The sequence below is a fragment of the Magnolia sinica genome, chromosome 8 (assembly GCF_029962835.1).
Source record: "Magnolia sinica isolate HGM2019 chromosome 8, MsV1, whole genome shotgun sequence".
In the NCBI taxonomy this organism is placed as follows: Eukaryota; Viridiplantae; Streptophyta; class Magnoliopsida; order Magnoliales; family Magnoliaceae; genus Magnolia; species Magnolia sinica.
Genome location: NC_080580.1, coordinates 67937997 through 68010085, shown reverse-complemented (window position 1 = coordinate 68010085; position 72089 = coordinate 67937997). Strand labels below are relative to the sequence as shown.

Genomic DNA, 72089 nt, shown 5'->3' with positions numbered 1-72089 from the left:
TTGAGGAAACACGAGGAAAACTACCCACGTTTGACTTGGAATTAATGGTGGTCATTTTCGCATTAAAGCTCTGGAGACATTGCCTCTACAGAGAGGAGTTCGAGCTCTTTTACTACCACAAGAGCCTCAGGTACATCTTCACACAGAGAGACCTGAATATGAGGCAGCGTCGTTGGATGGAAACCTTGAAAGACTTCAAGTTTGAGGTCTCCTACCATCTGGCAAGGCCAACCTTATGGCCAATGCATTGAGCCACAAGAAGACAATAGAATTTGCAGCTCTACTGATGATAAAAGAGTAGAATATGGTAGAGTTTGTGCGAGACTTCAAACAAAAGCTTACAGTAGAGGAGCCGTTCGAGAGCGTCATACACCTCCATATACAACTGCTTATTAATGACCGAATCATTGCGGCACAGAAAGAAGATGAGCTGTTGGTGAAAATGAGAGAGCAAGCAAGTGATAGTGAAGAATCTGAATGGAGGATTGGCTTAGATGGAAGTTTGAGATACCGTGCCGCCTATGCGTCCCAAATCTCCATGACTTGAGAAGGGAAGTCGTAGAAGCCACTCACAATTCAAAATTGGCAATGCATCCCGATAGTACAAAGATGTATCATGATTTGAAGTGTTTGTACTGGTAGGACAACATGAAGGCCCAGATAGCAAACTTCGTGTCCTGTTGCCTCACGTGCCAGTAAGTCAAGGCTGAGCATCGTCAACCCCCTAGTTTACTTTAGCCCATGCCTATAGTTGAATGGAAATGGGATTTCATATCTATGGATTTCATTTTCGGATTATCGAAGACGAGAAAGGGGCATGACTCCATTTGGGTAATTGTAAACTAATTGATGAAATTGGCTCATTTCCTCTCGATTAGAGTTTCAAACTCAACAGATGATTTGACCAAGCTGTACATTAAGGAGATTGTACGGCTGCATGGAGTTTCTATGGAGATTATGTCAGACAGAGACATGCGATTCACGTCCATTTTCTGGACTCGAATCCAGGAAGCAATGGGAGTGAAACTGAAGTTCAATACCGCATTCCACCCATAGACCGATGGCCAGATGGAACAGGTAAATCAAATATTAGAAGATATATTGCAGGCGTGTGTGCTTGATTTCAAGGATAGTTGGGATGACTACCTTCCCCTTATGCTGAGTTTGCTTATAAAAATAGCTTCCAAGCGAGCATTGGCATGGCTCCCTATGAAGTATTGTATGGGCGCCAATGTCAAGCACCATATTGTTGGGCGAAAGTTGGCGAAAAGAGCCTAATTGGCCCAGATTTGGTTTAGGCGACCTCAGAAAAGATTGATATTATCAGGCGTCGACTTCTTGCAACCCAGAACAAACAGAAGACTTATGCCAATACACGACAGAAGCAGTTGAAATTCGAAGTTGGGGACCATGTGTTTCTTAAGGTTTCCCCCATGAAGGGAGTACTCCATTTTAGCAACAAAGGGAAGCTTACGCCGAGATTCATTGGCCCATTCCAAATTCTAGATCGAGTGGGTGTGGTAGCATGTTGTCTCACCTTACCCACACCACTCGCAAGTGTGCACAACGTATTTCACATATCGATGCTGAAGAAATATGTTCCTGACCCTTCTCATATTATCAAATGGGAGCAAGTACAGCTAAGTGAAGATGCTACCTATGTACTTCGACCAACATGTATTCTAGATAGGAAGGAACAAGTGTTGTGCAGCAAAGTTATCCCACTTATGAAAGTATTGTGGACTCACCATACTGAGGAAGAGGCTACCTGAGAAATGGAAGCCAAAGTCCTTAAGAACTACCCTCAGATCCTCGAGGAGTATGAAAAGGTACTAATTTCAGAGACGAAATAGCTTGAACCACTATCTATACAAATGGCAAGACCCAAACTCGTTAAAATCACTAACTTAACACTACTTAAAAACTTAGGAGAAATCCCAAAAGCCGGTTGCTCTCGGGAGCACATTGAAACTCTATATCGAACCAGGACCGCGCGTCGAAAGTTCGATAACCACAAAACTATATGTTTATGACTGTCTTATTAGGCTTAACAACCATTGCGGGGAGCTCAAATAGTATCCAGAAATCCACAACTTAAGCCCTGAGCAAAGTGTATGAGAAACATGATATCTTTAGAAAATGAACCAGAACTTAAGTAAATTGGGCCATTGGTTTGCGGGCGAAATTAAAGATTTCAAACTGTCAGTTTCTGACCGAACTTCACCTAGGGATCAGGGAAATTTTCCTGCACATATTGGTATACTTGTAGCCCTGATCGAGTGATAATGACCATTGATCTGATACAGGTCCGTCACGGCTGATCGACCTATCCAAACGCGTTGAAATCGCATCCTGGCCAAAATCCATTGTCAGGGAACTTACTCTATGACATAGACAAGTAATGGACCTCCAAATGTGTCCCGTTTGCCCAAAACAGACACCCTTTGGTTATAACCTAAGTATACGATGGCCCTGGGGCCATTGACGTCAGTTTTAGGCCTATATAATTCCCTTAAACTACCACATTGTCATTCCATACGAATTTCTCTAACCCTAGGAGAGGAGAAGAGAGAAAAGAAGAGGAAAGAGTGAGGAGAAGAGAGAGAGTTCGGGAGATCATTGTCGGGATTCACTCCCACTACTCCACGTGTTGATTCACCTCCCCACCATTGCTACGCGAATCATTTCAACTACGATTTGGGTAAGAAATTCTAATCCTAATCTTGATTTAGGAATCTAAATAGAGTAATCGATGAAATAGTTAACCTATTTCATGATTTAGGTACCCGTTGTTCTATATTCGGGAATGTAGGATCTGAACCACGTTCAAAACGAGGAAGGTGCGGACTATAAACATTTAGGTTATGGGTTTCAAGGCTTTCAATGTCAGCAATGATTTATGTCTGACTTGATTGCTGCCATATGATGTTAGTTACGACATTTTCGATAAATTATATATGTGCGAACTATGTTGAATATAAGATGCATTCCATGTGTTTATTGAAATGTTTAAATGAATATGAAATTGTGATTTCTGCTTGCCATGCTTTCTAATCTAAGATCCATGTTTATTGTATGCTTTATAACTGATGTTCTGTAATGAATTCTTATAGTTCATGTTGTAACTAATCTAGTCTATGTATTTAGTAATGTGCAGTCTAAGTTTTTGATAAAATGTCTGAATGAGAAATGGTTGATGATTTGTATTTAATGAGAGTATTGAGATAGGATTCTCAATTACCTTATCTATATATATAGCTTCATTCATGTAATCATAATTTCGATTACGTAATTTTTAGATGAAATATAAATATTTGGTAACATGTTCAATGTGTTGACAAAATGCTCAAATGAGTTTTGTACTTGGATTGTTCGTTAAATGTTCATACGATTATCACATGTGTCTGCCTATTGCACTTGTATAAGATTGGGGTCATAACCTGGCCTAGGCAATTAGTAATAATTCCTATTTGAGTGGTGGAATTAGTCTCGCCACATTCTATACGTACAGTGAATCCGGGTCATACGACGATTGTCGACAGTGGTTAGGCCACGTGAAGTGCTTATGCGCTCCATGTCAATTAATTCAGCGTGTGCTCGTACCAACCAAACTTATCTAACAAAATCGATTGGCCTATTATGTATTTACCATGTATGGACATCCCTACTTAAATCTAAGGTATCACCTTCCAATGAAAAGACCCAATTCAACCATGGTACCATGATCCGCTAAGACTCATGAGCCGGGCATGGTGGTATGGGACACCGTGGTCAACTTGCCGGCCTACGCTGGGGTGACAAGCCTCCCCATAGCGACCAGTGAGCAACCCAAAACTCGTGAGCCGAATACAGTGGTATGACACACTGTATTCGAGCTGTCGGCCTATGCTGAGGTGACGAGCCTCCCCGTAGTGACCTCGACTATAAACTCTTGAATTTGCCTATCCACTGCTTTCATTAGGGGTGATGCCCTATAACTTGCCTATCGTATGTAATTAACTAGAATTGACGACCCTAGATGGATCTCCGTTTGGGGTTAGTGATATAAAGGGAGGTACGTTAACTTCCCAAACATGTTGTATGAATAAGCCTAATTAAGTACTTGGCTAACATGACCATGCACCGCACTGCATGTGCTTTGGCGATGAAGGGCACGTTTAGGGAGTTTGTCATGCGCTAATGGTTGACGGAGTCGCTTATGAGGGAGCTTCGTGCGAGTGCATGCATCATTACAGCATACCATCCCTACATTAACAAGAGTACTTAGGATATGATTTTCGTACTGCTTATCATTACTGCTTGATTGAATTGATAACATCTTAACCTTTGCCTTATAGTACCACTGAGTTGATCACTCACTCCCACTCTGGGACGGTGTTTTCAAACACTAACCAGACTCTGTTGTAGATACAGGTGGTGACGGAGTCTATACATCTGAGATGGACTTCTTTGACGAGGAGGATTTTTCCTATGTACAACTATCAGGCGGGTCTATGTAGACCATGTGCTGATCGACAGGATCACAGGGATTATATGGATTAGTCTGACATGTACATTTTGAAATTTTATAAATTTTGAAACAATACATGTTTATATTCTGCCCGGTATCATACTCATACTCTGAAGGTTGCAACACCCTCACGTACTTATATGTATATATGTGTGTGTGTGTGTGTGTGTTTCAGTCTTCTACTTGCTAAACTAAATTGTCTTTGGAGTATGATATGTTGTTTTAGTATAATCCCCCTCATGTTTAATGCACTAACATGGACAACATTTAAACATTATTATCTATGTTGTATAAGTGATGTGTTGGATCTTGGGAGTTGAGTTTTGCTTGACCCTCAAAATTCGGGGCGTTACATCGGCCCCAAATCAACTCTGAGTTGAGCTCCTTGAAGACAAATCTTGATTGCAAAGGTCATTTTCCGAGTTGAGTAGATCGACCACCACCAGGGAAAGGCCGAGATCTCGGAGTATATCCTGCCCCGAATCAAGAGATCGGATTCGATGTATTCGAAGATCACGCCGACCAGGGTCGGGTCAGCGATAGATCTGAAAGGAGATCCATATCCAAATAAGATCTTCCAGCATATTTTATGAATCCTACAAGATATGCAATCTCAACACTACCCAAGATACCTTATAAGTACTCCCACTCAATTGAGGGGAGGTAAGGAACAAAACCCTAGATCAAAGTCTTTTCCAACCCAAAACTTACTTGTCTGACTTAGGCATGGGAGGGTATACGATTACTCACCTGCTGTCATTTTCATGTGGTATTAGCAGGTATATCGGTGAACTCATTCTCAGAACCAATCAACACTTGTTCACCTATATTTTGGCATTAACAAGTAGAAATACATGTAAAGAGAAATGCTTCAGTGCTTTCAGAGCAAATTTATAGTGCTTGTAGTGGTTCAGACACTTAAACAATCATACCCATTAATCTATACTATTCAGTACACTACAAGAAACAACGCTTTTACCAATGAAAAAATTTCATCGGTAAAAAAGTAATTTTACCGACAAAATTTTTTTTCGTCGATAATAATGTTTTTACCGATGAAAATTTTCATCGGTAAAACAATTATAATTTTTAAGAATGAAAATTTTCGTCGGTAAAAATCACAAAACCACTTTTACTGACGAAAAGTTTCATCGGTAAGAGTTATAAATTTTAAGATAGAAAAATTTCGTGCTTTTTTGAAAACTTTGCGGTTAGAGTTTTACCAACGATAAGTTTCGTCGGTAAAAAGCATAAAACCACTTTTACTGACAAAAATTTTTGTCGGTAAAACTGTTATATTTTTCACTTCGAAAATTTTTGTGCTAAGTTTTACCGACGATCAGAACCATCAGGAATAATGTTTTTACTGACGAAAATTTTTGTCAGTAAAACTGTTATATTTTTCACATAGAAAATTTTCGCACTGAGTTTTATCGAGAAATTAAAACTGTCGGGAATAATGTTTTTACCGGTGAAAATTTTCGTCGGTAAAACTGTTATATTTTTCACACAATTTTCGCGCTGAGTTTTACCAACGAACTAAAACTGTCGGGAATAATGTTTTTACTGACAAAAATTTTCGTCAGTAAAACTAATATATTTTTCAATTAGAAAATTTTCGCCCTGAGTTTTACCGATGAACTAAAACCGTCAGGAATAATGTTTTGCTGACGAACATTTTCGTCAGGAATAATGATATAGTTTTTAACTATGGAAATTTTCCCGCTGCCTTAAAAGTTTCGCGGCAAGAGTTTTATCAACGGACCAAAGCTGTCGTGAATAATGTTTTTACCGACGAAAACAATTTCATCGGTAAAACATTCGTCAAGAATAATGATATAATTTTAACTTTGAAAATTTTCCCTCTACCTTGAAAAGTTTGGTGGTAAGAGTTTTACTGATGAACCACAGCCGTTGGAAATAATATTTTTACTAATGAAATAGTATTTCATCGGTAAAAGCATTTTTTCCGGACGGATGAAAACCGTCGGTAATGGTTTTTACCGACGATCAAAAACCATCGATAAAGGTAGTATGTTTGTATATATATTTATTTTTTATATCATATGAGTGAAAATTTATATATATATATATATATATATATATATATATAATTAAAAGGTAATATTTAAATGATTTGTAATATCACATGAAAAAGAATATTGAAAAGAATATCACATGTTTGAGAAAAATTTTAAGAACAAAATAATGCTTTTGAAGAAAAAAAATTGGTATTTTGAAATTTTTAAGAAAAAATTAAAATAAGAGAAAATTTTTGAGATTTTGAAAATAAAAATTCAGAATTTGTATTTTAAATTTTTTTTGAAATATTTTATAATAAAAATGATATTTTGTTAAAAGAGAAAAAAAAATATACATTTTGAAAAGAAAATATTATTTTTAAATGGAAATTGAAATTTACTTGTGAAAAATAAAATTACTAAATTATTAAGCACATCCACTAATTGAACCTTTAATCATTTTTGGACAATCTAATCAGTTCAGATTGAAGAGTAAATAACTTCATATGTTTAAATCAAATTTCACTGAAATTGTTGATCAATCTTGTATGCCCAATATCTTTCACATATGTAGCCTGGTTGAGGCGAGTAACTAGTTAAATTGAGAGTATTGATTAGTAAAATAGAGTGAATGAACCAGACATGTAAAATGGGCCAAATATTCTGGTCAAAATTGTGACCCAACTTACTGACCTCGTGAGAACCTAAGAATTGATGTTAGTAAGTTTTGTGGGGCCCATCATGATGTGTGTCGAACATCAACACCGTGGATTTGATGTGTCCCCTTTAGGTTATGAGATATCTCAAAAATCATCTATATATGAAACTCAAGTGGGCCATACCATCTAAAACTATGTGAAGATGTCCTAAAAAATATAAAAGCACTTGGTGCGGCCCACATGAATTTTGGATGCGGCTGAAAATTGGTCTGAACCCTCATCCAAGTGGGACACACATATGAGTGGGTTAGATATGTGAATCACATTTAGGCAGACCCAATATACTTCTATGAATGCTTTAAGGAAACCCCTCTCCATTATATTATGTGGTGTGGCCCACCCAAGTCATAAATTGACTTTATTTTTAAGCTCTTGGCCCACCAAGTTATGGATTGACTTTCTCCATACCGCTCAATGCTTTTCTCGAATCATTTTAAGATATTAACCAAAAAATGGGGCGGGTCCAAAGCGTAAGTGGACTACAAAGTAGGGATTGAACGTCTACCATTAAAAATATCATTCATAGAAGTTTTGGATCAAGCTGATGTTTGTGTTTTCTCTTCATTTATATCTTTTTGATATTATGAACATGTTGGATGTCAAATAAACATTACCGCGGGCCCAAGGAAGGTATCAATGGTGGAAATCATTATTCCACACTGTTTCGCATGGCATGGTACACTTGAGTTTTGGATTTACCAAAAATTTGGGATCAACCCACACCGTTGATTCATTTTTCGAGATAATTTTAGAGAATTATCCAAAAAATGAATCATATCCAAATATTAAATGGACCACACCACAAATAAGGGGAACGGATTGGCTACTCCCCCTAACACCATCCAATGGCTGGTGGTTGGTGCTCTGTGAGCCCTCCCATGATGTATGTGTTTAATCCATGTCGTCTATCTATTTTTAAAGATCATCTTATGGTATGAGACCAAAAATGAGATATATCCAAATCTTAAGTGGACCACATTCCAGGAAACAGTGTTGAATGAGCGTCAACCATTAAAAAACATTTTGGGGCCATAAAAGTTTTGGATCAAGCTGATTTTTGTTTTTCCCCTTCATCCAACCCTATATGACCTAATCAACATATTAGATGTCAAATAAACAGTACAGTGGGCCTTAGGAGGATTTTAATGATGGATATCCAATCACTATTGTTTTTGTGTGGTGTGGTCTACCTGAGATTTATATACCTCTCATTTTTGGGCCCCACCATGATGTATGTTTTATATCCACACCTTTCATCCATTTGGAGAGATCATTTTAGGGCAATGTCCAAAGAAGAGTTAAATCCAAAGCTCTAGTGGACCCTAGCACAGAAAATAGTGAGACAGTGATGCCCACCATTAAAAACTTCTAAAGACCACAAAAGTTTTTGATCAAGCTGATATGTAGTCCCTTATTTCATGCTTTTTTTTAAAACTTTTGAACTAGTTGGATTTCAAATAAACATTATGATAGGCCTTATGATAGTTTCAACGATGGGAATCACCCTCCCCATTGTTTTCTGTGGCGGGGTCCTCTACAGATTTTTATTTGTCTCATTCTTTGGCTCATGACTTAAAATGATATCTCAAAATGGATGGATGGTGTGGATATAACAAATACATCATAGGTTTTTATATTTTTTTAAATATTATATATATATATATATATATATATATATATTATTAATATAATATATATATATATGGAAAAGGTTCTATATGTCAAGCTCATGGGAACTCCCCATGAGGTCGAGCTGTGTGGACCCCACCATGACGTGTATCAAACATCAACACCGTGCATTTGATGGGTCCCCTTTAAATTATGGGATATCCTAAAAATCAGCCGTATATGGAACTCTAGTGGGCCATACCATCTAAAATCATGTGAAGACATGCCTAAAACATATAAAAGCACATGGTGGGGCCCCACCTGAAATTTGGATGCGTCTGAAACTTGGTATGACCCCTCATCTAAGTGGCAAACACATAATGGATGGACTAGATTTGTGAACCACATCTTTGTGGGCCCAAAAAATAATTATGAATGTTTTAATGGAGGGTAACCCCTCTCAACTTTTGTATGTGGTGTGGCCCACGCAACTCACATATTGATTTGATTTTTAATCCCTGGGCCCACCATGTAATGGTGCATCTAACTGATGGGGTAGATGTTTGACACACATCATGGTGGGGCCCACAGAGCCATACCAGATCCAAAGCTCAAGTACCCTTTTTAGGTGAGAGTGAAAGAATGTGAGTTTTTTATTTGATTTAAAATAATCGTGACTCATTCATAACAATAGTGGCAAAGATTTAGAGTTATCCAGACCATCCAAATAATCGGTCTAGTTGTAGATGGTAAATATTTATAATTTTATTATATAATATAATCTTAACCATCTAGAAAATGGTCCCATGCATGTACGACTATTAATATAGCTTGTGTTATAAATAATGGAAAACTCATAGAATTCAGATTTCAAGTTTGTATCATATCCAAAAGAGGATATCCGTCGAGCACCATTTCCATCTTCCAAATTCATCTTCGAGCACCATTGCCTCTTCTCCCTCTTTCATCCAGCATCATCTTCCATCAAGCGTCATCTTCCATCGAAGCACAATCTTCAAATGGGTGAGCTTCTTTTTCATTGTGTTGTGTCATTTTTTAGGCCATGGACTCCTATATGCCCCACCCTCATCCCCTTCAATCTGAATCAAGGTGAATGACAAATAAATATCACTGTAGTCTTTAAAAAGGTTTCAATAGTTGAAATCGTTATTCCCATGGTATGCCAATTTAGAAAATCCCTAATACTAAATTTTTGGGGATCGAAATCCCTAAGCATCGAATTTGGGCATTGAAATCCCAATTCCTGATTTGGGGATGGAGATCCCTAATTTTTTGATTTGGGGATCGAAATTCTCAATTTCTGATTTTAGATTACAACTTCTCTGTGATTCTGGAAAGTTGCATTCCCATAGCTTTTATCATGACAATGAGCCTTGAGTGAGCAAGCAAGATCCAATTCAAATACCTTATGATATGTCATTAAAGCTTTTGACATTGGATGTGTACTGTTCGGTAGCTATTGGCTCAAATCCTAGTAGAAAATTCAAGTTTTATATATATGATGATCGATATGGTGGTCGATGAAGGATTATTTATTTATTTATATATATGATGAATTCTGACCCTTTTTCTCCACAATAATGAAAATTACAATTCCTCAAATAATGATTTTCATTTGAAGGTATTGAACTCAGATCTATTTGCAAGAGCAAATTGGGTTAACTTTGTACATGAGTATGTCCCTCATTCTGGGATCTTTTGTTGCAAACTTCTCTCGAAAGTAGAAATCAGCTATTGTTTCTAGCTTTTGATACATTGATGATCTAAATAAATCTATTCTTTTTTTTATGGGATATGATTGTAGGATATGCATTTCCAATATATTAACTGTAAGTTGCAGCTATCTTTGTTATCTACTAAAATTTTTCAGTAAAATGATTCTTTTTGAATGTATAGAATGTGATATTTGTAAAGATAAACAATTGAGGCAAGAACTTATAATGCATGTTGCATCTTTACAAACAAGTCCATCTGCACATTAATGATCACACTAAAATCCATTTTCAAGAAGTCCACATAACCTTGTGTCAAAAACATCATTGGTAAAAACAATTATGACTTAAGTCAAAGGCGCTAATGCGCAACACCTTCAAAAAAGCCCCTTCTTTATTCTGCTATAATTATATGTATTGGATTTATTTGTTAGAAGAGTTAGTATCTTAAAGAGCCACCATTTCCATTTGTGTAAATTTAACTAAATTTTGAAGACAAACTTTCCATAGTTTTCTACTGTGTGGGAAGGCAATGCTAATGAAACTTGTCACTGCCTAAGATTGTGAGGAGGAATGAAATAAAAATCTTCCATCAAATGCTACTTGCTATTAAGTTTCTTATAAATAAGTATTGGTTCTGCTGACCCACTCATGCTTTGCTTTCATTTTTTTCCTCCTTTTTGCCTAGTCTCTCTTGTTTCATATTTTCTTTTCTTTTTTTTTGTTTTGTTCAAAACCTGATTTATTTTTTAGCACATTTGGAAACTCTCTAGCTATGATTCATTTTCTGAGATCTATTGAATGAACTTGGGTTCCTCTACAAATGTTTAATGTTCTGCCTTTTATGGTATCATCACTATAACATGCCTTTGTGTGTACATACTTTATATACTACACCACTCCATGCAGTTCCATATCGAAGTTCATCTTAGGCTTTTTTATTTTATTTTTGTTCTAATGTTTGCCGTTTGGGCATGTAATGCATGTTTGATTATTGGAAGTGTGAGAGTGCCTATTTGCTTATGTTTCATGTGTATCATAGAGGATGCAATATGAACAAATAATGACATGCCTTAAGGCATCCATCCCAATAGTGAACTGATATCAAGTTTTATCATTTAAGTAACAACTCAAAATCAACCTAGTACATAGAAGGAATATAGATACACTAGTAATGCAACCCTCATCACATATAATGTAATATCAACATCTTAGTCATAATCAACTCAAAATCAACCTAGTACATAGAAGGAATATAGATACACTAGTAATTCCCCTCAATATCTTCATATGGATGTTTCTTGCTTTACTTACCTTTTATGTTGTTTTTAAATGTATTAGCTCGAAATTGATGGAGCAGACCTGGATTTACGTCGGAGCTATCCGGATGTTGAGCGGGGGTCCCTGGAAGGTGGAACCGCTCTTATGACCATGATGAAGTTGTCCATTTCCTATGGACAGCATTAGAGTGGCCTGACCATTTGGATAGGCCGTGTTTATGTATTTGCTCGAAATTGATGGAGCAGACCTGGATGTGCGTCGAAGCTATCCGGATGTTGAGCGAGGATCCGTAGAAGGTAAGAACTACTGTTATGACCATGATAAAGTTGTCCATTTCTTATGGACAGCATTGGAGTGGCCTGGCCATTTGGACAGGACATGTTTATGTATTAGCTTGAAATTGTTGGAACAGACCCTAGGATAACCCTAAACCTAAACCTACACCTAAAACTAAACATCATGGTGGGGACATTGCCCCCGACTGTTGATTCCTTGCTGGGACCCACCATGGTGGTTATTTGAGATCCAACATGTTGGTAAGTTCAAACAGACCTAGACCTGAAGAAGGAATAACACAAATATCAGCTTGATCGAAAACTTTTGTGGCCCCAATTCATTTTGAGGTCCACTTGAGCTTTAAATCTACCCCAAAACCTAAATCTAAACCTAAACCTATTATCAAATCCCAAAACCTATAACCTATAAGCTAACCTTAACCTAAACCTAAAACCTAAACCTAAACCTATAACGTAAACCTATAACCTAAAACCTAAAACCTAAATGTATTCTTAAATCCCTAAACCTAAACCTACACCTAATCCTAATCGAAACTCCCTAACCTAAACCTAAGCCTAAACTTGAAAACCCAAACTTAAACCCGATCCCGAACCCAAACCAGATTTCCTAAACCTAAACCTTAACCTATTCTCAATTCCCTAAAGCTATAACCTAAACCTAAACCTAAACCTAAACCTATAACCTATAACCTATAACCTATAACCTATAACCTAAACCTAAACCTAAAACCTAAATGTATTCTCAAATCCCTAAACCTAAACCTACACCTAATCCTAATCTCAACTCCTTAACCAAAACCTAAACTTGAAAACCCAAACCTAAACCCAAACCTAAACATGAACCTGAACCCAAACCCGATTTCCTAAACCTAAACCTTAACCTATTCTCAATTCCCTAAACCTTAACCTATAACCTAACCTAAACCTAAACTTATAACCTACACTTATAACCTAAACCTGTAACTTTAACCTAAACGTAAAACCTAAACCTATAACCTATAACATTAACCTAAATATATACTTATAACCTAAACCTATTCTCAAATTCAAAAACCTATAACCTAAACCTAAACCTTAACCTAAACCTAAACCTTAACCTAAAACCTAAACCTTAACTTATAGCTTATAACCTAAACTCAATTCCCTAAACCTTAACCTATAACCTAACCGAAACCTAAACCTATAACCTACACTTATAACCTAAACCTAAACCTATAACCTAAACCTATAACCTAAAACTAAACCTAAAACATAAATGTATTCTCAAATCCCTAAACCTAAACCTACACCTAATCCTAATCTCACCTCCCTAACCTAAACCTAAACCTAAACTTGCAAACCCAAACCTAAACCCGATCCCAAACCTAAACTCAATTTCCTAAACCTAAACCTTGACTTATTCTCAATTCCCTAAAGCTATAATCTATAACCTATAACCTATAACCTATAACCTAAACCTAAACCTTAACCTAAACCTAAACCTATAACCTTAACCTAAACCAAAACCTATAACCTAAACCTTAACCTATAACCTATAACCTATAACCTATAACCTAAACTTATAACCTATAACCTAACCTTAACCTAAACCTATAACCTAAACCTAAACCTATAACCTAAAACCTAAACCTAAACCTAAACCTAAAACCTAAATGTATTCTCAAATCCCTATACTTAAACCTACACCTAATCCTAATCTCCACTCCCTAACCTAAACTTGAAAACCGAAACCTAAACCCGATCCCGAACCCGATTGAACGGGCCCACATACAATCTTAAAGAATTATCCTTATATAAGTAGATTATTCATAGCCTATTTCCTGTATGATTTCAATTGAACACCTTGTTAGGACATTAGCTGTTGTCTCTTATTATGATGATTTTTATCATCTTTTGTAGGCATGGAAGGTGGTTAGAGGGGGATTCGAATTGCGTGTGTTCCCCACCAAGGTGGAATCTCGGTGGGGCTCACTCTGATATTCTTGAGAAATTCATTGTCTTTCAATGTTATAAGCTTATATTAGGACATGTGCCTAAAAATGAAGTAAATCCATACTCAAGTGAATCACATGGCAAATAAGAATAGAGATTAAACGCCTACTTTCAAACGTTCTTTGGAATATAAGAGTTTAGGATTAGTAAACTTTTGTGTTTTTTCAGTTTATTTTAGTGGTAATGACTTTATAAACAATTTGGATGACATATGAGCATCACGAATCTAGATCCTCTGCTTACCATTGATACAAATAGAAATTTCTCGTTTTCTTGCATTGTGACTGCAAGTCCTAGTCATCATTAACGTTGCTAGCATTGTTGCATCAAGCGTAGTATATAATAATGTAGCCCAATCACATGGCAACAAACAAGAAAATCATGCTTTGTTGGCAAGAATACTCAAACTCAAGCATCACAATGCATCTATTTCCATCTCCATTATCTCTTATAACATAGATTATTTGAGATTTGGATTTATCTCATTTTTAGAGTCATGTCCTAACATAATATGATAATATTAATAGACAAGGTGGATTTGTCACCAACATTATTCTAAGACCCATATAACTTCTCCTTATAGGAAGTTGGGTAGGGCACATGCAGCTTGAATCCATCAAAGGAGATAAGGATCACCTCTCATATGTTCTCTCTCTCTCTTTTCATTTGTTTTTTTCCATAAGATTGTTTATTTTGTGGTGTCTGCTTAAATATATGTACAACATTTTATTATGTTAATATAATTATAAGTGGCCTAATCTCACCTTTCTAAAAATAACTAATAATAATTTCTACCTGATGAGAAATCACTAAGTACCATTAGGCTCAACCCAAAAGATAAATCAGCATTTTCTTTCTTTCTTTTTCTTTTAACACACACTCACACACCAGAGTCGCTTATGGCCACAATGGGTACTTGAACTCATGACCTTGTGTTGAAACTATTTTGAATCTACCATGAAGGCATGAGTAAGGATCTAGGTGTGTGTGCACAATCGGCGATGTGTTCACCACACTGAATTTTGTAAGCCCCACCAGGAAATAGGCTATGAATAGTTTTTTGTATTTTATTAATGATGTTAAACTTATATGTATTTATGCGTTGATGAATGTGATGTGGATAAGATTGTTTGTGTTTGGATGGATGTAGTTTATGTTTGGATGAATGTACTTTATGTTTGGATGGATTTACGTAGTTTGGGTTTAGATGGATGTGAATATGAATATGATGAAATATATTATATAACAGGTGTATATCAAGAAGAATATGATGAAATATAATGTAACAGGTGTATATCAGGAATTTTGTGCTGGAATATCATTAAAAAGAGAGAGAGAGAGAGAGAGAGACTTTTACCTACGAAAACTTTTGTAAGAAAAAGTCTCATCCACGTTTTTTACCTACGAATATTTTTGTAGGTAAAAGTCTCATCCACATTTTGTAACGCCGATCTCAACTCCCGATATCTAACGCATCACTTATGCAACATAGATAATGATCTATAAACGTTATCCATGTTAGTCTATTAAACATTAGGGGGATTATACTAAAATAGCATATCATACTCCAGAGACAATTTAATTTAGCAAGAGAAAGACTGAAACACATATATATAAGTACGTGAGGGTGTCACAACCTCCGGAGTATGAGTATGATACCGGGCTGAATATAAACATGTATTTTTTTTAAAATTTACAAAATATCAAAATGTACATGTCCGACTAATCCATATAATCCCTGTGATCCCGTCGATCAGCGCATGGTCTACATAGACCCGCCTGATAGCTGTACATAAGAGAATTCCTCATCCTCGTCAAAGAAGTCCATCTAAGATGTATAGACTCCGTCATCACCTGCATCTACAACAGAGTCTGGTTGGTGTTTTAAAACACCGTCCTAGAGTGGGAGTGAGTGATTAATTCAGTGGTACTATAAGGCAAAGGTTAACATGTTATCAATTCAGTCAAGCAGTAATGATAAAGTAGTACAATAATCATATCATAAGTACTCTTGTTAATGTCGGGATGGTATGTTGTAATGATGCATGCACTCGGATGAAGCTCCCTCACAAGCGACTTCGTCAACCATTCACGCATGATAAACTCCCTAAACATGCACTTCATCTCTAAAGCACATGCAATGCAGTGCATGGTCATGTTAGCCAACTACTTAATTAGGCTTATTCATACAGCAGATTTGGGAAGCTAAGGCACCTCCCTTTATATCACTAACCCCAAACGGAGATCCATCTAGGGTCATCATTCCAAGTTAATCACATACGATAGGCAAGTTGAAGGGCATCACCCCTAATGAAAGCAGTGGATAGGCAAATTCAAGTGTTTATACTCGAAGTCACTACGGGAGACTCTTCACCTGAACGTAAGCTGACAGCTTGAATATAGTGTCTCATACCACCGTATTTGTCTCACGAGTTTGGGTTACTCAGTGGTCACTATGGTGAGACTCGTCACCCCAGCGTAGGCCGACAGCTCGACCATGGTATCTCATACCATCATGCCCGGCTCATGAGTCTTAGCGGATCATGGTACTATAGTTGAAACAGGTTTTACATTGGTAAGTGGTACCTTAGATTCAAGCAGTAGTGTCCATATATGGTAAACACACAATAGGCCAATCAGGTTATTTGACAAGTTCGATCGGCACGAGCGCACGCTGAATTAATCGACATGGAGCGCATAAGCTGTAACCCCCTGAAATTCGGGGGTCGAGCATAACTCAGCTCCCGAGTTCCAAAACATCACTTATGCAACATATTTAATGATGGTTGTATGCTGAGTGTATTAGTGCATAAAATATGGAATAGATTAAGCCAAAACACAGATATGATTCAGGGATAACTGAATAAAGCAAGCGGAAGACTTATAGAAAATTATATGTGTACAAGTGTAAATCCCTGAAGTACATATACAAACCAGGTCGCATGAAAGTGTTACTTAACAAAATTTAAGTATCAAGTTACATCATTTAAATTTCCAAAATAATCCCAGAGATCCCGCGCATCAGACCAAGGCTCGCTAGAACCCGTTTGAAAACTGCATATAAGAGAACGCAGCCTCATCATCATCCATCTCCCGCTCTGCCTCAGACGTCGCATCCACATCTGCAACATCAGAACCTAAGACAGAGTCTGGTGGGTGTTTAACACCGCCCCAGAACGTGGGAGTGAGTAATCAACTCAGTGGAACAGTAAGGCACTGGTTAACATGTTATCAGTTCAATCAAACAGTAATGATAAAGCAGAACAATTAAATAAATCCTAAGTACTTTTATTAATGCAAGGATGTATGCAAAATGATGCGTGCCCTCACGCGTACACCCTCAGTGTCTTCATCTTACGTTACGCATGACATCGCCTCAAAGTGCGCCACATCTACAAAGTAAATGCAAATGCGGTGCATGGATATGATTACCAAGTTGTTATTAGTCCATTTCACACAGCAGGATTGGGAAGCTAAGATACCTTCCTCATATCACCATCCAAACAGTGATCCATTATAAGGTCGTTAATCCTAGATATCTCATACGATCATATATTTGAGGTCGTAGCAAAGGGCTCATCACCAATCAATGCACGCCTTTCATACCTTCGCTACTACACTAAGGCTCATCACCTCAATACGGTATCCAGGCATGCTCGAGGTCACTACAAAGGGCTCGTCACCAATCAATGTAGACCGACAGCACGAATATAGTGTCCCATACCACCATAATCGGCTCACGAGTTTGGTTGCTCACTGGTCACTACGGGGAGGCTCGTCACCCCAGCGTAGGCCTACAGCTCTACCACGGTGTCCCATACCACCATGTCCAACTCATGAGTCTTAGCGGATTGAGGTACCATGGTTAATAAGTTTCATTGGTAAGTTCGGTACCCTAGATTCAAGCAGTTGCGTCCATACATGGTGAACATACATCGGACAATCGGGTTACTTGACGAACTCGACTAGCACGAGCGCACGTTGAGTTGAGCGACATAGAGTGCGCAAACACTCCGCGTGGCCAAACCACTGCCGACAACTCTAATACGACTCGGGTTCGTCTAATACATCCTACGTGGCGAAAGCAATCTCAGCCACGAACATAGGGTCAATTACCGATTTTTTAGACTAAGGCATAGTCCCACACACCTTACACTACAACAGATATTCATATGGAATGTAAAAAGTAATGGAACAACAACTTAAATCATGGTACATAAGCACTTGAGGAATATCAACTTAACATAAATGTAAGCATAGGAATGCTTAAAATTTAAATAACATGGAATGTAACTTGCATAAAGGAAATCATGCGCATCAATAGGAGTGTTGAGAATCACTTCTCAACGCCCGCAATTAGTGTAATAAGTTACACTTTAGATCATTCATGCATTTCTACAAACACTTAGCCTACATGGAACAACATACATGACGTATGTTGAAACACATGCATCTAGACAATTCCTTTTACCAAGGAGTTGTCATACATGCATCTAGCATACATACATGACAAATAATCATGGCAACCACAGGTGCATATTTTATACGTATACGGTACTTTATACATACACATAGAATACACAAATCTCAATGTAACACATGCATAACAGGAAAGCAACGTACACACAACATTTGGCATGCAGAATCTCATCCATAACAAGAATAAATCATTCACTGGCGTTGAAAGCCTTGAAAACCATAACCTATACACTTAAAGTCCGCACCTTAAGCAAGGAAAGAACACCGAGCTGATTTAGACGAGTTGTCTTCGTCAACGGCGAAAGAATACCCTAAAACAAGGATAGAAATGAGATACAACAACACCAAGACTAATCTAAGCTCTAACACAGATTAGGGTTAGATTAACTTACCCCAAAATGAACTCAGAACCGTCAGAATAACGATTCAAAGTGATGGTTCAAAGATGAAGAAGAACAAAGAAGAATCCAAGATGATTCACCAACTTATCTCTCTCACTTTCTCTCTCTTTTCCACTCCCTTTCCAAGCTAGGGTTAGAGAAAATTCGTATGGAAAAGAGGGCTAGGGTTTAAGGACTATAAATAGGCCTAACTTTGATGGAAATAACCCCAGGGACAAGGTATACCTAGGTTATAACCAAAACCCGCCTCTTACGATCCAACGAAGCACTTCTGGTGGGCCTATAACCACGAAAGGTCGGACTTAAGCTCACTGACCAAGAATCTAGGTCAGGCTGAGTTTTCGTACCGACCGGCTCTTCAGATCAGCCGTGGCGGACCACACTCAATTCAACGGTCACAGAATCTCGATCAGGTCCACAAGCACTAGGATATGCCTGGGCCACCTACCCTGATCAGAGGGTGAAATTGGGTCAGAATCTAATGGTCAGATAGCTTAAAATCGTCGCGCAAGCGACACGACTCAGATTTCATAAAAACATAATAAATATCCAACCGTTCTCACACTCTTCACTCCGAACTCAATCAAATCGACCCAGAACATCACATGGACTTGATTTTCGAGGTGATGGTCAAGCCCAACTCGGTGACCGCAACAGCCTAAGATCATCGCCATCGGACTTTCGACGTGTGGTCCAGGTCCGATCCAAATCTTCCAAAAATTCTTCAGAACAACTGGATTTAGCGATGGATCCCAGATTTCAGAGTAACATAGCGCTAACTAATCTACAAGTTTTGAACCATGCAGATACAATTTAAAGTGATTGATGCGAATTTCACAAGCAATCGAGTATAGCGCTAATTACCCCAAAAACAACTACTTAAGGAAAGATTAGCACAAAAATTCCAAGGACGTTACAATCTACCCCCCTTAAAGAAAATTTCGTCCTCGAAATTCATACCTTCGTATAATCCTCAAGGATCAGAGGGTAGGTCTTTCTGACCTCAGCTTCAGATTCCCAAGTAGCCTCTTCCACACCATGATGCGTCCATAGCACCTTTACAAGAGGGATAACCTTGTTATGCAATACCTGCTCCTTCCTGTCGAAAATACGCGTCGGTCGCAGTACATAAGTGGCATCCTCACTCAACTGCACTTGCTCCCAACTGATAATATGCGAAGGATCAGGAACGTACTTCTTCAGCATAGAAACATGAAATATGTTATGCACGTCCGCAAGAGGTGTGGGCAAAGCAAGGCGATATGCTACCACTCCCACTCGATCCAGAACTTGAAATGGACCAATAAATCTCGGCGTCAGCTTTCCCTTCTTACCGAACCGCAGAACTCCCTTCATAGGAGAGACCTTCAGAAAAACATGGTCTCTCACCTCAAACTCAAGCAGTCGACGCCTCGTATCAGCATAACTCTTCTGCCTGCTTTGCGCTGTCAGAAGTCGACGTCGAATGACGTCGACCTTCTCAGAAGTCACCTGCACCAACTCCGGACCAAGCAAATTACGCTCACCAATTTCTGCCTAACAATGTGGTGCTCTACATGGGCGACCATACAACGCCTCATAGGGAGCCATGTCGATACTCGCCTGAAAACTATTATTATACGCGAACTCTGCATACTGAAGACAATCATCCCAACTGTCTTTGAAATCGAAAACACAAGCTCGCAACATATCTTCCAAGACTTGATTCACGCGCTCCGTCTGCCCATCTGTTTGCGGATGAAACGCGGTGCTGAACTTCAGTTTCACACCCATCGCTTCCTGGATACGAGTCCAGAAGATAGATGTAAAACGCGTGTCTCTATCAGATACAATCTCCAGGAGAACTCCATGCAGACGCACTATCTCCTTGATATATAACCTAGCCAACTCGTCTACAGAGTAAGTGACTCTGATCGGTAAGAAATGCGCCGACTTCGTTAATCGATCGACGATCACCCAAATAGAGTCAAATCCCTTCCTCGTCCTCGGCAACCCAGAAATAAAATCCATAGAGATGAAATCCCATTTCCATTCAGCTATGGGCATGGGCTGCAACAACCCAGGAGGTCGGCGATGCTCTGCCTTGACCTGCTGGCACGTGAGACAACGAGAAACAAATTCAGCAATCTGGACCTTCATATTGTCCCACCAATAAGACCTCTTCATATCCTGATACATCTTCGTGCTACCTGGATGCATCGCAAGTTTAGAACTATGGGCTAACTCGAGAACCTCACGTCTCAAGTCAGGGATGTCAGGAACACATAACCGGCCACGGAAACGTAGGCCCCCATCAGAACTAACACTCCAGTCGGAGTTCTCATCTGTACCAACCCGCTGCCTCATCTTCACCAAAAGCTCATCATTTGCTTGAGCTGCAACGATCCTCTCGTCAATAAGGGGCTGTACACGAATGTGTGCGATAACCTCATACGGCTCAACCACCGTAAGCTTCTGCTCAAAATCACGCACGAACTCCAACATATCCCACTCTGCTATCATCAGTGAAGCCGCAAACTCAATAGCCTTCTTGCGACTTAACGCATCTGCCACAAGATTCGCCTTGCCCGGATGGTAAGAAACATCGAACTTGAAGTCCTTCAATGTTTCCATCCATCGGCGCTGCCTCATATTCAAATCACGCTGCGTGAAAATATACTTAAGGCTCTTGTGGTCGCAAAAGAGCTCGAACTCCTCACCATAGAGGTAATGTCTCCAAAGCTTTAATGTGAAGATGACACCTGCTAATTCCAGGTCGAGCGTAGGGTAATTCTCTTCGTGTTTCCTCAACTGACGCGAAGCATAAGCAATCACCCTATCCTTCTGCATAAGGACACAACCCAGGCCAACGCGAGAGGCATCAGTATATATAATATACTTAACCCCTTGCTCTGGCAATACTAGCACAGGGGCGGACGTCAACTTGTCCTTCAGCTCCTGAAAAGCTAACTCCGCCTACTCATTCCAAGCAAACTTCAAATCTTTCCGTGTCAACTGCGACAACGGTCTGGCAATCTTTGAGAAGTCCTGAATAAAGCGTCGATAATAGCCTGCAAGACCCAGAAAACTCCTTACCTCAGTAACTGAACCAGGCTGCTTCCAGTTCTGCACTGCAGCTACCTTGGCAAGGTCGACGGTTATCCCTTCCTTGGACACCACATGTCCTAGGAACTTGACTTCCTCTTTCCAGAAATCACACTTCTTGAACTGTGCGAAAAGCTGATGCTCCCTAAGAGTATCCAAAACCGCTCTTAAGTGCTCCTCGTGCTCTGCCTAGCTCACCGAATAAACCAAGATGTCATCGATAAAAACAATAACGAATCGGAACAAGAAGGGCCGAAACACCCTGTTCATCAGATCCATGAACACGGCCGGTGCGTTCGTCAGACCGAACGACATCACAAGGAACTTATAATGACCGAAGCTAGTCCTGAAAGCGGTCTCCTGCACGTCCCCATCCTTGACGCGCAACTGATGATACCCTGACTGCAGATCAACCTTCGAAAAGTACCGTGCCCCCTTCAACTGATCAAACAGATCATCAATCCTGGGCAAAGGGTACTTATTCTTCACAGTTACCAAATTCAACCTGCGATAATCAATACACAATCGCAAGGAACCATCCTTCTTCTTCACAAACAAAACAGGTGCTCCCCAAGGAGACACTAGGCCGAATAAAACCCAAATCTAGCAAGCCATCTATCTGCTTCCTCAACTCCTCCATTTCACTCGGAGGCATACGATAGGTGGGTAAAGAAATGGGCGCCGCACCAGGCATATGATCGATAGCAAAATCAATCTCACGCTGAGGAGGTAATCCAGGAATCGACTCAAACACATCTTCAAACTCCTGGAGTACCGGCGTACTAACCAATGCCGATTCGGCCGAACTCTCCAACAGAGAAGAATAATAATCAATATGAAGAGGGTAACTGACCTGAACTAGGAAAGTAACAGTCTCGCCCTCAGGTCCATGGATCGTCACTGATCTAGCTTCACAATCAATCTCAGCTCGCATCCTCGTGAGCCAATCCATACCCATAATAACATCGTAGTGATGAAGCGGTGCGACTAACAAATCAACACGGATCGATCCACTTCTAAGATCGACCAAACAATCCAAACAACGCTTGCCCAAAGCAGAGGAAATCTCCGTAGCGGTAGTAAGCGTCACTCCTTGCATAGGAACAGATCTCAAACCCAAACGCCTAACTGCCGCATAAGATATAAGAGAAGTAGTGGACCATGTATCTACTAACATAGAAACGGGAATACCTTCAATGTGTGCTGTCACCTTGAAAGACCTCAGCACTAAGTCAGACATAGGCGCTTCAGCTGAAAGCGCATGAACACGAGCCTGCTGCTGACGATTCGGCGGAGGAACCATGGGCCGCTGAGGTGGCCTGAAGCTAGGAACTGCAGGTCTGAAGGATGGATGAGCTGGCGCTGATCGAAGAGGTGGAGGAGAAATCACCTGAGGCATCGGATGGCTAACCCTCTGCGGTGGAGTAAAACCACCGGGTCACATACGGGAGAAGCAAAAACGGTCCAAGTGCCCCACCTTCCCACAATAGGAACATCGAAGATCAACTCTCATCTGCTGAGCGGGCGGCGCTGAACGCCTAGGAGGAGAATCTGCTCACGGCTTCTTGCCGAGGAAAGGTGCACCCTGAAAGTCCGGTCGCGGCCTAGGAACCATCGGTGCTCGCCTGCGGGACACTCTATCCCCGTCCTGGTCTGCTCGCAAGGACATGCTCACCAGCTCCGTATAAGAAGAAATGCTGGCACAGCAAATCTTCAATTGGATCTCAGGTCTCAATCCCTCAGAGAAACACCGCATCCTCATCGGCTGATCACCCAGGATCAAAGGAACATACCGCCCCAACTTAGTAAACGGGTTCTCATACTCCGTAACCGACAACCCTCCCTGGCGGAGGCAAAGGAACTCACTCTCCTTCTCATGTCGATACGTGACTGGGAAATACTTCTCGTGGAAGCGCGCCTCAAACGCCTGCCACGACCAAACAAAATCCTCCTCGACAGTGCGAAGCACACTGTCCCACCACAGACTGGCCTCCTTCTCAAACATGAAGGTGGCAAGCTCAACCTGCTCGACCTCAGAGCAATGCAGCGGTCTCAGCATCTTAGAGATGCGGTCTATCCAATACTCGGCCTCCTCAGGTCTATGAGAACCCGCAAAAGTAGGAGGTCGCAAGCGCTGGAATCGCTCGAAAGTGCCGCTAGCACTGGCGCTCCCAGATGGAGGCATAGGTGAAACAGGTGGAGTCGCCCCCACTGACTGAGCAAAGATGCCAGCCATGGAAGAGAGGAACTCCTGCTGCTGCTGCTGCTGCTGATGCTGCTGCTGCTGAATCTGCTGCTGCTGCATCAACAGCATCATTTGCTCAAACCTATCAACGGGTGGAGTAGATGAAGGTGCACGGCTCGGCCTAGGAACCGAGGGTGTGACAGGAGGAGCCATAGGTGTCGACCCAACACCGGCACGAGATGGACCCGCTTGCGGATCTGACTGGCTATCGCTCAAGGGAGGAACCCCAGCAAGCGACTCAATCAGAGAGAGACGGGCCGAAGTCTTCGAACCCTTAGGAGGCATCCCTACATTCAAAAGAGGATGCAACCTGTTAAATTCTATGTCACATAATCCATCCACACAACAACACAACACAACTCCAAAGGCAAACAACATGCATTCCATTAATCAAAATCATCGCAATACAAGTAGTGCAGCAATACATGAATCACGACTAGGAAAGCATGAAAACAACAACAACATCTAACACTTCAACAACCACAACAACTACAACAACCACAAACAACTACAACACACCAACTATAAGCCAACAACGGCTACACATAGAAAGAAAACACCAAACAAAGAAAAGGACGGCCACAACGATGCTACTCGTCGGAATCAGGAGATGGAGGCAGAGCACCCTTATCCTGCAAGCAACACAGGATAGACTTCAGAGTCTGAGTCACCTTCTTAAACTTATGTTTAACAAGGCCTCGAAGATCAACCATATCCTAGCGTAAAGCAGCCTGCCCTTCTTCAAGCCGTGTAAGACGGGCACCTCTGGCAGTCTGCTCTGCGCCCAGCTCTGGCGCCACAGGAGGAGAACTATCACTCGAATCTTGTGCCTCATCTCCTTCCTCGTCTTGCTCTGTTTCTTCCTCAGACTCAGCACCACCTTCAGCATAACTCTCTTCATCACCGCTCTCAGACTCAGCCTCACCCTCTGAGGCATGCCGACCAGAACCAACCTCCATCAGCTTAAGAGTCCTCAGATTGATATAACGAACAGGAACCGGCTTCTCAGCTCCAAGCCTATAGCCAAACTCATGTGCAATCTTGCAAATGAGGCGGCCAAATGGAAGTGACTCAGTCCTTCTACTCGAACGAGCGATGAGAATAATCTGGCGCAGGACGTACGTCGGCACACACAACTTCGCTTCCTGCCCCACCTGATACAGAAAATCCACCATCAGGCGCGTACACTCGCTACGATTGCTCTACCTTGGGTATACATTGAACGTAAAGATGTGGTGAAGCAAACGGAAGTTGTCCGTTATGTAGGAAGCCAGAAGACTCTTATTCGGTTGCCATTCAACCAGACGACCACACAAGGATCGGGTGTGAAGATCCCTCTCGCGCACACTGTCCACATTCTTCTCGCTGGCATGCACTTCACCAAGCGGCACCTTCAGGAGTCGGGATATCAAAGCAACATTGACAATACCCACTCGACCGCTACCACAAGGAATCTTGAACTGCAGAGGCTCCAGCGAAGACTCTAGAATGTTGGCATAAAAGGCCCGAACAGTGCTAGCATTCGCGCGATACTCGCCTTCGAACAAAGGACCCCAACCAGCCCCTTCTAGGCGCTCCAACAAGAAAAACTCACCAAAGAGCCGCGGATCAACATGAGCCTCAAAATGGACTCTACGGCCTTCATAGACTCCATGCGACAACTCCGCCAACAAGGTCCTACTAACGAGAGCTCGAGGATCGAGGTCCCGCTTTGTCTGGAATTCACGCGTGGCGGACGTGCTCGCGGTGACTCCTCTCGGCCTCCGTGCACGGGTTGGGCGGCTCGGCCCGGCTTCATCCACGAGCGCTCTCTTCTTCCCCATCAAGGAAAGAAGGGAAGAAATGGAAAAGATGACCGTCACAATCTCAAAAGGGCCATGAGAAATGAGAGAAAGAGAGAAATAGGAAGATGGTGAAGCTTCCACACAACTATTAGCCAAAAAGGGAATGCAAGAGCTCAAATGAGAAGGAAAGAAAGAGAAATCAGCGATGGGAGGGAAGATTTGGAGATGGGGCGATGGGTTTGCACGAAAAATGGAAGAAAAAGAAGATTTGGGAGAGATTTGGAAGGATTTGGAGAGGGTTTTCAAGAAAGGGAGAGCTTGGGAGTGGATTTTGTGAAGGAAATAGATAAAAGAAGAGGGTTTTAAGGTAAAACCATGGAGGGGTGGGCCACACTAGGCCTAAGATGCATCGGCCTGCAACGGCCCGCCCGGTCTGGCCCGTTGGCCGGCGAGCCCTCGCCGAACCGGCGATGGCATCGCCGGTCTCCGGACATTCCGGTGATGCCTCGCCATTTTGGCGAGGCCCTCCTGGCCCCCCATGGTCCAAAACGTGTGGTTCCCCCCCTGAGCCCCACAGAAAATGTCCCGATTGGCCCCTTGCATAGTTTGACGCCTATTGGGTCATTCTGGCAGAAATCTAATTCAAATAAAGATTTCTTGAAGGTTTAAAGGTGAAAAAGGGAAGATAGGCCATCTAAACTCATTAATAGAGGGTCTAGGGAAGGTTTCGGGTCGCTATGTGTGATCAGGTAAGAGTACAGACTCAATCTCGGCGAACGTTTTCAAGAAACTTTCGCCGATAAAAGCTAGGGAGCACAAACACAAAATCTACGATAGATGCGCACCCAAGTACACTAAAGTGGCGACAACGTGCGGTGTGTGACCATAACCCAGGTCTGATTTAATCCAGATCATGCTCTGATACCAGCTTGTAACGCCCTGAAATTCGGGGGTCGAGCATAACTCAGATCCCGAGTTCCAAAACATTACTTATGCAACATATTTAATGATGGTTGTATGCTGACTGTATTAGTACATAAAACATGGAATAGATTAAGCCAAAACATAGATATGATTCAGGGATAAGTGAATAAAGCAAGCGGAAGACTTATAGAAAATTATATGTTTACAAGTGTAAATCCCTGAAGTACATATACAAACCAGGTCGCATGAAAGTGTTACTTAACAAAATTTAAGTATCAAGTTACATCATTTAAATTCCCAAAATAATCCCAGAGATCCCGCGCATCAGACCAAGGCTCGCAAGAACCCGTCTGAAAACTGCATATAAGAGAACGCAGCCTCATTATCATCCATCTCCCGCTCTGCCTCAGACGTCGCATCCACATCTGCAACATCAGAACCTAAGACAGAGTCTGGTGGGTGTTTAACACCGCCCCAGAACGTGGGAGTGAGTGATCAACTCATTAGAACAGTAAGGCACTGGTTAACATGTTATCAGTTCAATCAAATAGTAATGATAAAGCAGAACAATTAAATAAATCTTAAGTACTCTTATTAATGCAAGGATGTATGCAAAATGATGCGTGCCCTCACGCGTACACCCTCAGCGTCTTCATCTTACGTTACGCATGACATCGCCTCAAAGTGCGCCACATTTACAAAGTAAATGCAAATGCGGTGCATGGATATGATTACCAAGTTGTTATTAGTCCATTTCACACAGCAGGATTGGGAAGCTAAGATACCTTCCTCATATCACCATCCAAACAGTGATCCATTATAAGGTCGTTAATCCTAGATATCTCATACGATCATATATTTGAGGTCGTAGCAAAGGGCTCATCACTAATCAATGCACGCCTTTCATACCTTCGCTACTACACTAAGGCTCATCACCTCAATGCGGTATCCAGGCATGCTCGAGGTCACTACAAAGGGCTCGTCACCAATCAATGTAGACCGACAGCACGAATATAGTGTCCCATACCACCATAATCGGCTCACGAGTTTGGTTGCTCACTGGTCACTACGGGGAGGCTCGTCACCCCAGCGTAGGCCGACAGCTCGACCACGGTGTCCCATACCACCATGTCCGGCTTATGAGTCTTAGCGGATCGAGGTACCATAGTTAATAGGATTTCATTGGTAAGTTCGGTACCCTAAATTCAAGCAGTTGCGTTCATACATGGTGAACATACATCGGACAATCGGGTTACTTGATGAACTCGACTAGCACGAGCGCACGTTGAGTTGAGCGACATAGAGTGCGCAAACACTCCGCGTGGCCAAACCACTGCCGACAACTCTAATACGGCTCGGGTTCGTCTAATACGTCCTACGTGGCGAAAGCAATCTCAGCCACGAACATAGGGTCAATTACCGATTTTCTGGACTAAGGCATAGTCCCACACACCTTACACTACAGCAGATATTCATATGGAATGTAAAACAGTAATGGAACAACAACTTAAATCATGGTACATAAGCACTTGAGGAATATCAACTTAACATAAATGTAAGTATAGGAATGCTTGAAATTTAAATAACATGGAATGTAACTTGCATAAAGGAAATCATGCGCATCAATAGGAGTGTTGAGAATCACTTCTCAACGCCCGCAATTAGTGTAATAAGTTACACTTTAGATCATTCATGCATTTCTACAAACACTTAGCATACATGGAACAACATACATGACGTATGTTGAAACACATGCATCTAGACAATTCCTTTTACCAAGGAGTTGTCATACATGCATCTAGCATACATACATGACAAATAATCATGGCAACCACAGGTGCATATTTTATACGTATACGGTACTTTATACATACACATAGAATACACAAATCTCAATATAACACATGCATATCAGGAAAGCAACGTAAACACAACATTTGGCATGCAGAATCTCATCCATAACAAGAATAAATCATTCACTGGCGTTGAAAGCCTTGAAAACCATAACCTATACACTTAAAGTCCGTACCTTAAGCAAGGAAAGAACACCGAGCTGATTTAGACGAGTTGTCTTCGTCAACGGCGAATGAATACCCTAAAACAAGGATAGAAATGAGATACAACAACACCAAGACTAATCTAAGCTCTAACACAGATTAGGGTTAGATTAACTTACCCCAAAATGAACTCAGAACCGTCAGAATAACGATTCAAAGTGATGGTTCAAAGATGAAGAAGAACAAAGAAGAATCCAAGATGATTCACCAACTTATCTCTCTCACTTTCTCTCTCTTTTCCACTCCCTTTCCAAGCTAGGGTTAGAGAAAATTCGTATGGAAAAGAGGGCTAGGGTTTAAGGACTATAAATAAGCCTAACTTTGATGGAAATAACCCCAGGGACAAGGTATACCTAGGTTATAACCAAAACCCGCCTCTTACGATCCAACGAAGCACTTCTGGTGGGCCTATAACCACGAAAGGTCAGACTTAAGCTCACTGACCATGGATCTAGGTCAGGCTGAGTTTTCGTACCGACCGGCTCTTCAGATCAGCCATGGCGGACCACACTCAATTCAACGGTCACGGAATCTCGATCAGGTCCACAAGCACTAGGATATGCCTGGGCCACCTACCCTAATCAGAGGGTGAAATTGGGTCAGAATCCAACGGTCAGATAGCTTAAAATCGTTGCGTAAGCGACACGACTCAGATTTCATAAAAACATAATAAATATCCAACCGTTCTCACACTCTTCACTCCGAACTCAATCAAATCGACCCAGAACATCACATGGACTTGATTTTCGAGGTGATGGTCAAGCCCAACTCGGTGACCGCAACAGCCTAAGATCATCGCCATCGGACTTTCGACGCGCGGTCCAGGTCCGATCCAGATCTTCCAAAAATTCTCCAAAACAACTGGATTTAGCGATGGATCCCAGATTTCAGAGTAACGTAGCGCTAACTAATCTACAAGTTTTGAGCCATGCAGATACAATTTAAAGTGATTGATGCGAATTTCACAAGCAATCGAGTATAGCGCTAATTACCCCAAAAACAACTACTTAAGGAAAGATTAGCACAAAAATTCCAAGGTCATTACATAAGCACTCCTCATAGCCTAACCACTGTCGATAATTGTCATACGGCTCGGATTCATCGAACGTATCCAATGTGGCAAAACTAATTCAGTCACTCAATTGGGAACCGTTACTGATTACCTGGGCTACATTGTAGTCCCAATCATACTCAAATGTAGCATGTAGATACATGTGACAATCATATAAGCATTTAACAGACATTCCCAATACAAATCTCATTCGAGCATTTCATCGAACACATTGCACATATTACCAAATATTACATTTCATCCATAAACTGCATAATCAGAATTTAGGTTACATAAAGGAAACTATACGTAAAGATAAGGTAATTAAGAATCATATCTCAATACCCTTAATAATTACAATTCACCAACAATTTTTCACATTCAGACATTTTATCAAACACTTAGACTACACATTACCACATATACAGACTAAATTTGTTACGACATATATTATGGCAAATCCTTTCACAAGGAGATTGTCATACACACAACAAACATGAATTCTAGGTTAATAGTTAGGGCAAGCACAAATCATAATTTCAAATTTATTCAAACATTTCAACAAACACATAGAATGCATATTTGTCCAACATGGTTCATACATGTATAATATATGGAAAATGCCATAACTAAGATTATATGGTAACAATCAAGTCAGATATAAATCATTAGCTGACATTGAAAGCCTTAAAAACCATAACCTAAATGTTTATAGTCTGCACCTTTCATCGGATAACTCGTTTCGAACTAAGTTCGAATCCTACGTTCCCATATTCAGAACAATGATTACCTAAATCAGGAAAATCCATTAGCTAGGTTGACAAACAACTATTTTATACCTTAACTACAGCATTAGGTTTTGGATTTCTTACCCAAATCGTCGTCGGAACGAGTCGTGTAGCGTAATGGAGAGGTGATCTAGTGCGTGTAGTCGTAGGAGAGAAACACCGCCACGATCTCCCAAGCTTTCTCTCTTCTCCTCACTCTTTTCTCTTCTTTTCTCTCTTCTCTCTCCTAGTGTTTGGAGTAAATTCGTATGGAATGGGAATGGGGTGGTTTAAGGTATTTAAATAGGCCCAAAACTGGTTCAAATGGCCCCAAGGCCATGGTATACTTAAGTTATATCCAAAGGGTGTCTGTTTCAGGCAAATGGGACTCATTTGGAGATCCATTACCTATCTATGATACAGAGTAAGTCCCCTGACAATAGATCTAGGCCAGGTTACTATTTCAGCGCGTTTGGGTAGGCCGATCAACTGTGACGGACCTGTATCAGATCAACAATCATTGTCACTCGATTAGGGCCACAAGTATACAAATATGTGGAGGAAAATTTCCCTGATCCATCAGTGCAATTGGGTCAGAAACTGACGGTCTGAAGTCTTCAATTTTGTCCGCTAGCGAATGGTCCAATTCACTTAAATTTGGGTTCATTTTCTAAAGATATTCACGTTTCTCACACACTTCGCTCGAGACTCAAGTTGTGCGTTTCTAGATACTATTTAGGCTTGATTCCAGCGATGGTTGTCAAACCCAATAAGACGGTCATAACCCTATAGTTTCACGATCATTGGACTTTCGACGCGCGGTGCAGGTCCGATACGGAGTTTCAATGTGCTCCTGAGAGCAACGGGGTTTTGGGATTTCCCTGAGGTTTTCAAGTAATGTTGAGTTGGTGATTCTAATGGTTTTGGGTCTTGCAGTTTGTATAGATAGTGTTTTAAGCTAATCCACCAATTAATTCAGTTTAATACTTAATTAATTTTCATCTAATTTCTACAAAATACGGTCCTTAGGGATTTCTGCCTGAGGTGGTACTCGGGCCTTTGTACGGATTTTTTCGAGACGTTACAATCTACCCCCGTTAAAGAAAAATTTCGACCTCGAAATTAGTACCTTTTCGTATTCCTCGAGGATCTGAGGATAGTTCTTATGGACTTCGGCTTCTGTTTCCCAAGTAGCCTCTTCCACAGTGTGGTGAGTCCACATTAATACTTTTACAAGTGGGATAACTTTACTGCGTAGCACGTGTTCCTTCCTATTCAGAATACAAGTTGGTTGCAGTACATAGGTAGCATCTTCACTTAGCAGCACTTGCTCCCATTTGATAAAAAGAGAAGGGTCAGGAATGTATTTCTTCAGCATCGATACGTGAAATACGTTGTGCACGCCTGCGAGTGGTGTGTGCAAAGCGAGGGAGTATGCTACCACACCCACTCAATCTAGAATCTATAATAAGCCTATGAATCTCGGCGTAAGCTTCCCTTTCTTACCAAAATGGAGGACTCCCTTCATTGAGGAAACCTTAAGGAATACATGATCCCCAACTTTGAATTCCAGTTGCCTCTGTCATGTATCGACGTAACTCTTCTGTTTGCTCTGGGCTGCAAGAAGTCGGCGTCTAATAATATCAATCTTCTATAAGGTCGCCTATACTAAATCTGGGCCAATCAAACTCTTCTCACCAACTTCTGCCCAACAATGGGGTACTCGACATAGGCGCCCGTACAATGCTTCGTAGGGAGTCATGCCAATGCTCGCTTGAAAGTTGTTGTTATAAGCGAACTCAGCATAGGAAAGATAGTCATTCCAACTGTTATTAAAATTGAGCACACATGCCCGCAACATATCTTCTAATATTTGATTTACCCATTCCATCTGCCTATCCGTCTATGGGTGGAATGTGGTACTGAACTTCAGTTTCACTCCCATTGCTTCCTGGATTCGAGTCCAGAAAATAGACATGAATCGCGTGTCTCGATCCGACACAATCTCCATAGGAACTCCATAGAGTCGTACAATCTCCTTAATGTACAGCTTGGCCAAATCATCTGCTAAGTTTAAAACTCTAATCGGGAGGAAATGAACCGATTTCGTCAATCTTTCCACAATCACCCAAATGGAGTCATACCCCTTTCTCATCTTCGGCAACCCAGAAATGAAATCCATAGATATGAAATCCCATTTCCATTCAGCTATGGACATGGGCTGAAGTAAACTAGGCGGTCAGTGATGCTCGGGCTTGACCTGCTGGCACATGAGAGAACGGGATACAAAGTCTGCTATCTGGGCCTTCATGTTGTCCCATCAGTACGAACGCTTCAAATCATGATACATCTTTGTAATACCGGGATGCATTGCCAATTTTGAATTGTGAACGGCTTTTAGGACTTCCCTTCTTAAGTTATAAAGATTCAGGATGCATAGGAGGCCACGGTATCTCAAACCTCTATCTAAGTCAATCCTCCATTCAGATTCTTCACTGTCACTTGCTTGCTCTCTCATTTTCACTAATAGCTCATCTTCTTTCTGTGCCGCAATGATTCGATCATCAATAAGTGGTTGTACATGAAGGTGTGCGATACTCTTGAGCAGCTCCCCTACTGTAAGCTTCTGTTAGAAGTCTCGCACAAACTCTACCATATTCCACTCTTCTATCATTAGCGGAGCTGTAAATTCTATTGCCTTCTTGCGGCTCAATGTATCGGCCACAAGGTTCACCTTACTAGGATGGTAGGAGGCCTCAAACTTTAAGTCTTTCAAGGTTTCCATCCAACGTCATTATCTCATGTTCAGGTCTCTCTGAGTAAAGATGTACTTGAGACTTTTGTGATTGCAAAAGAGCTCGAACTCCTCTCTATAGAGGTAATGTCTCCAAAGCTTTAATGCGAAGATGGTTACCGCTAATTCCAGGTCGTTAGTGGGGTAGTTTTCTTCGTGTTTCCTCAACTGCCACGATGCATAAGAACACAACCCAAACTAATACGAGACGCGTCAGTATATATAATATATCTGACCCCTTGCTCTAGAAATACTAGCACGAGTGCGGACGTCACCTTTTCCTTCAATTCCTGAAAGGCTGCTTCTGCTTTCTCATTTCAGGCAAACTTAAGATCCTTTTAAGTGAGTTGAGACAACGGTCGGACTATATTGGAAAAGTTTTTAATAAATCGACGATAGTAGCACGTAAGGCTGAGGAAACTCCTTACTTCAGTAACCAAATCAGGTTGTTCCAAGTCCTGTACCGTACTCACCTAAGCAAGGTCCACGGCGATACCTTCCTTGGAGTCGCATTTCCAGTACTGAGTAAACAATTGATTCTTCTTGAGAGTATCGAAGACTGCTCGCAGGTGCTCTTCGTGATCCCTTCGACTCTTAGAGTATATCAAAATTTCATCTATAAATATGATGACGAACCAGTACAGATACGGCCGAAACACCTGATTCATGAGGTTCATGAACACAGCCGGTGCATTTGTAAGTCCAAACAACATCACAAGGAATTCATAGTACCCAAAACTAGTTCTAGATGTTGTTTTCTGCATGTCTTCATCCCTGACACGCAACTGATGATACCCAGACTGCAGGTCAATTTTAGAGAAATATTGTGCCCCTTTCAACTGGTCAAATAGATCATCTATCCTAGGCAGAGAATACTTGTTCTTGACTGTGACGTGATTCAGCCTGCAATAATCAATACACAACCACAGTGATCCGTCCTACTTCTTTACAAACAATACAAGTGCTCCGCAAGGAGATAAGCTTGGCCATATAAAACTTGATTCCAACAAATCATCTATCTGTCTCCTCAATTCCTCCATTTCACATAGAGGCATGTGGTATGTCGGTAAGGAAATGGGCGTCGCACCAGGCACAAGGTCGATAGTAAAGTCGATCTTGCACTGAGGAGGTAGTCCAGGTATCTTTCTGAACACGTTTGTGAAATCTTGGACTACAGGCATGTCCCCAACTGTCAGACCGTCAACATTTTCCAACAAGGAAGCGTAACAACTAATGCAGTAGGGCCAACTGACCTGAACTGGGAAAGTAAAGGTCGTGCCCTCAGGTCCATGGGCTGTCACCAATCTAGTATCACAATCGATCTTTGCCTTTATTTCAGTGAGCCAATCCATGTCAAGGATGATGTCGTAATGATGCAGCAGAGTAACAATCAGGTCAATGCGCACTATTCTGCTCCCTAAGTCTATTGGGCAATCTTTACAAAAGTTAGTAGTATTAGAGAAAGTCTCTGTCGTGATAAGGACTCTCATCCTAATCATAGGGGTAGTGTTCAACCCCAAATTCTGTAGAGCATGATACTATCGATATAGTGGACCCGGTGTCCACTAATAGAAATACAGGTGTACCTTAACTGTGTGCAGTGACTTCAAAGGCTAAGGGCACTGCAGTTGCTGTCTCAGATGCTCTAGCTGCTAGTGCATGTACACGTGCCTGTTGAGGATGATTTGGTTGCACTGCCATAAGTCGTTGAGGCGGCCTATTTCAGGATACGGGAGGTCAGTTGTACGGCTATACTGGTAGTGCCGATCGTAAAGGTGGAGTCGAAATAACTTGTGGCAGCTAGCGGTTGATCTTCTGAGGCAATATAAAGTTGTTGTCCCTCATCTTAGTAAAGCAAAAGGGCTTGTTATAACCTATCTTCTTATAGTAGGTGCACGGAAGGTTCGATCACCACTGCTGGGTCGGTGGAGCCATAAGCCTGGGAGGCGAATCTACACGTGGCCTCTTACCTAGAAATGGTCGGTTCGGCAATTCAGGTCAAGGCCTTGGGCCCATGGGCATACATGTCTAAGACAGCCTGTCTCTATCCTGCTCAGCTCGCAAGGACATGTTCACTAGCTCAGTATAATTGGGAATGCCAGCGCAATACATCTTCATGTGGATATTGAACCGCAGACCCTCTGAAAATTTCTGTATTCTCATCGGCTCGTCTACTAGGATCAGTGGAGCATATCTAGCTAGCTCCGTAAATTTGTTCTCGTATTCTGACACGGTCATTCCTCCCTAACAGAGGCGGAGAAATTCACCCTCCTTTTCATTACGGCAAGTGAGGGGAAAATACTTTCCATGGAAGCTAGTCTCAAATGTGTCCCACGTCCACACGTGTCCTGCGGGAACTGTTCGTAGGATACTATCCCAGCATAAACTAGCCTCCTTCTCAAATATATAGGTCACAGGGACTTGCTCTGCCTCAGTACAGTGCAATGGCTTTAGCATCTTGGATATGTGATTCAACCAATACTCTGCCTCCTCGGGTCGGTGAATGCCCTCATAGGTAGGAGGGGGGAAATGCTGGAATCGTTCGAATAGACCACTGGTATTCAAATTTCTAGCAGGCTGCATAGGTGGTATAGGCGAGACCGTACTCATATTTTGGGCAATGGCCCCCGCAATAGTGGTCCAAACTTGCTGTTGTTGCTACATTATGAGCATCATCTGCTCCAACCTATCAGGGGGAGGAGCTGCCTGATGCTTGTGTGGTGTCGACGTAGACGCACGGTTCTATTCCAGAACCGGTGGTGCACAAGGTGTTGGCCCATTGGTGGGGCCAGTGGCCGGCTGTGAATCCGGTATAGTCTCGATATCCGAGGCCAAAATAGGGTCCGTATGGCTATCGCTCAGGGGAGGTGCCCCATCAATCGATCCGCCAAGTGCGAGACGTGCAATGTTCTGAGTATTTTTAGGAGACATTCCCTATATACAACATAGGGTGCAACATGTGTGAGACTTTAGAATAACATTACTCAATTTTTTAAACATTCCACATATTCCATAACAAAGGAAGTTTCATGCATTTCATTTAGCCAAAATTGTCACAATACATAAGATGTAGTATTACATGAATCATGACAGAGAATGCATATAAGCTAACCTAACAGAAGCTTTAAACACTAAGCACACCAACATCCAACTGAGCCTACCAAGGCTATCATAAAGAAAAAAAATAAGAAACAAGGAAAACTATAAGACAACTACAACACAGGACTAGTCGGCTGACTCTAGTGAAGGTGGAGGCGACCCTTATCCGACATACAGCACAGGAGGGCCTTTAAGGTGCAAGACATTTTCTTGAATTTCTGTTTCAGATAGGCCTAATTCTCCTCAATTTTGGCCATGCGGGCTTTTAAGGTAGCCCGATCACGGCGGTCCTCACGAGTAGCAGTAGAAGGTCCCCCATCTGAACCTTGGGCCTCCTCCTCATCCTCAGTACTTTCCTCTTCACTACCTTCTTCCTCTTCACTCTCTTCTTCAATTTCATCCCCGGACTCATCAAGCCTTGCTTGTCGTTGCCTGGGGCCTATGCCCATATTGTTGAGTGTAGTGTCACTGATGATATGGATCGGGGCATGGTTCTCCATATGGAGTCGGAAACCAAAATTTTAGGCAATCTTACACGACTGAAGGGAAGTGAGGCATCTCCCCGTACAGATCGTGTAGTACCCACAATCTAAGACAAGATGAATGTAGGCAGGCTTAGCTTGTCTCCCTGACCAGCTCTATATAAGAAATCCACTATGAGTCGAGTATATTCCGTGCAGTTACTCCACCAGGGATATACGTTATACGTAAATATGTGGTGGACCAGGCGAAAATTGTTTGTCATTTTGGTCGATGCAAGGTTATTTCCTCACCTCCACCGCTCAAGCTGGCCACAAAGAAAACGTATGCAGTGATTTCTTTCTCGTTCACTAGCGAGGTTCTTCTCACTAGTGTATACGACTCCACACTCCATTCTCATGATACGAGCCACCACATCTATATTGACTATGGCCTCCTCTCACCCCAAAGGGATAGTAAACTGAAGGGGCTCCAATAGTGGGTTCCGTATATGATCATAGAGGGCCCACGGAGTCTTCACTCGCATAAGTATTTTCCTCAAATACGACACCCCATCCATTTTCCAGGAGCATGTCCATCACTAGGTACAACCCGAAAAGCCTTTCATCCACATGAACCTTGAATACCACTTTACGCTTACAAAACTTACCAAGTTCGATGGTCAGTGGTAGAGATCTTACAATGAGGATCTGCGAGTCAAGATCCCGTTTTAACCTTCGCTCTCGATCGACGCTTGCGCTATCCTCAGCGCTTGTCTTCTTCCTTGAACGGGTAGGGCGGCAAGGCCCGGCTTCATCCGTGAATGCCCTCTTCTTTCCCATGAGGGAAAGGAGTGAGGAGATGGAGAAAATAGTGGTAACTAGCTTAAAAAGAGCCATGGAAGTGAAGAAACTTGAAGGATGAGATGGGTTTGTGGGTCTTGAAGATTATGAGACACAAAAGAGAGCTTTTGTGCTCAAATAGGTGGGAAATGGAAAGATGGAGAGTTGTAAGAGGTAGGTCTGAGGAAAATGGTGGAGGTGGGAGTGAAATGTAAAAGAAGAAGAAGCTTGGTGTGCATGGAAGGAAGATTTGAGAGAGAAATTTGGATTTTGGAGGGGTTTGGAGGGTTTAGAAGCTTGAAATAGGAAAAAATGAGGCAAAGGGGAAGAAATAGAGTGGCCCCACATGTGGACAGGGCCCACATGTATGTGTGGAGGGTGGTGGGCTGCCAAAATCGTGGGCCCGCCGCGACCTGCTGGAGGTGCGGGCGGCGCGCCACCGTCTGAGCGGTGCCGCCGAGCCTCTCTAGAGGTGCCGGCGGCGGCTCTGCCCTGGGGCGGTGGCCACCCCCTCCCGGGGTGCCATACATGTGCGGGGGACCCCCTGGGTCAAACCAGAATTTATGCTTTGAGCCCCTACGCCCGTGTGTTGCATTTTCTCGGTCCAACTCGCGCATATTCACGCCTTTTTATGTGTTTCGAGTTTGGAATTCGCCGATTTATAGCTTAAACCCGTCGATTGACGACCTGAAAAAGAATCGAGATCATTTCGCATGATCTCGGACGCATATGGGTCACATTTCAATGATCAATTTCGCCCGTTGGCATAACCTTGGGATCCTACGATCATTTATACATTTTCTCGCCCCCACCTAAGTCAACGTGCATCAGAGTGTGTCGTGTTACCATAACCCATGTCCAGTTTAATCCAAATCATGATCTGATACCAACTTATAATGTCCCGAATTTCGAGGGTCGAGCAAAGCTCAAGTCCCAAGATCTAACGCATCACTTATGCAACATAGATAATGATGTTTAAATGTTGTCCACGTTAGTGCATTAAACATGAGGGGGATTATACTAAAACAGCATATCATACTCCAGAGACAATTTAATTTAGCAAGCGGAAGACTGAAATACATATATATAAGTACGTGAGGGTGTCACAACCACCAGAGTATAAGTATGATACCGGGCTGTATATAAACATGTATTGTTTCAAAATTTACAAAATATCAAAATGTACATGTCCGACTAATCCACATAATCCCTGGGATCCCGTCAATCAGTGCATGCTCTACATAGACCCGCCTGATAGCTGTACATAGGAGAACTCCTCATCCTTGTCAAAGAAGTCCATTTCAAATGTATAGACTCCGTCATCACCTGCATCTACAACAAAGTCTGGTTGGTGTTTTAAAACACCATCCCAGAGTGGGAGTGAGTGATCAACTCAGTGGTATTATAAAGCAAAGGTTAACATGTTATCAATTCAGTCAAGCAGTAATGATAAAGCAGTACAACAATCATATCCTACGTACTCTTGTTAATGCGGGGATGGCATGTTGTGATGATGCATGCACTCACACGAAGCTCCCTCACAAGCGACTTCGTCAACCATTCGAGCATGACAAACTCCCTAAAAGTGCCCATCATCTCCAAAGCACATGCAATGCGATGCATGGTCATGTTAGCCAACTACTTAATTAGGCTTATTCATACAGCAGATTTGGAAAGCTAAGACACCTCCCTTTATATCACTAACCCCAAAAAGAGATCCATCTAGGGTCATCATTCCTAGTTAATCACATACGATAGGCAAGTTGTAGGGCATCACCCCTAATGAAAGCAGTGGATAGGAAAATTCAAGTGTTTATACTCGAGGTCACTAAGGGAAGCTTGTCACCTGAACATAGGCCGACAGCTCGAATACAGTGTCCCATACCACCGTATTTAGCTCACGAGTTTAGGTTCCTCACTAGTCACTACAGGGAGGCTCGTCACTCCAGCGTAGGCCAACAGCTCGACCACGGTGTCCCAAACCACCATGCCCGGCTCATGAGTCTTTGCGGATCGTGGTACCATAGTTGAAACGGATTTTACATTGGCAAGTAGTACCTTAAATTCAAGCAGTAGTGTCCATACATGGTAAACACATAATAGGTCAATCGGGTTATTTAACAAGTTCGATTGGAACGAGTGCACGCTGAATTAATCGACATGGAGCGCATAAGCACTCCTCGTGGCCTAACCACTATCGACAATTGTCATACGGCTCAGATTGATCGAACGTATCCAATATGGCGAAACTAATTCGGCCACTCAATCAGGAACCGTTACCGATTGCCTAGGCTACAATGTAGTCTCAATCATACTCAAATGTAGCATGTAGATACATGTGACAATCATATAAGCATTTAACAGACATTCCCAATACGAATCTCATTCGAGCATTTCATCGAACACATTGCACATATTACCAAATATTGCATTTCATCCATAAACTGCATAATCGGAATTTAAGTTACATGAAGGAAACTATACATATAGATAAGGTAATTAAGAATCATATCTCAATACCCTTAATAATTACAATTCACCAACAATTTTTCTCATTCAGACATTTTATCAAACACTTAGACTACACATTACCACATACATAGACTAAATTAGTTACGGCATATATTACGGCAAATCTTTTCACAAGAAAATTGCCATACACACAACAAACATGAATTCTAAGTTAATAGTCAGGGCAAGCACAAATCATAATTTCAATTTCATTCAAACATTTCAACAAACACATAGAATGCATATTTGTCCAACAAAGTTCATACATGTATAATATATGGAAAATGTCGTAACTAGGATCATTTGGCAGCAATCAAGTCAAACATAAATCATTAGCTAACATTGAAAGCCTTGAAAACCATAACCTAAACGTTTATAGTCCACACCGTTCGTCGGATAACTCATTTCGAACTCGGTTCGAATCCTACGTTCCCGTATTCAGAACAATGGTTACTTAAATCAGGAAAATCCGTTAGCTAGGTTGACAAACAACTATTTTATACCTTAACTATGGCGTTAGGCTTTCAATTTCTTACCCAAATCGTCGTCGGAACGAGTCGTGTAGCGTAATGAAGAGGCGATCTAGTGCGTGTAGTCATGGGAGAGAAACACTGCCACGATCTCCCAAGCTTTCTCTCTTCTCCTCACTCTTTTCTCTTCTTTTCTCTCTTCTCTCTCCTAGGGTTTGAAGAAAATTCGTATGGAATGGGAATGGGGTGGTTTAAGGTCTTTAAATAGGCCCAGAACTAGTTCAAATGGCCCCAAGGCCATGGTATACTTAGGTTATAGCCAAAGGATGTCTGTTTCGGGCAAACGGGACTCATTTGGAGGTCCATTACCTATCTATGCTACAGAGTAACTCCCTTGACAATATATCTAGGCTATGTTACAATTTCAGCGCGTTTGGATAGGTTGATCAACCGTGACGGACTTGTATCAGATTAACGGTCGTTGTCACTCGATCAGGGCCACAAGTATACAAATATGTGGAGGGAAATTTTCCTAATCCATGGGTGCAGTTGGGTCAGAAACTGACGGTCTGAAGTCTTCAATTTCGCCCGCAAGCAAATAGTCCAATTGACTTAAGTTTGGGTTCATTTTCTAAAGATATTCGTGTTTCTCACACACTTCTCTCGAGGCTCAAGTTGTGCGTTTTTCTGGATACTATTTGGGCTTGATTCCAGCGATGGTTGTCAAGCCCAATAAGACGGTCATAACCCTATAATTTCGTAATCATTGGACTTTTGACGCGCGGTCCAGGTCTGATATGGAGTTTCAATGTGCTCCCGAGAGCAACTGGGTTTTGGGATTTCGCCGAGGTTTTCAAGTAATGTTGAGTTGATTTTATTAGTTTTGGATCTTACAGTTTGTATAGATAATGGTTCAAGCAAATCCACCGATTAATTCAGTTTAGTACTTAATTAATTTTCATCTAATTTCTCCAGAATACGGTCCTTAGGGATTTCTGCCTGAGGTAGTACTCAGGCCTTTGTATGGATTTTTTCGAGACATTACAATCTACTCCCGTTAAAGAAAAATTTCGTCCCTGAAGTTAATACCTTTTCGTACTCCTCGAGGATCTGAGGGCAGTTCTTACGAACTTCAGTTTCTGTTTCCCAAGTAGTCTCTTCCACAGTGTGGTGAGTCCACAATACTTTCACAAGTGGGATAACTTTGCTACGTAACACCTATTCCTTCCTATCCAGAATACGTGTTGGTCGCAGTACATAGGTAGCATCTTTACTTAGCTGTACTTGCTCCCATTTAATAATATGAGAAGGGTTAGGAACGTATTTCTTCAGCATCGATACGTGAAATACGTTGTGCACACCTGCGAGTGGTGTGGGAAAAGCGAGGCGGTATGCTACTGCACCCACTCGATTTAGAATTTGTAATGGGCCTATGAATTTCGGCGTAAGCTTCCCTTTCTTGCTAAAATGGAGGACTCCCTTCATTGAAAAAACCTTAAGGAATACATGGTCCTCAATTTCGAATTCTAGTTGCCGCCGTCGTGTATCGGCGTAACTCTTTTGTCTGCTCTGGGCTGCAAGAAGTCAGCGTCTAATAATATCAATCTTCTCTAAGGTCGCCTGCACTAAATCTGACCCAATCAAACTCTTCTTGCCAACTTCTAGCCAACAATGGGGTGCTCGACATAGGCGCCCATACAATGCTTCGTAGGGAGCCATGGTAATGCTCGCTTAGAAGCTGTTGTTATAAGCGAACTCAACATAGGGAAGACAGTCATCCCAACTGTCATTAAAATCGAGCACACACGCCTGCAACATATCTTCTAATATTTGATTTACCCATTCCATCTGCCCATCCGTTTGTAGGTGGAATGCGGTACTAAACTTCAGTTTCACTCCCATTGCTTCCTAAATTCGAGTCCAGAAAATAGACGTGAATCGCGTGTGTCGATCTGACACGATCTCTATAGGAACTCCATATAGTCGTATAATCTCCTTGATTTACAGCTAGGCCAAATCATCTGCTAAATTTGAAACTCTAATCGGGAGGAAATGAGCCGATTTCATCAATCTATCCACAATCACCCAAATGGAGTCATGCCCCTTTCTTGTCTTCGGTAACCCAGAAATGAAATCCATGGATATGAAATCCCATTTCCATTCAGCTATGGGCATAGGCTGAAGTAAACTAGGAGGTTGGTGATGCTCCGCCTTAACCTGCTGGCACGTGAGACAACGGGACACGAAGTCTGCTATTTGAGCCTTCATGTTGTCCCACCAGTACGAACGCTTCAGGTTTTGGAATTTCGACACACGGTTTAGGTCCGGTACGGAGTTTCAATGTGCTCCCGAGAGCAACGGGGTTTTGAAATTTCCACAAGGTTTTCAAGTAATGTTGAGTTAGTGATTTTAATGGTTTTGGGTCTTGTAGTTTGTATAGATAGTGGTTCAAGTTAATCCACCGATTAATTCATTTAGTACTTAATTAATTTTCATCTAAATTCTACAGAATACGGTCCTTAGGGATTTCTGCCTGAGGTGGTACTCGGGCCTTTATACGGATTTTTCTGAGATGTTACACGATTTTACCTATAAAAATTTTCGTAGGTAAAAGTTTTGTAAATATTTGTACCTACGCAAATTTTCGTAGGTAAAAGTATCGTGAAATATTTTTCCCTACGAAAAAAATCGTCGGCAAAAGTTTTGTAAATATTTTTACCTACGAAAATTTTCGTAGGTAAATGTGTCGTCACGTACCTCGAAATTTACCATCAGTAAAAGTTTTTTACTAATTTTTTACCGACGAAAAAACTTCATCGGTAAAACTTTTGTAAATATTTTTATGTACGAAAATTTTGGTAGGTAAAAGTATCGTGAAATATTTTTACCTACGAAAAAAATTGTCGATAAAAGCTTTTTACTTATTTTTTGAGTTTTGTAAATATTTTTACCTACAATAAAAATCGTTGGTAAAAGTTTTTTACTTATATTTTACAAACGAAAAAATTCGTCGGTAAAAATCTTGCCATTACCGACGACTCAAATTTTCGTCGGTAAAAGCCATTTCCGTTGGTCTTTTACCGACGAATTTTTTCGCCAGTAAAACTTTTTACCTACGAAAAAATTGCATTTAGCGACGAATATTTTTCTTGATAAAAGTGGGTTTTCTTATAGTGAATTAGGTTTAACACATATTTTATGAGCTACCATGAAAACATCACACTGATCTAACAAATTTCACAATTTGATGAATGGCCTTAAAAATATACTGTCCAATTCATTTAAAAATAGGTTCAACAAACAATTTAATTCATCGATTTCTCTGGGAGAATCATGGATTGCTTATGATTCTAAAGAAACACTTTTTTTTTTAAAGGAAATCCTAATCAACCACAGCTTGGGAAAAGGATGGCCAGAAACAAAAGGCCAAAATAATGACGGAATTAATCATCCGATCAGTGGTTTTTTTTTTTTTTTTTAGGGGCTACCATGAAATATGCTCTGAACTCAATGGACAGTTCAGATCAATTGACTATTCTCTAACTGTCGCAATGCAACTAGGAACACTATAACTTATACTGCTAGGAGAGCACTGGAGCATTTCTCATGTATGATAATTGATGAACGCCTACATCTCCCTATATGAAAATGAATTTTCAGCTAACTCTACAGAAATAGAGATATCTCTAAAATAAAGTCTAATCTCTCTGAATAAAAATGCAGGGTGAGATTTCTATAGAAAATTTGATTAACAGTCTAAATTTCTTTGAATAAAATGAATGGTCAGACATCTTTATAAAAATAAAGACATCTACATAAAAAATGATGAACGGTCTAGATAGCTCTGCATAAAATAAATAAATAAAAATGATTAGTTATGCATCTTTAAAAAATAGATAAAAAAATTAAAAATGGCCCATGCAGGTCTCGAACCTGCGACCTTGGCGTTATTAGCACCACGCTCTAACCAACTGAGCTAATAGGCCAGCTTATATTTAAGATTTTAAAAGATTATATTTATTATTTTAAACTAAATATCAAAACATTATTTATTATTTATCAATTACTTGTACCACAACATCCATGTAAATAGTCAAAAGACTCAAAACCTTATAAACATCTTCACAAATATAATCATACAACAACTCTCTTCAAGAGATGAGATGAAGAAGGGCCATGGCCCACGATCATCGTCATCTCCTTCGCCATGCGCCGCTTGCAAATTCCTAAAGAGAAGATGCACTCCAGATTGCATCTTCGCCCCTTACTTCCATTCCAATGACACCCAAAAATTTGCCAACGTTCACAAGATCTTTGGAGCCAGCAATGTCGCGAAGCTCCTTAGCGAAGTTCCACCACAGCTACGAGAAGACACCGCGAACTCGTTAGCTTATGAGGCCGAAGCTCGGGTAAGAGATCCAGTCCACGGTTGTGTCGGTGACATCTCCCTCCTACAATGGAAGATGCTCCACCTCCAACATGACCTTGATAATGCCAGAGTCCGTCTCGCTCGATATACTAATCCTCATCCATTTCCATCGTCGTCGTCGTCTTCAGCATCTGTTCCGGTCTTTTACGACTACAACGACATCGATGTCATGGCTCAATTGGGTTCTGCACAACTAGCAAGTGAGAGCATTGAAGATATCCGTTGACTGGGTTCATCATCACGTCACGAGTCAGCGACTCGGCGAGTCTGTGTTAGTACTTTATTTTCTTTAATTTGTTTTTGGTTTTCTACATTAACAAAGAAGGCCGAGTCACTGAGTCAACTCGGTTACATTGGTTTTTCAGCATAACCTCTAGATTGCATTTTCCATGTCATTTTAATCCCATCTCTTCATGTGGAAACACATGTGATGACTTATCATTGTGAAAATTCATGTTCCAAGTTACTTGATGAATGGGCCACGTTTTTTTTAAGTATTAATCGTACGATCTGAATTCCTTGTATAATCCATCTCAGCTGTTGAATGGCTAACGTTCCCAATCCAGGGCTTCTTTTTTTTTGCTTTTTTTGTTTTAAGGGTAGGGCCCATCGATCATGCCATCTCCTATGATAGTTCGTGGCCATCTTAAAATGGTGGTGACTATTCAAAAGTACACATGGCCCAGTTGTAGGGTAATCCATGCCGTCCAAATCACTGATCCCATCGTAAATAGAGCGTAGTAGACGAAAAATTACATGTGTTTTCCCTTGGAATTGGAACTGGTCACTGTTTTACTTTTAACCATCAATACAAATAAGTGGATGGTTAGGATTTCTTGTAGATGAGGTGCACCGCAGATGTGGGGCTCACATGGTGTATATTTATTACATCCAACCTGTCCATGGAATGCGTCCGCTCGATACAAAATTCTGTTGGGCCCCACACATGGAACAATGTGGGAGAGGACGCTAAAGCTTGATTCTAAGGGTGGCCCACCTTTGCTGAAAAATGTCCTGATTTTTTATGATTCTTCATTCAGGGAGATGAAGTGTCTGGACAGTCTGGATTCCGTGAACACAACATAGGCCGCCGAGCAAATCAAGGGTGAGCGTCCCATGTGAACCTGTGCTCTTTGCTGCCGCCACATGAGGTTATGTAGCACGTTAGTGGGTGTTTCCCTGACCGTGGGGCCCACCTCAATGTATTTGTTGTATATCCACGCCATCCATTAGTTTTTTCAGATCATTTTAAGGCCTAGTCTTGAAAATGAAAAGGATCCAAATCTCAAGTGGACCACACCACAGGAAACAGTGGTCGTTAAACGCTCACCATTTAAAAATTCCTACGGCCCACCGCAATGTTTTTTTTCCATCTAACCTGTTGATAAGGTCACGCGGACTTGGATGATTGGAAAACACAAATATCAGCTTGATCCAAAACTTTTGTGGCCCCAACAAGTTTTTAATAGTGAGCATTCAGTCCTCATCGTGTGGTCCACTTGAGATTCAAATCTACTTCATTTTTGGGGCCATTCCTTAAAATGAGGTGTAAAAACTGATGGACGGCGTGGATATAGAACACATACATCAATGTGGGCCCAACGATGAGTGCAACACCCACTAACGAGTTACCCTTATAACACCTAATCCGCTGCCAACATGAGCCCCACAATTTGGATGCCCCATGCATGAGTGAACTATCATAGAAGTCTAGACAGGGAATGAAAGGCTTATACACCAAATTTCAGTGTATAGCCTGCACACAATATCATTAGCAATCCATGCTCATCATTCCTTTGCCGGTTATCATTTGAAAAAACTTTTGTGGGATGTCAATCACAACTACTGTTGTTTGGCATGTGGCCATGTGCACATATGATTAAAAGCAAAGCCCAACTCACCCCATCTTACCATTCACTGAAGTTGTGTATATGCGACTTCCAGATTGTGATGCGTTTGGCTGTTCAATGAGGAATTACGTGATATATATACGTGTGGCTGATTATATGAATGCTATCCTCGAATGCTTCGGTTGTACAGGTGGGCCTGGGGTTCGCCGATCGCAACAGTTGATTAGACGTGCATGAAGTGGATGGACCGTGCCCAAAAAATCACATCTGTTGGTGACCTGGAAATAGTGTTGGGAAAGGAAATGCACTAAGGGTTCCACATTATTGTGAAATAAAAGATAAAGATTAAATGGCTAACCATAGGCCATATCTATTTATTTGTGTGTTCATGTGTGTAGAGAGAGACTCATGCATTTAGTTGTACCACACATGATTGGCATGATTTTTACACTATGACTGAAGTATTTCATAAGGGAAATTGACCGTGCTCACCTCGTAATTTGGGCAAATTACCTAAAAAGCTAGGTCATTCCATATATTACAAGAAGGGCCTTATGACATGCTTCTAAAAATTACTTGGACCAAAATGCCCTTGTCTTCTTTCAGTAATTGCACGGTTTTCTAGGGAAGAAGAAGTTTCGTCGTATTTAATGTCAAGAAAGTGATGTGTACGGAACCCTTTTTTGCGTGCGGGCAAGGACAAAGCTCGTGGGGCCCACATTGATGTACGTGTATAATCCAAGCCACCCATCCTTTTTGCTATGTCATTTTAGGGCTAGGGCCCAGATATCAGCCTAATTCAGAGCTTGCGTGGGTCACATAATAGAAAATAATGGTGACAATGGAACCCACTGTTGAAACTTTTCAGGCTCATTATGATGTTTGTTAGAAGTTGACACTATCCAAGTCAGGACTTTTTTGGGGCCCACGTAGAGCAGGCCGACAAGGTGGACGGAATGGATCATCCCATTGTGGGCCTTAAGCTATGGTACTAATGGTTTAGTAGAAAAGGACGTGAACACATTCAAAACCACAATCCATACAACATGACAACCACGACCCATGTAACATAGCAACTACGACCTATGCAAACCACGACCCAAATGGGCCCACACTGATGTATGTGTATAATCCATTCTGCCCATCCTTTTTGTCATGTCATTTTAAGGCTAGGGCCCAAATATCAGCCCGATCCAGTGCTTTTATGGCCCAGAAAATAGAAAATAATGGTGACTGTTGAAAGTATCCAGGCTCAATGTGATGTTTGTTAGATGTGGACATTGCCCAAGTTAGGACTTTTTGGGCCCACATCGACCTGACCAACAAGGTGGATGGATCGGATCACCCCATTGTGGGCCTTAAACTATGGTACAAATGGTTTGGTAGAAAAGGAATTGAACACGTTGAAAACCACGATCCATACAACATGATAACCATAACCCATTTAACATGGCAACTACAACCCATGCAAACCACGACCCAAATGGGCCGAAGTTGTATGGATTGTAGTTGTCATGTTATATGGGTCTTAGTTGTCCTGCTGGGTCTCAGTTGTATGGATTGCAGTTATCCTGTTATATGGGCTGCAGTCGCAGTTGTCCTGTTATTTAAGTCTTGGTTGTCCTGTTATATGGGTCTCGGTTGTATGAATCACAGTTGTCCTGTTATATAGATCGCAATTATCCTGTTATATGGGTCATGGTCGCTGTTGTCCTGCTATTTGGGTCTTAGTTGTCCTGTTATATGGGTCACAGTTGTCCTGTTATTTTGGTTGCAATTGTCCTATTATATGGGTTATGGTTGTCATATAACCACGAACCATGACAACCACGACCCATATAACAGGACAACTGCGACCCAAATAACAGGACAACTGCGACTGCGACCCATATAACAGGATAACTGCGACCCATATAACTGGACAACTGCGATCCATACAACTGAGACCCATATAACAGGACAACTAAGACCCAAATAAAAGGACAACTGCGACCGCAACCCATATAACAGGATAACTGCGACCCATATAACAGGACAACTGCGATCCATACAACTGAGACCCATATAACAAGACAACTAAGACCTAAATAACAGGACAACTGCGACCGCGACCCATATAACAGGATAACTGCGACCCATATAACAGGACAACTGTGATCCATACAACTGAGACCCATATAACAAGACAACTAAGACCCATATAACAGGACAACTGCGACCCATATAACAGGACAACTAAGACCCAAATAACAGGACAACTGCGACCGTGACCCATATAACATGATAACTGCGACCCATATAACAGGACAACTATGATCCATACAACTGAGACCCATATAAAAGGACAACTAAGACCCAAATAACAGGACAACTGCGACCGCGACCCATATAACTGGATAACTACGACCCATATAACAGGACTACTGCGATCTATACAACTAAGACCCATATAACAGGACAACTAAGACCCATATAACATGACAACTGCGACCGCGACTCATAAAAAAAGATAACTACGACCCATATAACAGGACAACTAAGACCCATATAACATGACAACTGCGACCGCGACTCATATAAAAAGATAACTACGACCCATATAACAACACAACTGCGATCCGTACAACTGAAACCCATATAACAGGACAACTAAGACCCATATAACAAGACAACTGCGACCGCGACCCATATAACAGGATAACTACAACCCATATAACAGGACAACTATGATCCATACAACTGAGACCCATATAACACAAGACAACTAAGACCCATATAACATGACAACTACAATCCATACAACTTCGGCCCATTTGGGTCGTGGTTTGCATGGGACGTAGTTGCCATGTTAAATGGGTTATGGTTGTCATGTTGTATGGATCGTAGTTTTCAACGTGTTCAATTCTTTTTCTACCAAACCATTGGTACCATAGTTTAAGGCCCACAATGGGGTGATCCGATCCATCCACCTTGTCGGCTAGGTCAATGTGGGCCCAGAAAGTCCTAACTTGGGCAATGTCCACATTTAACAAACATCATAGTGAGCCTGGAAACTTTCAACAGTCACCATTATTTTCTATTTTCTGGGCCATAAAAGCACTGGGTCGGGCTAATATTTAGGCCCTAGCCCTAAAATGACATGACAAAAAGGATGGGCGGAATGGATTATACACATACATTAGTGTGGGCCCATTTGGGTCGTGGTTTGCATAGGTCGTAGTTGCTATGTTACATGGGTCGTGGTTGTCATGTTGTATGGATTGTGGTTTTGAATGTGTTCATGTCCTTTTCTACTAAACCATTAATACCATAGCTTAAGGCCCACAATGGGGTGATCCATTCCATCTACCTTGTCGGCCTACTCCGCGTGGGCCCAAAAAAGTCCTAACTTGGGTAGTATCCACTTCTAACAAACATCATAGTGAGCCTAAAAAGTTTCAACAGTGGGTTCCATTGTCACCATTATTTTCTATTATGTGACCCACACAAGCTCTGGATCAGGCTGATATCTGGGCCTTAGCCCTAAAATGACACGGCAAAAAGGATGGGCGGCATGGATTATGCACGTACATCAATGTGGGCCCCACGAGCTTGGTCCTTGCCGCACGCGAAAAAGGGTTCCGTACACATCACTTTCTTGGCATTAAATACGATGTAACTTCTTCTTCCCTGGAAAACCGTACAACTATTGAAACAAGGACAAGGGCATTTTGGTCCAAGTAATTTTCGAAAGCATGTTAGAAGGCCCTTCTTGTAATATATGGAATGATGTAGCTTTCTATGTAATTTGCCCAAACTTCGAGGCAAGTATGGTCAATTTCCCATTTCATAATGGTAACGGTGGTCATACGTAACCATAATCACCGTCATTGTTATAGTTATGATACGGGCTATGATGGATTTTACTTCTTTTTTTTAGTACTAAAAAATAAATAAATAAATAAATAAATAAATAAGTGCTTAGGAAGACTTGTATCAGCTTATCAAAGTCATCACTGGTCCTTTTTTTTATATATGATGATTTTCACTGTTGCTTTTATGTAACGGTTATTGCAGTACATCGTGAATATAAACTGACTTGCTCTAGTTGTATGAATAAATGAATTAACGGTTCAGATTGAGAATAAGTCATTAGTGTTTGTCTAAGAGGTTTTGTGATGTAGACATGTTGCTAACATGCCCACGATGGAAGCGGATTGCGTATTGAGTTACTCAGTGCGTTAGGCGTACTAAGTAAACTTTATGGGGTCCACCGTGATTTACATATTTTATCTACTCTATTCATCCATTTTAATAGATAATTTGAGGGCTTGAAGCCAAATTTAAAGTATATCCAAATCTCAAGTGGACCTCACCACGGGAAACGATGTGAATTGAAATTCTACCACTTAAAATTTCTTGGGTAGAGTTGGGCATATCGGACCCAATCCGCCCTGATCCGACCCAATTCGCACTAAACTGATGGCCTGGATAGGTCAGGTTCAGGCTGGATCAAGCAAATCCGACCATTAATCGAATCGAGTTCGGGTCTAATTCAATTCAGACCGGACCGATCTGAAAGCCGATTCATATGGATCCGATCCGATCCGGATATGATTCAATCTGGTTATATGAGAAATAAAGGGATAGGTAAAACCAATTCCCAAGAAAAGGTGTGAGACCCGTATCCTTGCCCGTACCGTTTCGTGGGCTTCCGTAGTCCTCCCGGTCGAATTCCGGGGACCCCCGACTATTATCGGCATTTGCACGTGACCCTAAGTTGTATCTCGTATTCCAGAGTTGGATCGACCCGAGACTTGTACCCTAGCGACAGCGCCATCGCCAAGGTTCCGATGCCGCGTCTTGTACGCCGAGGTGATACCCAGGCCAAGAGATGTGGGCCCGCATTCAGTTCGAGGAAAATGCCGCATATTGCGAATACTGAGAAAATATCTACAACACATCACATTAATCCATCAATTAATGTCAAGTACACAACTTTACCTAGCTCATCACACTTCCATTCCCCAAGTCAACTCTCTCTTACATAACCCATACTCATCTCATTCATTTCCTACCACAAGGCAACAAGCACCATGCCCTCTCATCCCATCACTCCATCTCACCACTCCTCTCCCTCTCTCTCATATTCTCACTCCATTCCATGCTACTAAAGAGAGGAATCATCCAAGCTTCCCATGAGAGAGCTAGTGTGGCCCACCTTCCTACCTCCCATCTCCACCATGCAAAGTTCATCTAAACTGTTGGAATCGTTTCCTTGGAGCTCTAGAGGCTATAGGCGGAAGAAGGAAGAAGAGATCAAAGGTGGGTGATTCTATGATTTCTACCATTGATTTGATGATTTGAGGGCCCACTTGTGGTGGGACCCATCTTAATGTATGCATTGTTGAAGAGTGACCGATAGTGGCGGGGTCCCTTCGTTATTCCGATCTCTCTCTCTCTCTCTATTTTTTGTAATGGAGTGTGTCCCACTTGATCCTTGTCATCCACCTACGTGGGACCCACTTGATGGATGTGTTAGATCTGCACCATTCAGCCTCTTACTAGGTCTGAACGGAGAGGGAAATGCAAATATCAGCTTAATACAAAGTAGGTGGGCCACACGTGTGGACCCACCTGATGTATGCATCTATCCATGCCATCCAGCCCTCACGTGGGACCCACCACTGATGTATATGTTTTATACCCACGCCATTCATCTGCATATCTAAACCGTCCATCTGCTGGACGCTGGGCCAGTAGCAAGGCTGCTGCAGTGGGGCCCTGACATATATGTTTCTCCATGTTGTCCATCTGTTTTGGCAGCTGTGGGCCACGTGCCATGTGGAGCACACCTTGATGAATTTATTCTACATCCACTATCCATCAGTCCAAGGCAAGTGGGACCGACCTTAATGTATGTATGATGTATCTAGGCCGTCCATCTGCTGGACGACCAGCAGTTAAAGCTGGTGTTAACATCAGCTTGTTCTGTGGGCCACACCGTGATGTATTTGTGTCATCCACACCGTCCAGATGTGCTGGACGGTGCTGGACTATTTGGACGGTACTGCCAGGACCCACCTTGATGTATTTATTCTATAATCCACACCGTCCGTCCAGATTGGATGTTGGACGGTGGATTAAATTATAATATGTGTGTGTGTGTGTGTGTGTGGTATATATATGTATATGTGGTGGGCCTTACATGGGACACCACCATGATGTATTTATTCCATCCACACCGTCCAGATTGTGCTGGACGATGCTGGACAATGTTTGGACAATGCTGATCATCATTAGTGGGCCATATGCCCCATGGAATGATAGTGCACAGTGATACACATGTTACACCTACAACCATTGAAATGATTTTTGGTGTGGTCCAAGTCCACTTGAGGCCCATTGGTGCGGCCCATCCATGAGGCCCATCATGATGTATATTTGAGGCCCATGTGATAGGGCCCACCTGCCTTGTATTTGAGGCCCTGTGATAGGACCCACCTGCCTTGTATTTAAGGCCATATGATGGGGCCCACCTGCTTGAATCTGAGGCCTATTGTGATGTATTCAAGGCCTATGGGCAAGGCCCATTGTGATATGTATGAGGCCCGTTGGCGTGGCCCATTTGATGCATATGAGACCCATGCATAAGGCCCACATGTTATGTATTTGCGGCCCATGTGCAGGGCCCACCTGTTGGGTATATGAGGCCCATTAATGCGGCCCACTTGATGTGCATGAGGCCCATTAGTGCGGCCCATTAATGCAGTCCACTTGATGTGTATGAGGCCCATTAGTGCGGCCCATTAATGCAACCCACTTGATGTGTATGAGGCCCATTAGTGCAGCCCATTGATGCAGCCCACTTAATGTGTATGAGGCCCATTAGTGAGGCCCATTGATGCAGCCCACTTAATGTGTATGAGGCCCATGTGCAGGGTCCACCTGTGATGTATATTAGGCCCATGTGTAGGGCCCACCCATTGTGTATTAAGGCCCATAGGTTGTAGCTCATTGTGATGTATTTCCAACCCAGATGGCAAGGCCCAATGTTATGTATGAGAGGCCCATCGTTGTGGCCCATTGTGATGTATTCGAGGCCCATGGGCAAGGCTTGATGTGATGTATTTATGGCCCATGTGCTAAGGCCCATTATGATGTATATGCGGCCCATGAGTGAGGCCCATAGTGATGTGTATTAGGTCCTTATATAAGGTCATGGGCCCACTATATGTTTGGCTCTATGTGGGCCACCCCTTGGGACAAATGATGGTTAAAAGTCCACATTAATGGACAATGATGGTGAAATTTTCACATTGTGACCTTCCCCCAGGCCCTTTATTAGGCCGATTATCGAGGCCGATTCCGATTCCGATTTCGATTGTCGAGGCCGATTCCGATTGTCGAGGCCAATTCCGATTGTTGAGGCCGATTTTGATTTTCGAGGCCAATTTTGATTTTCGAGGCCGATTTCGATTATCGAGGCCAATTCTGATTGTCGAGGCAGATTGTCGAGGCCGATTCCAATTATCGAGGCTGATACCGATTGTATAAACTGATTATCGATGCCAATTGTCGATACCGATTATGAGTATGTGACAGCATAGCATCATGTACATGCCCATACGCATCATCTGCATGTTTATTATGAGATGTGGTTAACCATTGCATATGTCATTGGGCAGGTTGTTATGAGACCCCCTGATAGGCGAAGATTGTCTCACATGAGCGCATGGTTTGATGCGTGACTAGATTGTATGACTCATACATTGTGTGTTGTGATTACTGTACGCCCTAGTGACATCAGGGTCGTAGCCTCCACAGACATGTCGTGGATTGCTAGATGGAACATTGAAATTATTTGGTTCGAGCATATGGGCACTTTGCATGTCTATATATAGTTGAAAGTCCCTAAACCTCCATGGCCAGGAGAGGCCCCAACGTCTAGACTGAGTAGATACATGAGCGCTCGAGTGCCGAATACCAGTAGGCCGCGTCTTCCACTATGTTGTAGTCAGTTGGGAAGGGGTGTGGCCTTTTCTGCCCGATTTGTAGTAGACAAAACTAGGCTGAGTTTGACCAGCTCATAAATGGGTCCGCTATCGATGTGTCAGGTAGGTATTGGCTTACTACTGATCAGGCGGATAATGAAGTCTCTTCCACTCACCTGGTTGCGTGCGATGGGGCGGTAATATGGTTTGGAGTGTACTAGACCCCGGTGATGATCTCAGAGATGTACAGTACTGATTTGTGGAGCGGGAATTGCATACTTAGCATTTTACTCATTCATTCATTCATTCACTGTCCACTCGGGCTGGTGGTGCGCAACTATTTTTTACGCGTACCTTTGCAATGGCCAAGATTTCGATTGGGGCACACGACTAACCTAAGATCAGGAGTCTACTACATTGGGTCTGGCTATTCAAATTTAGGTAAGGGACTGGTTTTGATAGAAGTCCCTTGTCATGGACCACATAGCCTGTGATACTACGTACTATCATCCCGACTTCACTCCAGCTTGGTCATTTCATTCGCACTGCATATTGTATTGCATCCGCAGCATTTAGCGTTTTGGGGTTGCCATGTTTTTACATTGATATGGTTGTTAGCATTCATGCCTTGCATCGCATAGCCTTAGTACGGATGATGGTACTCATGGACTCACCAGTATATTTCCGTTTACTCTGATATCGTATCATTCATGATCTTGTCAGTACTTTCGCTTATTTTGATATTATATGATTTATGGCATTGTATTGCATACTTGGCACTTAACTTGTGCACACACTTTCACCACCTTCTAAGCTTTCTATAAGCTTATACACGATAGATGCGTACAGGTAGTGTTATGTTACAATAGCGTTGAGCTTGGAGCGTGCAACGGACTTTTGGAGCTTTGATTTTTGACATATGTATTTCCCTTTTAGCACTGTATTTAATATTTATATTAGTGGATATGTGATGATGATGTTCCCTTTGTGAATTAGGTAAACTTGTGGTTATGCTTATTTCGAGTTAAATGTACATTGGAAAATCCTCCTTGTAGGATCACAGGATCGAAATCTAGAATATGGGCACTAGGAGCCGAGAATGTGGTACTATGGAGGCTGTTGACACCGGATTTGGCAATCAAAAATTTTGTAAGCCCGATTTCCGGGTCTGAGGCGTGACAGAAGTTGGTATTAGAGCATAATTTGAGAATACCTGAAGATAACATCATATATCTGCTAATAGCTACCATTCACTCTATGATTATTAAGAACTTAGAATGGTTAGATCCCCGAGTTCAAATAACTTAGAGATTTTCTGACATAACTCCGTACCATTGAGATTATAAGGCTGCATAGTATTCCAGTTTTGATCGTTTCTGATTCGAGATCCGAGGATCAGTAGGGTTATCATAGTGTTGATAAGGCGTCCTGAGAGCGGGAGGCTGAGATTCGCGAGCGTTATTCTCATCTCTTCGATGTTTGATTATGCCCAGTTTTGTATCTCTGATGCCATGTTTCCTCATTCTTTTGACTTTTTCATATAGTGCAAATTTTGAGAATGAAATTTTTATTAGGAGGGGAGAGCTGTGAGACTCGTATCCTAGCCCGTACTGTTCCATAGGCTTCCGTGGTCCTCCCGGTTGAATTCCGGCGACCTGCGATCTGTTATTGGCGTTTGTGCGCAACCCTAAGTCGTATCTCATATTCCAGAGTCTATTCGACCAGAGTCTGTTCAACCCTAGACTTGTACCATAGAGACAATGTCGTCGCTGCGATTCCGATGTGCGTCTTGCGCGCCGAGGCGATACCCAGGACAGGAGATGTGGGCCCATGTTCAGTTAGAGAAAAACGCCACACATTGCAAATACTGAGGGAATCTCTACAACACAATACATCAATCTATCAATTAATGTCAAGTACACAACCTTACCTAGCCCATCCCTCTCCTATTCCTTAAGTCAACTCTCTCTTACACAACCTATACACATCCCATTCATTTCTTACCACAAGCCAACAAGCACCATGCCCTCTCATCCCATCACTCCATCTCACCACTCCTCTCTCTCTCTCATTTTCTCACTCCATCCATGCTACCAAAGAGAGGAATCGTCCAAGCTTCCCATGAGAGAGCTAATGTAGCCCACCTTCCTACCTCCCATCTCTACCATCCAAAGTCCATCTAAACAGTTGGAATCATTTCCATGGAGTCTAGAGGCTATAGGCGAAAGAAGGAAGAAGAGATCAAAGGTGGGTGATTCTATGATTTCCACCGTTGATTTGATGATTTGAGGGCCCACTTATGGTGGGACCCATCTTAATGTATGCATTGTTTAAGATGGACCCATAGTGGCGGGGTCCCTCCGCTATTCCGTTCTCTCTCTCTCTCTCTATTTTTTTTTATGGAGTGTGTCCCACTTGATCCTTGTCGTCCACCTTCGTGGGACCCACCTGATGGATGTGTTGGATCTGCACCGTTCAGCCTGTTACCAGGTCTGGACGGAAAGGAAAATGCAAATTTTAGCTTGATACAAAGTAGGTGGGCCACACGTGTGGATCCACCTGATGTATGCGATCTATCCATGCCATCCAGCCCTCACGTGGGACCCACCACTGATGTATATGTTTTATACCCACGTCGTTCATTTGTATATACAAACTGTCCATCTGCTGGACACTGAGCCGGCAGCCCAGGCATCCAACAGCAAGGCTGCTGCAATAGGGCCCTAACGTATATGTTTCTCCATGCTATCCATCTGTTTTGGCAATTGTGGGTCACGTGCCATGTGGGGCCCACCTTGATGAACTTATTCTACATCCACTCTATCCATCAGTCCAGGGCAGGTGGGACCCACCTTAATGTATGTATGATGTATCTGGGTCGTCCATCTGCTGGACGGCCAGCAGCTAAAGCTAGTGGTAACGTCAGCTTGTTTGGTGGGCCACACCGTGATGTATTTGTGTCATCCACACCGTCCAGATGTGCTGGACGGTGCTGGACTATTTGGACGGTACTACCAGGACCCACCTTGATGTATTTATTCTATCATCCACACCGTACGTCCAAATTGGATGTTGGACGGTGGATGATATATTAATATATATATGGTATATATATGTATATGTGGTGGGCCTCACGTGGGACACCACCATGATGTATTTATTCCATCCACATCGTCCAGATTGTGCTGGACGGTGCTGGACAATGTTTGGACAGTGTTGATCATCATTAGTGGGCCATGTGCCCCATGGAATGATAGTGTACAGTGATACACATGTTACACCTACAACCATTGAAATGATTTTTGGCGTGGTCCAAGTCCACTTGAGGCCCATTGGTGCGGCCCATCCTGAGGCCCATCATGATGTATATTTGAGGCCCATGTGATAGGGCCCACCTACCTTGTAATTGAGGTCCATGTGATAGGGCCCACCTGCCTTGTGTTTGAAGCACATTGATAGGGCCCACATACCTTGTATTTAAGGCCCATATGATGGGGCCCACCTACTTGAATCTGAGGCCCATGGGCAAGGCCCATTGTGATGTATTCAAGGCCTATGGGCAAGGCCTATTGTGATGTATTCATGGCCTATGGGCAAGGCTCATTGTGATATGTATGAGGCCTGTTGGCGTGGCCCATTTGATGCATATGAGACCCATGCGTAGGGCCCACATGTTATGTATTTGAGACCCATGTGTAAGGCCCACCTGTTGTGTATATGAGGCCCATTAATGCGGTCCACTTAATGTGTATGAGGCCCATTAGTGCGGCCCATTAATGTGGTCCACTTGATGTGTATGTGGCCCATTAGTGCGGCCCATTGATGCAACCCACTTGATGTATATGAGGCCCTTTAGTGTGGCCCATTGATGCAACCCACTTAATGTGTATGAGGCCCATTAGTGCAGCTCATTGATGTAACCCACTTGATGTGTATGAGGCCCATTAGTGCGGCCCATTGATGCAGCCCACTTAATGTGTATGAGGCCCATGTGCAAGGCCCACCTGTGATGTATATTTGGCCCATGTGTAGGGCCCACCAGTTGTGTATTAAGGCCCATGGGTTGTGGCCCATTGTGATGTATTTTCAACCTAGATGGCAAGGCCTGATGTAAGGCACGTATCCTAGACTGTACCATTTCGTAGGCTTCCGTGGTCCTCCGGTCGAATTCTAACGACCCGCAATCTATTACCAGCATTTACGCGCGATCCCGAGTCGTGTCTTGTATATCAGAGTCAGCTCGACTCGAAACTTGTACCATTGCGACCGCGCCGTCGCTGCGGTTCCGACACCGCATATTACGCACTAAGGCGATACTCAGGCCAGGAGATGCGGGCACGTGATCAGTTCGAGAAAACGCCACACATTTGTAATCCCAAGAGAATCTCTACAATATGTTAAATCAATCCAATCAATCAATCAAAGTAAAACTCATCACTCCATCCCATCTCCAAGTACACAAGCCATTCCCCAAGTCAACTCTCTCTTACATGTCAAGTATATGCCCATCTCCCATCACTCACTCCCCATCACTCCATCACTCACACCCATCCCTCTCTCTCTTACAACATCTCTCTCTCTCTCATTCTCTCTCATTCCCCAAGCAACTCCAACGTCTCAATCCCTCCATGAGAGAAAGCTTGGTGTGGCCCACCTCCTAGCTCCCATCTCCGTTATCTAAAGATCATCTCAACCGTTGAAAATGCGCCCTTGGAGCTCTAGATCACATCGGTGTAAGGAAGAGTCCAAGATCTAATGGTGGGTGATCTAACCGTTGATGTTGTTATTTGAGGGCCCACATAGGGTGTGACCCATCTTGATGTATGCATTGTATAGGGAGGGCCCATAGTGGCGGGGTCCCTCCCCTTCACCAATCTCTCTCTCTCTCTTTCCTTCCCTCTCTCTTTTACTTTGTGTATGATGGCCCACCTTGATGTATGATCCATGCCCTCCAACCAAGTGGACCAAACCGAATGCCCACCCACGTGGACCCCACCTATCCCAGCTGTCCGATCTCAAACAGACTTGGATGGAGGGAACTCACAAATATCAGCCCTATTAGAGCTGTTGGTGGGCCACACGTGTGGACCCACCTATAGTATGGGTTTTATCCATGCCACCACCGTCTAGTCCCTGGACGGTGGGACAGAACTTGATGTAAGCCTTATCCCCACCATCCATTGCTTGGACGTGGGGCTTCCTTGATGAGTGTGTGGATCCACACCATCCATGGGGCCCACATAATATGTGTTTTATCCCTACCGTCCATATCACTGAACGGTGGGCCCACCACTGATATATGTGTTGCATCCCTCCTGGATGCTGGTACAAAAATAAAATAAAATAATATAAAATATCAGTTTGGTTCAAAAACGGGTGGGCCACACAGACGTGGACCCACCTTGATGGATTGTATTCCTTCACCATCTGTCCAGTTGAAGGAATGAGGTAGATTCAGATATCAGGTGGAGCACACCACCCTCCAAATCATGGGCCACCTTGATGATGGTCATCCGGACCGTCCAGCCCGTATGAAGAGAAAACACAAATAGGAGCTTGATCCAATGTGGGGCCCACCATCTTGACGTGTTACATCAGCTGTGGGACCCACCTGACAACTATGTATCATCCAAGTCGACCGTTCACTGGCCTGAATGAAATGAAAACACAGATATCAGCTTGGTACAAGCTGGTGGGCCACACGTGTGGACCCACCAGATGTACGTATTTCATCCATTTCACCCACCGTCTAGTCCCTGGACGGTGGGGACCCATTAATGTTTTATCTATGCCGTTCATCCTGATTATGTGGGACCCACCTTTCGTGTATGTGTTACATACACGTCGTCCGTGGATCCCATTCACGTGGCCCCCTCTCAGGTGATGTGTGGTTTTGATCCACACCGTCTAAATCATGGGACCCACCTTGCTTGTGTTCTAATATCCACACCGTCCATGTCTGGACAGTGCAGAGAGATTTGCCATGATCTATGTATTTTATACTCTATCCATCCATTTTCATGGTGTAGGGCCCACCCACACATGTGGCATGTGTGGGGGTGGGACCCAACTTGATGTATTTATTTTATATCCACAATGTCCATACATGGATGTGCTGTGGGACCCCACCATTATATATGTGTTTTATTCAATAGTTCGTCCGTCCTGGATGGGTGGGGCCCACACTGATGTGTCTTGTATCCCCACCGTTCATTTGGATGGTGCTGAGTAAGGCCCACCTTGATGGCATATGTATATTCACACCATCCATGCCTTTGACAGTGGTAGGGACCACCATGATGCATGTCTTATCCCTACTATCCGTCCATGGAATGCACCATGGTGTATCTGTCTTATCCTCACTGTGATGCAAGTATTGTATATCTATGCTGCCCATTGATGCAGCGCCCACTTGGCATTTATGAGGCCCATTGGTGCGACCTGTTGGTGCGGCCTGATTTGATTGAGGCACACATGATGCGGCCCGATTTGATGTATTCAGGGCCCATGTATTTCGACCCATTTGATGTATATGAGGCCTATTGGTGTGGCCAGTTGATGTGGCCTATTTGATGTATATGCGGCCCGTTAATGCAGCCCACTTGATGTGCATATAGACCCATATGATGCGGCCCATTGTGATGTATATTAGGCCCATGGAACGTGGCCCATTGTGATGTATTCGAGGTCCATCTAATGCGGCCCACTGTGACGTGTATTAGCACCACGTAATGCGGCCTATAGTGATGTATATGCGGCACGAATCAGAGGCCCATTATGATGTATTCGTGGCCCATTTGGCGAGGCCCACATTGATGTATATATGGCCTACGTGAGGAAGCCCACCGCGATGCGTTCGTGACCTTTGGCGAGGCCCGACGTGATGTATGTGAGGGGCCAATGTGATGTATATGAGGCCCAAGTGTAGGGCCCACCTGTTATGTATTTGAAGCCCATATGATGAGGGGCCAATGTGATGTGTACGATGCCTAAGTGCAAGGCCCAACTCTTGTGTATTTGAGGGCCGTGTGATGAGGGGCCAATGTGATGTATTTGAGACCCAGGTGCAGGGCCCATCAGTTGTATATTCAAGTCCTGTTGAGATATGTGACTTTGCCATGATGTATGTAATGATGTTTATGTGAGCCACTCCTTGGGAGCAATGTTGGTTAAATGCTCACATTAATGGGCAATGATGGTTGAATGTCCACATTGTGATCTTCCATTAGGCCTTGTTAGGTCCATTCTTGTCGATTGACCGATTAGCGATCGAAGCCGATTATCATGACCGATTTACCGACTCTCAGATATCGATCGATTATGATTGACGTGGCCGATTTTCAATTCCGATTGACGGGACCGATTTGCTGATTTTGATTATCGATCGATTCCGATTATCGTGGCCGATTGACGATTCCGATTGACATGACCGATTTGCCGATTTTGATTATCGATCCATCCCGATTATCGTGACCGGTTTGTCGATTCTGATTATCAATCGATCCCGATTCTCGTGGCCGATTGTCGATTCCGATTGATGTGACCGATTTGCCGACTCTGATTATCGATTGATTCCGATTGTCGAGGCCGATTATCAAGACCTATATGGTGTATATGCGACTCGTAGTTGAGGCCCATTGTGATGAATATGAGGTCTATGTGATGAGGCCCATTGTGATGCATTTGAGGGTCAGGTGATGCAGCCCATTATGATGTACGTTAGGCCCATGTGAAAGGTCTATCGTGATGTGTATTAAACCCTTCTGTGAGGTCATGGGTCCACTATATGTTAGGCTCTATGTGGGCTATTTCTTGGGGGCAATGTTGGTTAAATGTCCACATTGTCGAGATCAATTGTTGATGTCGGTTATTGATACCGATTATGAGTATGTGACAGCATAGCATCATGATACACACCCATACGCATCATCTGCATGTTTGTTATCAGATGTGATTGACCATTGCATATGTCTTAGTACAGATGGTTTATGAGACTCCTTAATAGGTGGAGTTATCCCACATGAGCGCACGGTATGTGCAGGATTGATGCATGATTGCACTGCGTGACTCATGCATCTTGCATTGTGTGATTGTGATTACTGTACGCCCTAATGACATCAGGGTCATAGCCTCCACAGACATGTCGTGGATGGCCAGATGGGACACCAAAAATATTTGGTTCTAGCATACAGGCACCATAGATGTCCCTGGGTGAAAATCTCTAAACCTCTGAGGCCAGGAGGCCCCAACGTCCAGACCGAGTGAATATATATGAGCGCATGAGGGTCGTATACCAATAGGCCGCGTCTCCCATTATGTCGTGGTCAGTTGGGAGGGGGTGTGACCTTACCCGCCTGAGTGAGGGGACAATATCTAGGTTGAGTCTGACCAGCTTGAGGAATGAGTCCGCTATCAACGAGCCGAGCCCGATATTAGCAGGAGGATAGTGAGGTCTCTTCCACTTACCCAATTGTGCTCTCGGATAGGGGCGATAAGCTGGCGTAGAGTGTAATAGACCCCGGTGATATCCCAGAGAGGAACCATACTGATATGTGGACTTATTGAGCGGGAGTTGCATACTCATTCATTCACTATCCACTCGGGCTGGTGGTGCGCATCTATTTGTTACGTGTACCTTCGTAAAGGTCAGGATTTCGGTTGGGGTGCGCGACTAACCTAAGATCAAGAGTTTACCACATTGAGACTGACTATCCAAATTTAGGTATGGGACTAGTTTGGATAGAAGTCCTTGTGGTGGACCCCATAGCTGCGATACTACGTACTATCATCCCGACTTCACACTCCAGCATGGTCATTCTATTCGCACCACATACTTCATTACATCCCCGGCATATGGCATTTTGGGTTACTATGTTTCTGCATTTATATGGTCTAGATATAGCTAACGGTATTTATGAACTCATCAGGAATTGTATATTGCATTGCATCTTCGGCATCCGATATTTGGCTCTTTATGACTCCTCATTTGCATAGCTGATCTGTATTGCATACTCTGATATTATATGATTTATAGACTTGTCAATATTTCTGTTTACTCTGATATCATATAACTCATGAGCTTACCAATATTTCTAACATTGTATGATTATAACGTTGTATTTGTGTGTTTGGCACTTATCTTGCGCATACACTTTCACCACCCTCTAAGCTTTCTATAAGCTTATGCACGATAGATGCTTGCAGGTGATGTTAGGTTGCAGTAGCATTGAACTTGGAGCGAGTAGCAAACTTTTGGAACTTTGATTTCGATATATATATTTCCCTTTCAGCATTGTATTCAAATGATTATATTAGTGGATATGTGATGATGATGTTGCCTTTGTGATTTGGGTAAACTTGTGGTTATGCTTGTTATGAAACAAATGTACGTTAAAAATCCTCCTTGTAGGATCCCATAATCGGAATCTTGCGTATGGATGTTGGAAGCCGAGAATGGGATACTATGGAGGCTGTCGGCACCGGATTCGGCGATCGGGATTCCTGTGAATCCGATTTTCGGGTTTGGGGCGTGACACCCGATGTTATGTATGAGAGGCCCATGGTTGTGGCCCATTGTGATGTATTCGAGGCCCATGGGGAAGGCCTGATGTGATGTATTTATGGCCGATGTGTTGAGGCCCATTGTGATTTATATACGGCCCATGAGTGAGGCCCATAGTGATGTGTATTGGGTCCTTGTGTGAGGCCATTGGCCCATTATATGTTTGGCTTTATATGGGCTACCCCTTGGGAGCAATGATGGTTAAAAGTCCATATTGATGGGCAATGATAGTTAAATGTCCACATTGTGACCTTCCCTCAGGCCCTTGTAGGCCGATTATCGAGGCCGATTCCGATTGTCAAGGTCGATTCGATTGTCGAGGCCGATTGTCGAAGCCAATTCTGATTACTGATTCCACTTATCGAGGCTGATTCCGAATGCCGAGGTCGATTCCGAATGCTAAGGCCGATTCTGATTGTCAAGGCCGATTGTCGAAGTCGATTCCGATTATCGAGGCCGATACCGATTGTATAGGCCGATTATCGGTGCCAATTGTCGATATCAATTATGAGTATGTGATAGCATAGCATCATGTACATGCCCATATGCATCATCTGCATGTTTATTATGAGATGTAGTTGACCATTGCTTATGTTATTAGGCAGGTTGTTATAAGACTTCCTGATAGGTGGAGATTGTCTCACATGAGTGCACGGTATACGGAGAATTGATGCATGACTAGATTGTATGACTCATGCATTGTGTGTTGTCATTACTGTACACCCTAGCGACATCAAGGCCGTAGCCTCCACAGGCATGTGGGGGATGGCTAGATGGGACATCGAAAATGTTTGGTTCAAGCATCTGGGCACTTTTGATGTCCAATAGTGAAAGTCCCTAAATTTTCGTGGCCAAGAGACGTCCCAACATTTAGACCGAGTGGATACATGAGCGCGCGAGTGCCGAATACTAATAGGTTGCGTCTCCCACTGTGTCGTGGTCGGTTGAGAGCGGGTGTAGCCTTATTCGCCCAATTCGTAGTAGGCAAAACTAGGCTGAGTTTGACCAACTCATAAATGGGTCCACTATCAACGTGCTGGGTAAGTATTGGCCAACTACTGGCCAGGCGGATAGTGAGGTCTCTTCCACTCACCCGGTTACGCGCGATAGGGAGGTAATCTGGTTTGGAGTGTACTAGACCCCCGTGATGATCCCAAAGATGTACGTACTGATTGTAGAGCAGGAGTTGCATACTCAATATTTTACTCATTCATTCATTCATTCAATGTCCACTCGGGCTGGTGGTGCGTAACTATTTATTACGCGTACCTTCGTAATTGTCAAGATTTCAGTTGGGGCGTGCGACTAACCTGAGTTTAGGAGTCTACTACATTGGGTCTGGCTATCCAAATTTAGGTATGGGACTGGTTTGGATAGAAGTCCCCTGTGTGGACCCCATAGCCTGTGATACTACATACTATCATCCCGACTTCACTCCAACTTAGTCATTTCATTTGCACCGCATATTGCATTGCATTCACAGCATTTAGCATTTTGGGGTTGCCATGTTTCTACATTGATATGGCCATTAGCATTCATGCCTTGCATCGCATAGCCTTGGCTTGGCTGATGGCACTTATGGACTCACCAGTATATTTCCGTTTACTCTGATATCGTATCATTCATGATCTTGTCAGTACTTCTGCTTATTTTGATATTGTATGATTTATGGCATTGTATTGTATACTTGGCACTTACCTTATGCACACACTTTCACCACCCTCTAAGCTTTCTATAAGCCTATGCATGATAAATGCGTGCAGGTGGCGTTAGGTCGCAGCAGCGTTAAGCTTGGAGCATGCAGCGGACTTTTGGAACTTTAATTTTAGACAGATGTATTTACCTTTCAGTATTGTATTCAATATTTATATTAGTGGATATGTGATGATGATGATGTTGCCTTTGTGAATTGGGTAAACTTGTGGTTATGCTTATTACAAGTTAAATATACGTTAGAAAATCCTCCTTGTAGGATCACAGGATCGAAATTTGGCATATGGGCACTGGGAGCCGAGAATGGGGTACTACGGAGGCTATCGGCACCGTATTCGACAATCGAGAATTTTGTGAGCCCGATTTCTGGGCTTAGGGTGTGACAAAAGGTAACATGAGGGCACTGGTGGCGCATTGATGAGGCCTGCGTTGGGCATCAGGCACCTAGCTTTCAAGGTAATTACTCCACTTTTCTCTCCTCTTAAATCGGATTGCATACTTTGTTACTCAGTATGCTTTTATCACACTAAGTAAACTCATATGGCCCACCTTGAATTCATGTGGTTTATCCGCGCCACCCATCCGTTTTTTATCTCATTTTAACCGTTTGTCCAAAAATTGAAACATATCTAAAGCTCAAGTGGGCCATACCACATAAAATAGTGGGAATAATGATTTCCACCGTTGAAACCTTCCTAGGGTCCACATTAACGTTTATTTGTCATCCTACCTGTTCATAAGATCACAAGAACATGGATGAAGGGAAAAAAACAAATATCACCTTGATCCAAAATGTCTGTCCACCTAAAGAATTTTTCAACGGCAGATGTTCAATTCACACTGTGCCCTGTGGTGTGGTCCACTTGAGCTTTGGATATGCTTTATTTTTTGTCCCATTTATTAAAATTAAATTACAAAATGTATGGATGGAGTAGATAAAATAAATGCATCATGTTCGGTCCCACATAGTTTACCTAGTATGCTTAGCACAGTACGCAATCTCCTTCCCTCTCCTTTGCCAAAATTCCGCCACTCCTAGAGTCCCTGCCAAGTAGTCTTCTTTTATCCTGCCTATTCCCCTCCTAACTCCAATTTAGAAATGGATCGGCTACTCCCCCTACCACCAGCCAATGGCAGATGGTCGGTGCGGCCACACCATGATGTATGTGTTTCATCCATGCCGTCCATATTTTAAAAAAAAATTCAAAAAATAAAAGATAAAATAGAAGAACGATCCGAACCTTGCCCAATCCGATCCGACTCAATTTTCTTGACCGAGTAGGACTCAGTTCAGTTCAGGCCAGCAGGGGTTCAGGTTGGTTCGAGTCAGATGACCCGGACTCGGTCCCGGATCGTCCAAGTTCGGGTTGGGAAATGTAGAATCCGAACCGAGTTGAGTTAGACCCAATCCGATCCGACTCGATCCGATGCCCAGCTCTATTCTTGGGGGCCACAAAAGTTTTGGATCAATCTGATATTTTTTTTCCCTTCATCCATGTCGATGTAATATTATTAACAGGTTGGATGACAAATAAACATCACTGTGGGCCTTGGAAACGTTTCAATGGTGGAAGTCATTATTCCCACTATTTCATGTGGTGTGCTTAACTTTAGCTTTGGGCATACTTATATTTTGGACTCAACTTCTAAAATGAGCTAGAAAACGGATGGACAGCGTGGATTAACCACATATATTCACAGTAGGCCCAACTAAGTTTACTCACTAAGAAAAAAGCTGAGTAACTCAATACGCAATCCGATTTCGCCCATAATAGTGAGGGACGTTAGCAAGCAGTCCAATCTCCAACCATACACGTAGAACGTGCATGAGAAATCTCCAACCATACATGTGGAACATGTACCACATATGGCATTTTGCCTTTTATACCCACTAGAGCTAAGCATATCTGACCCGATCTGGTGGATCCGACCAGATCTGACCCGATCCGAACTGAACCGCCTGCCTGCATCGGTGCAGTTCGAGTAGGGCCAAGTTGATCCAACCGTTCATCGGATCGAGTTCGGATTAATGCCAATTCAGGCCGATCCGATCCGGAATCCGATCTGATTAGATCCGATCCGATCCGGTCATATAGTATGAAGTTAAAATAGAGCCATTGATTATTTGCATCTTTAACTGTTGAGAAATAAAGGGCTGAGGTTAAAATAGAGCCATTGGATATTTACATCATCAGTACTACTTTTTCTGATGGTATGGTCCACTTGAGCTTTGGATATGTATAAATTTTGGGTTCAACCCCTAAAATGATTTGGAAAAATGAATGGACGGTGTGGATCAACCACATGCATTCACGGTGGGCCCACGTGCATTCAAGCTCTATCACACGCCAACTATACTGGCGTGTGTAGCTGGAAAAACTTCAAATTGATAGCTTGTATCACATGTAAGATAATTTTGCTGAAGAGTGACAAGTTGAGTAGCCAACGAGACTACCTATTGAAGTGACATCACCAGGTTTTGTGGAACCCACCATGATGTATGTGTTGTATCCACACCATCCATCAATTTGTAGAGATAATTTTAGGCCATGAGACAAAGAATGAGTTAGATTTAGATTTAGAGTGGACCCTACCATAGAAAACAGTGGGAAGAGTGACTCGTACCGTTGAAACCTTTCTAAGGTCCACTATGATGTTTATCTGAGATCCAACATGTTCACAAGTTAAGACAGACATGAAAGAAGGGAAAACACAAATTTCAGTTTGATCGAAAGCTTTTGTGGGCCTTAGAAAATTTTAATGGTGGGTGTCACTCTCTCCACTATTTTCTGTGGTGGGGTCCATTTGAGCTTTGGATCTGGCTCATTCTTTGGCTCCTGCCCTAAATTGACATTTCCAAATGAATGGACGGTGCAGATACAACACATATATCATAGCGGGTCCCACAGAACTTGGTCACATCACTTTAGTAAGGAGCCTAGCTACTCAACCTGTCAGCAGCTAATCCGTGTTCCACGTAAGCTACACATCCATGACAGGCTATTGTATATGCGTGTCGCTCGAAGACGAGCGCGTACACGCCTCGAGCTCTGAGTTGTATGAATGGCTTAAATGAGATCAAAGTTACAAGGCCCACCATAATGTTTATTTTCCATCTAATCTGTTTCTAATGTTAAAAGTACATGGATGAAGTGGAAAAACAAATTTCATGTTGATCTGAAACTTCTGTGATCTGAAAAAAGGTTTCAATGGTAAACGATCAATCCCCTACTGTTTTTTGCAGTGTGGTTCAACTGATCTTTAGATCTGTCTTTTTTTTCGGCTCAAGCCTTGAGACAAGCTCTCCAAATGGATAGACGGTTTGGATATAAAACATACCTCATAGTTTGACATAAAGAACTTGCTTACGTCGATACACCACCAGCCCATCCGCTTCAATCACCCTCTTCTTTCTTCCGATCCAAACGATTCCCAACCTGATCCGATTCGATTTTCCTGGTCGGGTCAGACTCGGTTCAGGTCAAGCTATCCATGCATCGGATCGGATCGAGTCAGATGACCTGAATTTGGTCCCGATCGGATCGAGTTCGGATCAGGCCATGTAGAATCTGGTTTGGGTCGAGTTGGACCCAATCCGATCAGACTCGGTCTGATGCCCAGCTACATCTATAGCGGGTAGTGGGTCACACCCTGAAATACACGTAAGCTGATGGCTGATGTACCACACACCACCGACCTGGTTTGTTGACGTCACCAAGTTCTGTGGGTGCCATCATAAGGTACGTGTTATATCCAAACCGTCCACCCATTTGGTGAGATAGTCTTAAAGCGTGAGCCGAAAAAGAAGACATAATCAAAGATCAAGTTGACCACACTGAAAAAAAGCAGTGAGGGATTGAACGTCTAACATTTAAACGCTTTTGGGGTCATAGAAGTTTTGTATCAATATGATATTTATTTTTACTCTTAGTCCAGGTATTTTTGACCTTACGAACGGATTGGATGGAAACTAAACGTTATAGTGATCTCTACCAATGTTTTAACGGTGAGAATCATTCTCCTCACTGCTATTTGTGGTGTGGTCCACTTGAGATTTGGATATGAATTATTTTTGGGCTAATTTTCTAAAATTCTCTTGCCAAATGTATGAACGGTTTGGATATAATAAATACATCATTGTGGGGCCCATGTAACTTTGATCTCCTTTGAAGCGTTGGTACAACCCGGAGCTCGAGGAGCGTCAGTGCTCGTCTTCCCACGACACGTACCCACCCCAGCCAGGTCGGTGGTGTGTGGTACACCTTCCAATCCGCTTCCAAAATACACTGTGCAAATGATCCTAGCCATTGATTGGAGGATTTGACACATTGAATGTTATCTGGACTTCTTTCTAGCCACTAACTAGTAATCCGCAAGGTATTCCCGGCCCCTCCAATCAGTGGCTAAGATCACCCAACCAGTGTCATTTTGATGGTACGTCCCGGAAACGGATTGGCTACTCCCCCTGACACCAGCCCGGTGGCTGGTGGTCGGTGCTCTGTGGGCCCACCATGATGTATGTGTTTCATCCATTACGTTCATCCATTTTTACAGATCATTTTAGGCTTAATCCCAAAAATGAGAGGGATATAAATTTCAGGTGGACCACACCACAGGAAAACAATACCGATTGGATATCCACCATTAAAATCCTTCTAACGCCCACTGTACTGTTTATTTTACATCTAATCCGTTGATTAGTTCATACAGGCCCAGATGAAGGGAAAAAACGCATATCAAATTGATCCAAAACTTTTATGGCCCACAAAAAATTTTTAATGGTCTCCATTCATTCAACCCTGTTTCCTGTAATGTGGTCCACTTGAGATTGAGATATACCTCATTTTTGGTCTCATACCATAAAATGATCTAGAAAAATAGATGGACGGCATGGATGAAACACATACATCATGTTGGGGCCCACAGAGCACCGACCACCAGCCATTGGCTGGTGGCAGGGGGAGTAGCCAATCCGTTTCCGTACGTCCCATCCGTGGTGTGGCCCGACAGATGAACGATTCCGATCTCACACGTGTTCTGTATACACCCACACTAAATTATAACTAAACTATTGATAACACAAATCCTCCCTCTCACTCTCTTTCAAATTGGGAGACAATCACTGTTATACTGTTTTGCATCAATACTAGTGCTGATGGCTGTCTTGAAAGACTACTCTTTCCTTGGGATAAACTTCAGTGAGCTCCAAGCCGTTCATTTGGTGGGTCGATCTGGAATGATCATCTGGCATTTATTCTCTCATTGAATGTGGACTAGTTGCTAAAGGTTCCCTTTGCAGCCACCAGTCACACAATCAAGAACATTGTTTGAACCCTAGTTCTATAACTCACGGACACTCACTCAAACTGAGTCAACTCAACTCAGCAAGATTTCAAGCTGAGACTTTAGAAAACTTGGTTCTTGCAGTGACTCTA

At 42.5% G+C, this 72089-nt stretch overlaps 1 protein-coding gene and 1 non-coding gene across 2 annotated transcripts; one reads left to right on the top strand and one right to left on the bottom strand.

The window, feature by feature from the left end:
- The first annotated feature begins 44612 nt into the window (after positions 1–44612).
- Positions 44613–46050, top strand: LOC131254039 (LOB domain-containing protein 21-like). The gene has a single exon (XM_058255084.1). It carries the CDS (start codon positions 45291–45293, stop codon positions 45780–45782), a length of 492 nt encoding a protein of 163 aa, XP_058111067.1. The 5' UTR covers positions 44613–45290; the 3' UTR covers positions 45783–46050.
- Positions 45040–45113, bottom strand: TRNAI-AAU (transfer RNA isoleucine (anticodon AAU)). The gene has a single exon. It is a non-coding gene; the product is annotated as a tRNA-Ile (tRNA).
- Positions 46051–72089: the final 26039 nt, after the last annotated feature.

Excerpts from the sequence above, each read along its gene's own strand:
- LOC131254039 (XM_058255084.1), top strand. The coding sequence starts at position 45,291 with ATGAAGAAGGGCCATGGCCCACGATCATCGTCATCTCCTTCGCCATGC.